We start from the raw sequence: 71,409 nt of genomic DNA, 5'->3' as shown, positions 1-71,409 counted from the left end.
GAACTCACTGCCGCAGGCAGTGGTTGAAACTGAAAGTATTGAAGCACTTAAGCTTGATCTAGGCACAAGGGAGGAGGGGTTAGGGGAATATAGGGGCAGGATGGGGAGAGCCAATTGGTTTAGAGGGTTGGGGACAGGATGGGATGAGCCAATCAGATTTGGAAGAGGCTCGTGAAGAGTATAAATGCTGGCATCAAGACCCTGAACGGCCTTGACAAGGAGGACGTGGAAAGGATGTTTCCTCTTGTGGGTGAGTCCAGACCCAGGCGGCACTGTTTTAAAATTAGGAGTCACCCTTTTAGGACAGAGATGAGGAGAATTTTTTTTCTCTGAGTTGTGTGACTTTGGAACTCTCTGCCTCAAAAGGCGGTGGAGGTGGGGTCACTGAATATTTTTAAGGCAGAGGTAGATGGATTCTTGTTAGGCAAGGGGATCAAAGGTTATCGGGGTTAGATGGGAATGTGGAAATCGAAACAAAGAAGATCATCCATGATCTTATTGAATGGCGGAGCAGGCTCGAAGGGCTGAAAGGTTCTTATGTTTGTGTACTTTAAGAAATCAGGAATTCAGGAGGAATACCTTTCCTCAGAGAGTGGTGAGAATATGGGACTGACTAGCACATGGAATAGCTGAGGACAACAGGATAGATATAATTAAGGGGAAGCTAATGAAGTACACATGGGAGAAGGGAATAGAGGGTTACAATGATAGATCTAGTTGAGAAAAGATGGGAGGATGTTTGAGTGGAGCATGGATTGGTTGGGCTGAATGGTCTGTTTCTGTACTGTAAATTTGATGTTTTCTACATAAAAAAGACTTAAATAGAGGCTGAAAATCTATGAAAAGACTCGCATGGTGAATGATGCAAACAGTAATGATTCATTCAAAAGCAAATGAGATAGTAGTATTTTGAGACAAGATGTCTGTTAAGTCCAATATGGTTTGAAGGAGCTGGTGACTTTGGACTTATGGTCCACACCATTAGGTAGATTGGGATAGGAGTAACATTCAATGAGATCATGGCTGATCCGTATGTCAACTCCATTCACTCACCTTTAGCTACTTACCCACTAAGAAACTTCCCACCTCCATTTTGAAACATTCATGATTTCTGGTCTCAGCTTTTTGGGGGCAGAGTGTTCCAGATTTTCATTCCTCTTTGTGTGAAGAAGTGCTTCTTGACATCACCCCTGAATGACCTGCCTTTCATTTGAAAGTTCTGCCCCCTGGTTCTGGCTTCGTCCCACCCACCCCACCCCCACCAGAGGAAATAGCTTCTCTCTATCAATCCTTTCGAATCCTTCAGATCACCTTAAACAGCTAAAGATCAATCTTTAGTCTCCCATAGTCAAGGGAATACAAGCCTAGTATTGGAGGTGGGTGAAGAGGCCGGCCATGGGCCTTCCCACCATTGACTTATTTGGGGTGCAGGCAGGCAGAGTCCCCACCTTGTCACCCAACTCGCCACAGGGGAGGGCATCAAATTCCACCCATGTGTTGACTGTGATGCTCTGACCTGAGCTCTGCTGGTTAATGTGTCAACTTGTTTTGTTTTGTAGTATCTGAAGAAGTTGAGAGAAACCACAGTGATATGGCAGGCGAGCTTTCTAAGATGAGAATCAAAGGTAAGTTGTGAGCACTTCAATCTGAAAACTCAATGGGCAGAATTTTCTGCATGTCGGACAGGTGGGCTTGACCCAATCTCCGGTGGGTGGGGAGCTGATCCCCGCCGGAGAAGCGGGTCCTGCCGCCATTTTACGTGCCAGCGTGATGTCCGGCGGGAAGCGCTATGCGCTCCCTGTGCGGGTGGGGTGGGGGGGATTCCCCAAAATCGAGCGTGCACTCTTTCGCACGTGTGCACGACAGAGCACACGTCTCCCTGAGGCTAAGTGCAGCCTCAGGGAGATCGCTGACACTTTCAAAAAGATTAAAAATAGAAGGAAAAAGAATCCTTATCCCGCTGGTGGATGAGGTTGCATGTTTTCTCTATTCCCCGCCGGGGGTCCTGGCTTGTCCGCTGACCTTAAGGTTGGACGGGCAGGTCCTTTAATTGTTTGAATGATCCTGTCAACGGCCTCAATTGGCCATTGACAGGTTGGCGGGCCCCCAGCTGATTTTGCTGCACCCCCGCCTTCCTGAAAATGTAAATGGGGCGGGGTGACATTGGGCGTTCTGTCCGACATCATCCTGCGTCACTTTACACGTTAGCGAGCAGGCCCCGCCCCCTACTCACCGACGGTAAAATCCTGCCCAATGTGTATCTTGACTGTTATGTTCATATCTTCACACTCTTGAAGAAACATGCGAAGCAGATTTGCAGGCTGATTAACAATCGGACAGACTGTGATGTGAATGTTCCCTCTATGGCCAGAACAAGGTGATAGGAGGCTTTGTCTAAACAATGGGATGGTTTTATAGTCTCCTATAGCCCATACAATGGGGAGGTTGTAAAGCAGTCTCATGAGTACTGGACTCACTCACCAGAGGAAATACTTACTCTCTTTTTAAACAATGGTACACCTGCAGTCCTCCATCACCATGCCAGAGGGAACTGGAAAATAAAAGCCAGAGTGTTCCATTTCAGGTTGCCAGGCAGTGAAGGATAGAACCAGAACCAATCTTTAGACACTAATAAACATTTATTTTCAGAGACACACATTACAAGCACAACCTCCTAACCCAGCAGCTACAGTTTCAGTCTGCCCCTATTTCTAACTCTTTTGAAGAACCCATAAACAATTAAGTACCATATTTGAAATTGAGAAATAGTTTCTCTCTATCTATCCTATCAAATCCTTTAATCATTTTAAACACCTCAATTAGATTGCCCCTTAATCATTGACAATGTCCTTCTCCTATACCAGTTTAGTCAATGCAACTTACCCTCATAATTTAACCCTTTTAGCTCTGGTATCAGTCAGGAGATTTCCTCACCTCATATCTGGATCTATTGTAGACTCTCTGGCCCGGAATTTCCCGTGGGATTCAGGAGTCTGACACTAGGATCATCTGGAGGTTCTGAGTTCACTCTTGCCGGCAGTGAGACCAGTGGAGCACTTTCCCTGGAGGGAGCCTCTTAACTGGCTACCTCCGTGCTTGCCACCCTAATAAGCATGGCCCAATTGTTCTAGAGCCTAAGCAGCCCCAGCAGGAGAGATAGATGCTGCTGAATAAGGAGGTGTCCTCACTGGCCAACACAGGAGGGCTGCACTGAAGACCTTCGAAGCTGATAGTGTCATAGGGATGGAGGGGAAACATCTGTGTAGGATCAGAGGCAGCTGTGATCGCAGCCTTTCTACCCTGCAGCCCTGTCAATGAGACACGGAGCCTTTGGCTTTGATGGTTCCCTCCGGTAGGGCATAGCCACTGAGGCAGAGGTCTCCATAGGGGATGGGAGGCAGTGGGGCTGCTCTGCCAGTGGAAAAGTTCCAGCAATGCTGCAAAGTCATCCCTAATTGTATCCATAAGCACCGTAATTAACTGCTGTTAATTACGTAGGAGCTGATTAATATAGATCGATCACTGTGATTAGCCAATAGCTCCATTATTGTTGTATCTTGTGACTACCCCATCCCCTCACAACTATACAACCACAAATTTCAATTTCTCAAACTTGTGCATTTTGAGATGTGTGAGACAGATTTCTCAATTCCCATCAGAGACAGTGCTTTGTAATGGATCTCAAGTACACCTTCCATTATGTAAAGTGACCATCAGACTGGGGGACAGACATACAGGGTCGTTAATAGAATTCTTTGAGGAGGCAACAAGCAGAATAGGTAAAGGGGAACCAGTAGATGTAATATACTTGGATTCCCAAAAGGCTTTTGATAAGGTACTGTATATAAGGCTGCTTAAAAAGATAACATAGATGTTGACAGTAGTATATTAGCATGGATAGAGGATTGGCTAACTAATAAAAGACAGAGAGTTGGGATAAGGGGGGCATTTTCAGGATGGCAACCTGTAACTAGTGGATTGCCACAGGGATCAGTGCTGGGGCCACAATTATTTACAATATATATTAATGACTTGGATGAAGAAGTGAATGTACTATCGCCAAGTTTGCAGATGACACAAAAGTAAGTGGGAAGACAAGTGGGGAGGATGACACAGAGTCCACAGAGGGATATAGACAGGTTAAGTGAGTGGGCAAAATCTTGGCAGGTGGAATATAATTTGGGAAAATGTAAGGTTATGCACCTTGGCAGGAAGAATAGAGGAGCTGAATATTATTTACATGGAGAAAGACTGCAGAAAGCTGCAGCACAGAGGGGTTTGGGGGTCCTCATGCATGAATCACAAAAATCTAGCATACAAGATCAGCAAGTACTAAGAAAGGCAAATAGAATGGTGGCTTTTATTTCAAAGAGAATGGAGTGTAAAAATAGGGAAGCCTTGCTAAAACTATACAAGGCACTAGTTAGTCCACACCTAGGATACTGTGAACAGTTTTGGTCCCTTTATCTAAGGAAAGATATACTGGAATTGGAGGCAGTCCAGAGAAGGTTCGCTAGATTGATGTTGGGTATGAAGTGATTTTCTTATGAATAGAGGTTGAGTAGGTTGAGCCTGTATTCATTGGAATTTAGAAGAATGAGAAGTGACCTTATTGAAACGTATAAGATTCTTAGGGGGCTTGACAGGATGGATGCTGAGAGGTTGTTTCCCCTTGTGAGAGAGTCTAGGACCAGAGGGCATGATCTCAGAGTAAGTGGGCATCCATTTAAAACAGAGATGAGGAGGAATTTCTTCTCTGAGGGTAGTCAGTCTATGGAATTCTTTACCACAGAGGGCTGTAAATGCCGGGTTATTAAATATATTCAAGTCTGAGATAGACAGATTTTTAATCAGTAAGGGAATCAAGGGTTATGGGGACAATCATTGAATGGCAGAGCAGTCTCAATGGGCTGAATAGCTTACTTCTGCTCCTACATCTTATGATCTTAGGTGAAGTGAGTGTTAACTCATTGACTGCCCAAAGCCTTAACAACTGCTTAACACCTGCCAATTTTTACAATTTTACTGACACATACATACACATACACACACACACACACACACACACACACACACACACAGGAACACACACGCAAACAGATGCCCACATATACATGTGCACACACACCCATGCACATGCAAGTCAAATACACACATGCACATACACAGATGCACTCAGAAAGCTTTTTGAGATAGATTCTTCATGCTCGTATGTCACGTTTTGCTGCATATTTACATTTCTGTCTCACCCTGAAATAAAAATGATAAAAAGAAATAGAAAGCTCGATACAGAGAAAGTTTGCCAGCAAAAGAAGTGACTCTCTATTTGACCTCAGGATATGCCTTCCTGCAGTAATTCAATCTGAGTGCCTAAGGACATGAGCCAAGTTATGTAAAGTTCCCCAGTTAGCAGCAGAATATTACTCCATGTGTTACAGACCATAACGCTCCTGTCCTTTTAAAGTTGCACATTCGAAACCTACTGTAAGCAAGACCACAGGAGATCAATGTGTCAACTTGTTTTGTTCTGTAGTGTCTGAAGAAATTGAGACAATGCACAGCGATGTAACAGGAGAACTTTCGAAGATGAAAATCAAAGGCAAGTTGTGAGCACTACAATCTGAAATCTTATTGTATATCTTGGCTGTTCATGTCTTCAGCACCCTCCCCTTTTTGGTGAAGTGAAGTAGTGCCCGGGTCCTCGTGCTGATTAACACTCTGACTGGCCGGGTCATGGGCACATGGCTATTACCAGCTTTAACCCAGACAATAGTGGGGCTAGTCTTAGACAGAAGGAGGATTTTATGGGGTCCCACAACCCGATTGAGGCAGAGCTTCGGGGAAGGGTCACCCACACCCACCAGGCAAAAAGGTCCCATTGGATGTCAACCCAGAAATCACAGACAGAGCCCCAGGAATGTTGTGGGCAGACGAATCCGATGTTGAATAAAATAGCCAGTGTGTCAAGCCTATTTGTTATCTGTACTGAGCCATCAATTCTCTTCTTCCTCATCAGTTAAGTAATTAATTTAGTAGTTAGTTTAAGCCTTTACGTCTTTCTCTTTTCTATTTATTAGAATCATTATTCGTTATTTTCTTCTCTCTAGAAAGGGAAAACTGAGGAGGCGACACAATAGAGATCATTAAAATTATGCAAGAGTTCAATAGCCGATGTAGAAATGTTCCCACTCATGATTGGAGACAGGACTAGGGGGATCATGAATTTAAGACAGTCGCTCATAAATCCAATCGGGAATTCAGGGAAAACTTCTTCAACCAGTGAGTGCTGAGAATGTGGAACTCATTCCCACACGGAGTATCTGAGGTGAATGGTATGAATATATAGATAAACACATGAGCTAGAAAGGAATAGAAGGATATGTTGATGGGGTTAGATGAAGAGGAAGTTTGAATGGAGCATAAACTCCAGCATGGAGCAGTTGGGCTGAATGGCCTGTTTCTGTGCTGTAAATTCGGTGTAATACTATTACGCAAAAACCTTTTCCCTGGCAACAAATCCATCCAGGATATAGCCACCAATTCCTCAATTAGCCTGGTGTATAGCACCAAATGCAAAGTACTGTCTGCAGCTGTTGCCTCCTGCTGCTGAATAGTTGCATGGGCATCAAGCACACCCTGCAATATTTCACCCTCCATGAGGTCAGAGGGCAGGGTTTCGTTGCGCACTATGCAGCCACAAGGAGCATCACAGTGCAGCCCAATCCTGCTACTGAGTCTGTGTAAAATAGACAGTGGGTCGGATTTTGTGGTGTGCCGCAGTCACTATCACCCACAGCTGAGAGGTTGGGAGCTGGGGTAGCTGGGGGGAATCTGCCCATGATCCTGATGGCTGCTCTGTGCAATTTGACACTGGGAGCAGCATTAATGCTTTAAGGTAGAACTTACACCCCTTTCTTAGGACCAATTCCCACCTTAAAGGGCCGCTAGCCAACCGGATGTCTAGTCCCAGCAATGCCAGTCTGACCATGCCAAGGAGCCCAGGTAAGCCCACGGTCCGGGGGTCTCAGTGAGGATGGAAGGGAGAGAGGGCTGGGTTCAAGACACCGGGACAGGGGGGGGGCGGTGGGGGGGTGGTGAAGGTCAAAGGGGGTGGGATAACCTTGAGGGGCATTGCCTCTGATGGGCCCTGGGGACGTGCAAAAGAATCCCTCACCCCACCCTGCTGTCCTACATCAGCCTGTGCAGCTAAAGCTGCTGGGCTATCCCCATGGCGAGGGCCTTCCCCCCTCTGCAGGTAAAATACCGGAGGTGGTGGGATGAGGCCCTTAACTGGCCGTTAATGGGAAGGGCGGGTCTGACACCTCCACCGACCCCACCGATAGGTGGGGGGGAGGGCCAGACAGGAAGGTGGAACAAGGCCACCCGCTGGAAGTTACGTGCCCTTCCCCACCGCACGCTCATCTTCAAAGCCACCAGTAAAATCCAGCCTAGTGTCTTTCACACACTCAGGGGGTCAAAAAGAAAAAGCTTTGACCTTTGAAGCGTAGACAGGGTTGTAATGTAGGAAACGTAACAGCCCCACTCTGAGGTGCCGTCTCGTGTATCACCAACCAGAGCAGCTCGCCTGGCACAGTTCAGGAATCATTCCGAGACTGGTCGTGCCACTCACTTAGGTCCCTGGGGAGGGGAAATTCTCCAGTCCAGGGGGGCTGTTTGATTGTTCCTTCATTGGAATATGGCATACAAGGCTATAGGTCTAGTCCTGGAAAATGGGATTAGAATAATTAGGTACTTGTTTGACCAGCACAGACTCGATGGACCTTTTTCTGTGCTGTAGACCTCTATGACTCTATGACTCATCCTTGTTACCCCCTCTCTCTCTCTCTCTCTCTCTCTCCAGGATGCTCCTGTCTCCAGTGCCCCATTAACTGGCATGAATTTAATCAGGCCTGTTACTACTTTTCCACCCAAAGTGGCAACTGGCAATTTGCAAAGCAGCAATGCTCCTTAAATGATTCACATCTGCTTGTGATCAGCAGCGCTTCGGAGCAGGTAGGGGTGCAGACATCAGGTCATTTATCTGTACAACCTGTGGAAAAAATGGTGATGGCCGGTTCCCATCCCTGAGTTCTATTGGCTTCAGACATTGTTCAGTTGGTAGCACTGTGATCTTGGAGTCAGAGGGTTATGAGTTCAAGCCCCACTCCCAAGACTTGTGTACAAAATCTAGCAGGGCATTGCCAGCGCAGCACAGAGGGAGTGCTGCACTGTCAGAGATATTCAGGTTGAGATGTTAAACCAAAGTTCTATCTGCCCTCTAGAGTGGCGCTATGATCCTTGGTCAGACCCTGGGTCATGGGGGGGGAGACAGGGACCAATAACGATTTGTGTAAAGTTGACAAAGTTTGATATTCAAGGCACTTGCTAAGAGAATAAAGCCAAAAGATTCTACGGGTTTTGGACAAACTAAACTAAACTTCACCGTGCAAGGTTAGAAAGAAAGCACCAATTTCAATATCTGTCTTATACCCTAACATTCAGGTTTAATGAGATAATGTGAGTTAACAGGCAAACTATGGTTGAACACACTGCATTGCACAATAAATGACCAATGTGACCAAACCTGAATCCACGGATTTTTCAACAACACCCCCAGGTTTCATCTTGGAATTCTCTCCATAAGTCGCTCCCACTTGGACAGTTTCAACAATGGCCCAGCTCGCAGGGTTTCAACAATGGCCCACCTCGCAGGGTTTCAATAATGGCCCACCTCGCAGGGTTTCAATAATGGCCCAGCTTGCAGGGTTTCAACAATGGCCCACCTCGCAGGGTTTCAATAATGGCCCACCTCGCAGGGTTTCAATAATGGCCCACCTCGCAGGGTTTCAACAATGGCCCAGCTCGCAGGGTTTCAACAATGGCCCAGCTCGCAGGGTTTCAATAATGGCCCACCTCGCAGGGTTTCAATAATGGCCCAGCTTGCAGGGTTTCAACAATGGCCCACCTCGCAGGGTTTCAATAATGGCCCACCTCGCAGGGTTTCAATAATGGCCCACCTCGCAGGGTTTCAACAATGGCCCAGCTCGCAGGGTTTCAACAATGGCCCAGCTCGCAGGGTTTCAACAATGGCCCAGCTCGCAGGGTTTCAACAATGGCCCAGCTCGCAGGGTTTCAACAATGGCCCAGCTCGCAGGGTTTCAACAATGGCCCAGCTCGCAGGGTTTCAACAATGGCCCAGCTCGCAGGGTTTCAACAATGGCCCACCTCGCAGGGTTTCAACAATGGCCCAGCTCGCAGGGTTTCAACAATGGCCCAGCTCGCAGGGTTTCAACAATGGCCCACCTCGCAGGGTTTCAACAATGGCCCAGCTCGCAGGGTTTCAACAATGGCCCACCTCGCAGGGTTTCAATCTCGCCTTCCCAGATTCCTTTCCTTTGGATTATTGAGTCCCCTCAAGCTTCACCTTACAAGCACAATTTCAGGTCTTCAGCTGTGCCAAACCGAACACCTCTGCTCCAAAGGGGGCACCTTTGCCCTAACAGCCCGCAGCAAGGAATCACCAACCTTCAGCTGCCTTCTCCAATCATCAGGGCTTCTCTCAAGCCCAGGCCGCTTAAAATCTGCTCCCTGCAGCTCTGACCCCAGCATCTTCAGCTCCACAGGCCGAGGAAGGTGCCACTGCCACACAGCAGGACCCCGAAAGCAGGCCAGGGCCCTCCAGAGGATGCCCGTCGAGGTCATCACAGACAGGACATAGCAATCAGCGGGCAGCCTCCACCTCCGCTGTGGATGTCGGGGGAGCACCAAGACATAGCGGCAGGGTTAGGAAGCTTAAGAAAATGTAGTTGCACAGCCTGGGCATGGGCGTTAATCACTTATACATAATGTTCACTATTGTCAATAATCTCCCAAGAATGTCTCTCTGCCTATGGCTCCTTGTTCTGATGAGCAGTGTTCTTGTCACTCAGGTGTGAATCCTTGGTTCCTGCACAAGATAAAGGCAGGTGTCTCAGTCCAGGGCCTCTTCCCTGTGCAGCGGCTTCACACTCCCTGGACACATTACTGATGCCTGCACCTCGATGGTGCTGGTTATTGCTGCCAGAATGTTGTGGGCAGGCAACACAGAGTTCCCTCATACTCTCTGTGTGTTCTCAGCATCTTTGAAGCTCTTCAGCATCTGTGGCTGGTGACGCTGGGCTCCTGAAGGGGTCAGATGCTGAAGGCTGACAAAGGATCAGGTACATTTAAAGTTTCACAACTGCGTCTCCATGATATGACCCTGATCACCAAGCGCAAGTGAGCTGCCCTCAGCCAGACAGGAGTCAGACATTCACAGAGGCTATGTGAAGATCTATGGAGCGTCCTCACTGAAATCAAGTGACTGTTAAGGCCTCCGCTGTGTCTCCATGACATAAGCCTGAGCACTGAGGGTATGTACGCTGCCCTCAGCCACACAGGAGTCAAACATTCACAGATGCAGGGTGAGGATGTCAGGGCTCTCCTCACTGCATCTCCTCATCATCCTCCTCCAGAATCCTGCGGCTGAGGGCCTCGTCTGGCCAGTGCAATGGCCTCATCGCCAGCATCTTCATCTTTGAGGACCTCATCTTCATCATCCCCTTTGACATCCTGCTTCTCGGTGGAGATGTGCTGCTTCACCATCTCCTCCTAGGCCAGGTCCTCCCCCCTTTGTAGCGCCCGATTGGGGAGCATGCAGCAAGCTACAATGATGTGCGACACCCTATGGGGGCCATATTGCAGTGCTCCACCAGCCCTGTCCAGGCACTGGATCCTCATTTTAAAAATACTCATGCTCTGCTCCACCAGAGTCCGGATCGCAGCATGAGCCTCGTTGTACCATCTCTCTGCTGCAGTCTGAGGCTGCCACACGGGCATCATCAGCCACGTCCTCTGTGGGTGGCCCTTGTCCCCGAGGAGCCAACCCTGCAGCCTCTCTGGACCCTGGAAGATGTCGGGGATCTGAGATCTGCTGAGGGTGTAGGAGTCGTGGACGCTCCCTGGGAATCGTGCACAGACCTGTAGGATGTGTTTGTGGTGGTCACACATCAGCTGAACATTCAGTGAGTGGAAGCCCTTGTGGTTGACATTGTTGACTGCTTGCTGCCGTGGAGATCTAAGCACCATGTGAGTGCAGTCGATGGCACCCTGCCCCCATGGGAAACCTGAGATCTGAACAAATCCCAGCGCTCTTGTTTCCAGGCTTTCCCGATCCTAGGTGAAATGCACAATGTTCTGTGCCTTTGTGAAGATGGTGTCCGTGACCTCCTGGATACACTTGTGGGTGGAGGCTTGTGAGATCCCACACAGGTCACCTGTGGAGCCCTGGAAGGAGTCACTGGTGTAAAAATTGAGTGTCACAGACACTTTCATGGCCACTGGCAGTGGATGCCCTCCATGTTCCCGTGGTGCCAAATCCTGCAGCAGGTGGCATATGTGACCGACCAGCTCCCTGGACACGCGCAATCTTCAGCAACACTGGTTCTCGGTCATCTGCAGGAATGGCAGGCGGAGTCTGTAGACCCTGGGTCTAGCGAGGTTTCTATGAGTGACGCCTCTCTGTGGATCTTCAGCTGCGTGCACAACAGACCCTGCAGCCCCCTCATCTTGAGGGTGATGCCCTTCCCTTTGCTGAGCCAGACACCTCTGTCACTCTCTTCTCCTCCTCCTCTGCCCCCTGTCAGCCATGAGGCAGATCATAAATCACCAGGCTCCATGATCCTGATGTTCTCCTCCTGCAGGATCAGAGAGAGAGACGTGTGGGTTAGTATAGGTGACCTAAGAACCTCTCTTAGTTAAGTCCCTTCATGCATGCAGGAGATGCTGACCATCACTTTTTTGAGATGCTTTTCCAAGTGCATGGCTACTTCTCTTAACAACCCCCCCAACCCTCCCCACAACCCCCCAGCATGTGCTTGTGTACTTCCTTCAGTCTGTGCTGCCTTTTCCCCTAAACCCCCCACCCCAGCCTGGCCCACGCTGCAGTCCTTGCGCCGGCTCCGCACTGAGAACCAGCCGGGAAACAGCGACTTGCCTGTGCCTCCGGCAAATGGGCAGCGCCTGTCCCTCGATGTCCTACAGACGATGTTCGCAAACATTGCATAAGGGTGTGCGCACTCACCTCGAAGTTCAGCTCACCAGGTGCAGCATTTTAAAGGCAGTGGTGAAGCACATCACTCTGAAACCACCGCCCCCCACCCACCATGATGCCTGAAGCCAACTGTGCTGGAATATTCCGGCCTGTGATTTTCACCATTATTTTGTTCTCGTTTGTAACCTGTTCAATGTCTAAGGGGTTCATGTTGCAGGTAATATCCCTTCTCCTTCCACTGTCCCCCTAAGGACAGTAAGTGTTAGAAATGCATTTTTGTGTTCCAAATTGGGGATGGTGAGAAACACTTAGCTTATTGCCCCTCTGAGGAGCAGATAGCCAAGAAAATTCACATTTAATGCAGGGTCAGCCGGTTAACTCAGCCTGAATGTTACACAGTCCAAGGGGTGCTTTGACAGGTGGGTGGGGAGTTTAAAGCTGGGCACAATGCCACGTGTGCCATTCTTACCCAAACCCACGGCAATTTTACAAACGTGGGGAGAGGCGTTGGGCAGCCCACCAGTGGGTCAATTGTGGTCCTTAAGTTGCCGATTAATGGCCATTTACTGGCCACTTGCTGCAACTTACCCCTGGCGGGCAGAGGCCGTTGCAAAGTGGGAAGGCCGACAGCTTTCACTGTGCAGACTGGTGGTGGGCAAGTCGCGGAATACCCCTTTAGTGGGCCCCTTGGACTCAACAGAAAGCCCCCGACCAATGTTTACCCTCTCCCCCGGACCCAGGTTTCCTGGCTGTTGTTGTTAGGCCTGTTCATTCTGTAAAGCAATTTGTGTAGAGTTGACAAAAGTTGCTGACTATTTCTCTGATGTTAACACACAGATCAGCTAACTCCTATACTGACCCTTAGCTTGACCCCAACTGAATTCAATGCCTGCCACATTTCAAAAACTCTGAGCATGAAAGAATTGCTTCCTTTTCTTATGATGTTTCACTCTTGATGTTGACTCTTTTGACAGGATTTTATAAAGAAAGAAGCAAGCTCTAATATGTACTGGATCGGACTGAACGATCTTGTGTCTGAAAGAAAGTGGCAGTGGGTTGATGGCACAACTTATGAATTATCATCAACGTGAGGAAAACTACAAGACCAATTTGCTCTTTGTTTATATTAGTACAAAGCATTTTCCGCACAGAAACTGCGCAATCAGCCCAATAGGTCCATGTTTAAGCTCCATGCCTTGTCCCACCCTGCCTTCACCTCACCCTAGCAACATATTCTTCAATTCCCTTCTCCCTCATGTGTTTATCCAGCTTCCTCTTAAGAGCATCCATGCTACTCACTTCAACCACCCACTGTGGGAGTGAGTTCCACATTCTCACCATTCTCTGGGTGAAGACACTTCTCTTGAATTCCCCATTGGATTTGTTAGTGACTATCATATATTTATGACCCCTAGTTCTGGTCTCCTCCACAAGTGAAAGCATCTTCTCTTTGGGCAGAATTTTACACCGGCTGGAGTTTATAGTCGCACCAAAGTCAATGGACTTTTGAATGGCTCACCACATCTTACAGCCCCGCCTCCACCATAAGGGGGCCATAAAATTCTGCTCTATGTTCACCCTATCAAACCCCTTTGTTATCTTAAAGACTTCTATCAGGTCTCCCCTCAGTCTTTTTTTTAGAGATAAGAGCTCCATCTTGTTCAATCTTTTCTGCCGGCTGTCACCTCTCGCATTTTGTTTATTTGTTCATGGGATGTGGTAGCTGCTGGCTGGGCCGGCATTTATTGCCCATCCCTAATTGCCCTTGAGAAGGTGGTGGTGAGCTGCCTTCTTGAACCGCTGCAGTCCATGCAGTGTAGGTACACCCACAGTGCTGTTAGGGAGGGAGTTCCAGGGTTTGAATGAATACTTCTCATCAGTATTCACCAAAGAGAAGGACTTAGCAGTCGATTTGTCTAGGGAAGAGTGTGTAGACAGCCTGGATCATGTTGAGATCAAAAAAGAGGAGGTGTTAGGCGTCTTGAAGAATATTAAGGTGGATAAGTCCCCAGGGCCAGATGGGATCTACCCCAGAGTACTGAGGGAGGCAAGGGAGGAGATTGCTGGGGCCTTGACAGAAATCTTTGGATCCTCACTGGCTATGGGTGAGGTCCCAGAGGACTGGAGAATGGCCAATGTTGTTCCATTGTTTAAGAAGGGTAGCAGGGATAATCCAGGAAATTACAGGCCGGTGAGCCTTATGTCAGTGGTAGGGAAATTATTGGAGAAGATTCTTTGTGACAGGATTTACTACCATTTGGAAACAAATGGGTGTATTAGTGAGAGGCAGCATGGTTTTGTGAAGGGGAGGTCATGTCTCACTAACTTGATCGAGTTTTTCGAGGAAGTGACAAAAATGATCGACGATGGAAGGGCAGTGGATGTTATCTACATGGATTTCAGTAAGACCTTTGACAAGATCCCTCATGGCAGACTGGTACAGAAGGTAAAGTCGCACGGGATCAGAGGTAAGCTGGCAAGATGGATTCAGAATTGGCTTGGTCATAGAAGACAAAGGGTAGCAGTGGAAGGGTGCTTTTCTGAATGGAGAGCTGTGACTAGTGGAGTTCCACAGGGATCAGTGCTGGGACCTTTGCTGTTTGTAGTATACGTAAATGATTTGGAGGAAAATGTAACTGGGCTAATTAGTAAGTTTGCAGACGACACTAAGATTGGAGGAGTTACAGATAGTGAAGAGGATTGTCAAAGGATACAACGGGATATAGATCGGTTGGAGACTTGGGCAGAGAAATGGCAGATGGAGTTTAATCCGGACAAATGTGAGGTAATGCATTTTGGAAGGTCTAATACAGGCAGGAATTATACAGTTATTGGCAGAACCCTTAAGTGCATCGATGGGCAGAGGGATCTGGGTGTACAGGTCCACAGGTCACTGAAAGTGGCAACACAGGTGGATAAGGTAGTCAGGAAGGCATATGGCATGCTTGTCTTCATCGGCAGGGGTATTGAGTATAAAAGCTGGGAAGTCATGCTGCAGCTGTATAGAACCTTGGTTAGGCCACACTTGGAATATTGCGTGCAATTCTGGTCACCATATTACTAGAAGGATATGGAGGCGTTGGAGAGGGTGCAGAGGAGGTTTACCAGGATGCTGCCTGGTATGGAGGTTATTAGCTATGAGGAGAGGTTGGAGAAACTCGGATTGTTCTCACTAGAGCGACGGAGATTGAGGGGCGACTTGATAGAAGTTTACAAAATTATGAGTGGCATGGACAGAGTAGATAGTCAGAAGCTTTTTCCCAGGGTGGAAGAGTCAATTACTAGGGGACAAAGATTTAAGGTGAGAGGAGAAATCCAAAAAGGTGATGTGCGGGGCAAGTTTTTTACCCAGAGGGTAGAGAGTGTCTGGAATTTGCTGCCAGAGGAGGTGGTGGAAGCAGGTATGATAATCTTTTAAATGAAAACTAAATCAACAAAATTGGGATAAATCAGGCACAGCCCCTAATTCAGGTCAGCTGTAAAACCAAGAACAAAGTTTAAAGGAAACTTACAAACTTTAAATCAAAATGTGATTAAAGGGGTCAACAAAACACCCCAGTCCCCGCGGTGCCCACCGAGCATGGAAGGCCTCGAGAGTGCCAGCAGACACCGCGTGCTCCTTCTCCAGGGACATCCGGCAGCGAACGTAGCCACGGAAGAGGGACAAACAATCGGGCGGGACTCCCCCGTCGATCGCCCGCTGCCTGGACCTGTTAATGGCCAACTTGGCCAGGCCCAGGAGCAGGTTCACGAGGAGGTCCTCCTCCTTCCCGACCCCCTTCCGCACCGGGTGCCCATAGATCAGGAAGTGGTGTTTAAGAGGCAGCTTGACAAATACATGAATAGGATGGGAATAGAGGGATACAGACCCTGGAAGTGCAAAATGTTTTAGTTGACGGGCAATATGATCGGCGCAGGCTTGGAGGGCCGAAGGGCCTGTTCCTGTGCTGTACTTTTCTTTGTTCTTTGTTCTTTGTTTTGACCCAGGTAAAATCCTGACTATGGTTTCCTCAGTGTGTCCATATTCCTTTTATAATGTGCAGACCAGGTGATCACAGTGCTCCAAGTGTGATCTAACCACGCCTCTGTTTATGTTTAACATCACTTTGTTTTTCAATTATATCCGCTTTGAGATGAACCCAGTGCTGTGTTTGTTTCTCTGTGGCCTTATTAGCCTATGTCACCATCTTTAGTGATTTGTTCACCTGTACATCTAGATCACTTTTTCCCTCTGTTCCATTTGGATTTTTATAATCCAAGTGCTAAGTGACCTCTCTAGTCCTCCTACCAAAATGCACTATCTCACACTTATCAGTATTTAAATTAATTTACCCATTCTGCAGGTTTATTCATGTTTCCCTGCATTTTGTCTCTGTCCTCCTTTGCATCACTGCATCCTGCGATTTGATATTACTGGAAAATTTTGGAATCCTACTTCCAATTCCAGAGTCTAAATTGTTTATGTAGATGGTAGCAACAATAGTTCCAGCACCGGCCCTTGTGTAAAACTACTTCCCATCTTTTGCAGTTTGAACAACTACCTTTAACTCCTACTCTCTGATTTCTGTTTCCAGCCAGCTTGCTATTCATTCTTCTACTTGGCTCCAACTCCACACGTTCTATTCTGTACACTGGATAAAGCAATTTTAACTTAGCAAAACTCCCAAGGTGCTTCACAAATGGTAGCCAACAAAATCTTTGGAAGAGACATTAGGAGGGGTTACCAAATCTTGCTCACAGGAGAGGGAGACGCCAAAAGGTTTAGGGAAGGAATTCCAGAGCATCGAGCCTGGATGACTGAAGTCCCAGCCACCAATTAATGGGTTATAGGGATAATGGATGCAGTCTTTCCTCACTGTTCAGTTTTACAGTTCTCTTCCATGCCTCTGAACCTAATGTCCCTCCCATGTCTGGTGACAATCTCTCCTCCTCCAGTATAGGCTCCCTATAGTCCACCATTTAAGAAATAGTTAAGTAAGGGGGTAAAAGCTCAGAACAGAGTTCTTGTTCCTGATCTGTGTACAGAAACTCCCATTGCCAAGTGTGCACTCCTGATCAGGATAGGGTCCAGTGCTGCTGTGATGCTTTCCATAGCCCAAATAGTGCATCAAGTCAAACCAATGCTGAAGAATATACCTCAAATAAACACTTGGCTGCAAGTTGTTATCCTTATGATTCAAGCAGTAGCTACTTCTAGAGTAAAATTACTTCTGGGGTTAATCTGCTGTGTCACACTTACTGTCATCTCTATGTGTTTTTATGTTGCAAGGTTCTGGGCTGCTGGAGAACCCAACAACAGGAACAGTGAGGACTGTGTCCACATTGATGACAAAGGAAGATGGAATGACAACAAGTGCTCCACAAACTTTTTCTGGATTTGTGAGAAACAGAAAAACTCAGCATGAAATTTCTGCTGCACGACCTGAGCAGACGTTTTCTTCATTGTTAGTTAGTATCTGAAAGATATACAATATTCCAGGCTGAGCAACAACGCATTCAAATCAACTCACTTCAATTCAACTCAACTCAGCTCAACTTCACTAAGATCAACTCAGCTCAATTCAACTAATCTCAGTTCAACTCTACTCAAATCAACTCAATTCAAATGAACTCAACTCTATTCAACTCAAATCAGCTGAAGTCAACTCATCTCAGCTCAGCTCATCTCAAATCAACTCAGCTCATCTCAACTTAACCCAATTCAACTCAACTCATCTCAGCTCAGCTCATCTCAAATCAACTCAGCTCACCTCAACTTAACCCAATTCAACTCAACTCAAATTGGCTCAGCTGAACTCAATTCAAATCAACTCACCTCAGCTCATCTCAAATCAACTCAACTCAGCTCATCTTTACTTCACTCAAATCAACTCATCTCAACTCAGCTCAACTTAATTCAATTTAATGCAATTCAATTCAACTCAAATGACCTCAGCTCAACTCAACTAAGCTCAACTCAATTCAATCAACTTAACTCAGCTTAACTCAACGATGCCTGTAACATGCTTGTAATTTGTTTCAGATTTCCAGCATCCGTAGTATTTTGCTTTTATCAACCATGCCTGTGCTTGTTTCTACACTGCTTATCTTATAGCTGACTGAATAAAGACGAATAGGTTATATTTCTTTAGTTTAGTTTTATTTTCTGCTTTCTCTACCATGACTGATTTGCTCCTGTAGTATTTCCAATCAGTCTGTCAACTCATTAAATTTGTGAGATAATAAAACCTCTATACATTAACTCCCTTTCTCATGCCATTCTCATTTGAACACCAGCAGAACGAGTCTAGCTAATTTTAAATGAATTCACTGGACAGGAATCCCAGGGAATGGAACACCACTTTTATACCCTGAGCCAATATTGACTTCAGTAAAGAATAAATCAAATGGGATGTAAAACCAGAGATCAACCCCAAGCCCAGGAACTTTCCAAAGGGATTTTTGGTTAAAATTTTCCAGATTTTCTCCTTGTCTTCTCTGTCTGATTATCAGGAATATCACTCTTCCAGAATATCTCCCCTCTGCACCCAAACTTTTAACTTTTAAGCACAGGTTCTCTTTGATTTAGGATCTCCAATAATGCCATTCCCAAACAGTGCAATGGTCACATGCAAGACCCTATACTCCAATTGATGCAGGGTCTAAGTTGATACATGTGACAGAAGATTGCTTCCTACACTACAAAACCCAACAGCACAAAACACAATCATTTACCATATGTCCCTGATTTCTGAACCTCTTCCACCAAAGTTACTTTAGATGATTAGATATTCTCCCCACATGGGATTCTAGACTCAAAGGTTGAAAGTCATTTCAAAATACATCCCAGAGCAATTCATTGGCTGTAAAGCACTTTGGGTCATCTTAAGGTCATGAAAGGCACTATAGAAATGTAATTTCTTTCTTTCTCTCCTGATGAAAACTGCTGGCTTGTCATTTAAAAAGCTGACTGAATCAATAATGAGTCATGGAGTTAACTGGTATCTATGGCTGGTCTGGTCAACTCATGTTTCAAGTTGGCTTTTAGAAATAAACAGACTAAGGCTCTTTTCTCTAGAAAAGAGAAGGCTGAGGGGTGACCTGGGTGAAAGGGCTCACTAGGGTAGGCATAGAGCAGATGTTTCCAATTTTGGGAGAGACTAGTCATCGTCAATATCAGGCAGTCACTAATAAATCCATCAGGGAAGTGTTAATGTTGAATTTGTGCTTCAATAGAATACATATTTTAAGTTGGTAATTAAGCACAGCTCTCCCCAATGGAGAATCATTGCAGGTGTATATAAACCAGTTCAGGCTGGGTGACTGGGAGAATCTATGAATTAACTTTGCTGTCTTGGAAATAAATGAGTTATAAGGTACAAGCTAGCTTCAGACTCATTCTTCCTCAACATACAATTATTGGAATTAATATTCAGGAGAAACTTCTATACCCAGAGAATGGTGAGAACGTGGAACTCATTACCACCTGGAATAGTTGAGGTATATAACATGGGGGTATTTAAGAGGAAGCTAGTCAAGAACAGGGGGGGAAAAAGAATAGAAGGATTTGTTGATAGGACCATGGAAACTTACAACACAGGAGAGAACAATCTGCCCCATCATGGCTGTCCTGGCTCTTTGAAAGAGCTATCCAGTAGTCATACTCTCCAGTTTAACCCCTGATAATTCTGTAAATTAGTCCTTTTCAAGTACATGTCCAACTGCCTTTGTAAAGTTCCTGTGGAATCTACCCTCTCAGGTGGTGTATTCCAGATCAGAGTGACCCTCTGTGTGAAACTGTTTCTCCTTATTGCTCCTGGGCACTGATGGTTAGCAGTGCTGAATCTGCAAGACCAGTTTAAGATCCATTACTCTTCAATTTTTATCAATGACCTGGACTCAGGTGTAGGGAATAGCATCATAAAGTTGCAGCTGATACAAAACTTGGCAAAATAGATGATGAGAATAGTTGTAGACAATGTTACCTATAAAGTTTCATTGTGCAAGGCCAGTTTTTTCAACATGTGGGACCTAAAAGTGTTTTGCACCACTTGTTACCAGGGGCAAGAGCCTTCAGCTACGATGAGAGATGGAAAAGTTAAGACTGTTCTCCTTGGGACTGAGAAGGTTAAGAGGTAACCTACCTAACAAAGGTTTTCCAGGTGATGAGAGGTTTCGACAGGGAGAGAGTGAAACTAACAATAACTAGGGGTCGTGGATTCAAAAAAGATCTCGAGGGGAGACAAGGAGACTTTTTTTTTTACACAGAAGCAGTCAAGTTCTGGATCGCTTGATCTGCAAAGGTGGCCAAAGCTGATTCTGTAAATAATTTTAAAAGGGAGTTGAGCAGGTGCTTGAGGCCGGGGAGTTTGCAGGGCACCGATAAAATCGGGGATGTGGAGCTAAGAATGACTACTATTTCAAAGAGCCAGCGCAGGCATGATGGGCTGAATGGTCTCCTTTTGTGCTGTGAGCTTGAATAATTCTAGTTCTTTTGCCTATTATTTTAAATCGATGTCCTCTGGTTAACAACCCACTTTCCAGTGGAATCAGTTTCTCCCTATTTTCTTCATTGAATCCCCTCCTAATTCAGAATATTACCACTAAATCTCCCTTTAACCATCCCTGCTCCAAGGAAAACATTCGCAGCTTCTCCATCTCGCCACATAACTGAAGACCCTCACCGTTGGTGTCACCCTGGTCAAAATTCCCTGCACTATCTCTAGGGCTTTGACATTCTTCATACAGTGTGGTGCCCATGTTGACACACCCGAGCTGAGATCAGACCATAGATTTGTAAAAGTCTAGCAAAAATTCTCTGTTTTTGTATCCTGTGCCCCTATTCACAAAACTAAATGTCCCATACACCTTATTTACCAACTCACCTGCCACCTTGAAGAATATGTGGCTATGCATCCCAAAGTCCTTGTGCTCTTGGATCCCCTACAGATTATACTGCCTCTCTCTGCTGTTTTTCCCAAAGTGCAACATTTCACCCTCGTCCACATTAAACTACATCTGCCATGCATGTGCTCTTTTCTCCAGTCTGTCCATGTGCTCCTGAAGTCCGTTACCATCCCCTTCATTATTTCCTACTTTACCAAGTTTCATATCATCCATAAACTTTGAAATTATACTCCCTATACCCAACACCAGAGTGTACAGGGGAAGCTGAAATTTTCAGAAGGAGCTGTTTGAGAACTTTCTTGCTCTACAGCTACAGAGAGTTGGGGAGAGATAAGTGGGTGACCACCAAGCTGATTGGGGAAACAGGCAATCAGTGCAAGAATCTTCCAGAAGTCAGCTCCTCAATGATATTCAACTTGAAATATTTGCCTTGAGAAGGTGGTGGTGAGCAGCCTTCTAGGACCGCTGCAGTTCAAGAAGGCAGCTCACCACCACCTTCTCAAGGGCAACTAGGGATGGGCAATAAATTCTGGCACATCCCGTGAATGAATTAAAAAAAAACATTGAGTGTTGAATTCAGTACAGATAATGATTTCTTGCACTCTACTTTTTTTCTTACATACTTCCACCAGCCATCTCACTTGCAGCAGAGAAATCCTTTATGTGTGTTCCATTGGTAGTTCCAGATCTGGAGAGGAAGCTCATTGGTTTACCAGAACTGTCGACAGGATTTCTCTTAAGACCTCGCACACCTCCAGCACCATCGCTGTTCCAGAACCATTGCCCTTCCAGCACCATTGACCTTCCAGCACCATTGACCTTTGAGAATCATTGCCCTTTCAGAACCTCTACCCCTCCAGAGCCATCGCCCTTCCAGAGCCATTGCCATTTCAGAACCATCGCCATTTCAGAACCATCGTTCTTCCAGAACGATTGCCCTTCCAGCACCATTGACTTTTGAGAACCATTGCTCTTCCAGCACCACCACCCTTCCAGAACCATCACCCTTCCAGAGCCATTGCCCTTCCAGAACCATTGCCCTTTCAGAACCATCACCCTTCCAGAACCATCACCCTTCCAGAACTATCACCCTGCAGAATCATTGCTCTTCCAGAATAATTGCCCTTTCAGAACCACCACCTTTCCAGAACCATTTCTCTTTCAGAACTATCACCCTTCCAGAACCATCACCCTTCCAGAACCATCACCATTCCAGAGTCATCATCCTTCCAGAACCATCGCCCTTCCATGACCAACATTCTATGTGCAAAATACTCAAACCCTGGGCAGAATTCTGACATCCTGAAGCACAAGACATGAGAAAACCCTTGCTTAATTTTTCCTAAATGTTTGCATTGATAATGTTGACTTGCACTTTAGGCAATTTGATCATTGGTCACCATTTCCTTCCTCCTGTAATATTTATGTATGATCATAAACATCAATGTCAGCTTTTCCTTAAATTGGTTTCAATTCTGCAAAAGGAGACACAGTGGGCACTGGGAGAAATCACAATACAATTGGCTTGGGTATTAGGATCTTTGACATAACAGACCATATAAAGTTCCCCATTCCCTCACCAGTTCCCTGTGAAGCTCGGCACCAGTTTCTGCATTGTCTTACAGAATGGCTGGAGAACATGCCTACTACGATTTTGAGAACTTCAATCTTGACAATGAACAAAAACAGCAACAGGCTAAGCAGATTCCAGGTACATTTTCATTCAACGAAGGTGGGAATGAGTGTGCTGGAGTGGACATTCTGTCTTGAGTATATTGTTGTGTAAACAGTCATGAGAGTTACATGAATTTCTCATTTGCTGGTATTGAGTGAGGGGGGACTGTTAGTCATGAAGCATCCTAAAGGAGGACAGAGGGGTAGAGAAGCAGAGATATTTAGGGAGGGAACTCCAGAGCGTACAGCTTAGGCAGCTGAAGGTGGGGACACCAATGATGGTGTGATGAAAATCAGAGCTGCGGAAGACAGTAGAAGAATGGAGAGATTTGAGAATGTTGGAGGAGGTCACAGAGATAGGGACAGGGCGCGAGGTCATTGAGGCATTTGAAAACTAGAAAAAATAACATTCATTTTGAAGATGTGACAGGGCTCCAAAGTGTAAAGCCCCCATGTGTCAGCCCTCCCCACTGCAGGATAATGTAAATGATGTGTTTAATAGAGTCAGAGACTTGAGAGGAATTGATTCAGCTGTGACTTTCCAGAAGGTTGTGAGCACATAATCAAGGGTGATGCTTCAGTGCTGAACTGAGGAGGTGCTGCACTATCAGATGTCCCGTCTACAAACTCAATTGGGCATAAAAGATCCTAAGGCATTACTTCAAAGAAGAGTGGGAGGGTGGGGGGGGGGGGTTCTGCCTGGTGTCTTGGTCAATATTTATCCTTTAACCAACATCGCCAAAATAAATGAAGTAGTCATTATCACATTATCTGTGTTTAAATTGGCTACCTTAATCCCTACATCATAGTGACAACGCTTCAGATGCATGGCATTGGGCTGTAGAAAGGTTTGGGGTGTCCTGAGGATCCTCAGTTTATTTTCTGCCTGTTGAGATGGGTGTGTTCCTGCTGTTTGGCATTGGTTTTTGCCAGCCAATATCTTTAAAGATAAAAGTGAGTTAATATGTTCACCAATCATTTTGAAGACTTTGATACCATAAAATACCACATTCTAATCAGCACCATGTTTGAAATCTCAGGTAGCCGATTTAAGTCAGTCTTCTCTGGAAAGTGGTGGATGCTCCTAATCTTCATCCTTCTGTGTGTTATCCTTATTCTTCTGATCACTGGAGTCATTAGATGTGAGTAACTTTCCACTTCGTGTCCGTGTTGAGTTTATTTGATGATGGAAGCAAGATACTGCGGATGCTGGGAATCTGAAACAAAAACCGAAAATGCTGGAGAAAAAAAAACTGCGGAGAGAGGAACAGAGTTAACGTTTCGGGTCCGCATGACTCGTTTCTTTTAATGTATTCTTGGGACGTGGTCAGCATTGGGATGGTCGCCGTTGATTGTCCATCCCCTGGTTGCCCTAGAGAAGATGGGGATGGGGTTTCCTCTTCAACTGTTGCGGTCCGTGGGGTGAAGATGGGTTTACACCAAATTCAGACTTCTTAAAGGTCTGAATCTGTTGACCACTCTGACTTGTCGGGAAGTTACATTTGGCCGCCATAATTTGTCGCTAGTAATCTGACTCTGGAGAATTTAGTTTACCCTCTCTCGGCTGCTAAATGAACTTTGTAACTAAATTCTTGCTGATTTCTCAGGTTCAGAGACCAATGAGACAGTGGAGGAGTTTCAGTCGCAGGTCCAGATGCAGGTCTCTCACGCACTGAATAATGGTGAGTGGAATATCGGAGAATACGGTGACATCGGAGGGATTTCACCTGTAGAAGTCCAAGGATTCAGAGTAAAGGACAAATGATCAGAAGCTCAATCAATTTCGCAGCTAATTACTCAGTAATTCTAACACTATTTATAATTGGGTCTTGGGCTGCAATGACAAGGTCACATTTGTTACAAGTCCTGACCTAGCCCAAGAAGTTTCTCGGTCTTCTGATTTATTTTCAAACTGAGTTAGGCCGTTTCAGAGGGAATTTACCCCTTAGTGTGGGTTCAGAGTCCCGCTGGGGCCCTGCTGAACAGCAGCACTGAAACTAACTGGATTTTAACTTGACCATAACTTCTGGCAAATAACCCAATTTAGTTGCATAGATTGTCATGGTGGGATTTGAACTCAAACTCTGATTCAACTTTAAGACCAAGCTCCCAAGTCCATGGGTTTCATCCTTCCACTGCCTAGGTCCTAAATTCTGAAATTCCCTTCCTCTCCACCTTGCTATTTCTCCCTCTTCCTGAAAGACGCCCTTTGACCAAGCTTTTGGGTTACCTGTCCCAATGTCTCCTTATTTAGCTGAGTGTCAAATTTTGCTGATAACACTCCTGTGGGATGTTTTACTGTGTTAAAGGCACTATCTAAATGCAAGTTGTTGTTGTCCTATATACCTGTCCTGTATAATCTTCCTTTTTCTCCCACCAATGTAACCTGGATTCCATCATCTCCCACTCCAACTTACCTCTCCTTGCATCTCAAACCTTGGCGGGGTGGGGGAGACATTAGCTTTCTGAATTTCCTCTTCCTAGTGTAAATCTGTACGTTGCAAATCTCAGGCGTTAGTTGATATCCTGTTATGAATTGCTTAATGCAACCCAGAGAGGTGAAGGGATTTATTTTCCGTGCATTGTAGCTCATGCTGCACACATTGTGAGTTCATTTCCTATATTCTAACCCTGAAGTCTAAATCTTTAGTTTCAGATAAATCAGAACTGAAGGAACTCGAGCTGCGTATTCGAAATGAAGTGACACAGTTGGGTCAAAGAGGTGAGTGGGACAGTGTTGGATCAATTGAGTGGCTGAATGATTCAATCAGTGGAAACTGGGAAAATAACCCCCCCCCCCCCCACAGTCTCACTCAGAATTAGACAGAGAACATGTTTCCCCTTTGCCATCCCAAGTCTCCACTATTGGCAAGTGTGTACAGGAGGATGTTAAGTGAGGACAGAATCGGGATTGACTGTGATGCACCCCATGCCTAATTAGCCAGCCTGCACTCACGTTTGACTCCCATGCTAAGAATTGTGTGAGCAACCCTGTTCTCCTGATACCCAATGAACACAAATGGAGCCCCTCAGCAAAAGCGGAATAGAATTTGTGGAGCTCAGAAAAGAATTCTGTCCCATAACGAAATTTATGGCACAAAAGGAGGCCATTCAGCCCATCGTACCTCTCCCAACTAAGAAAGAGAAATTCAGCCATGACTTTCTTTTTTAATTAACAGTGTGTGTTTAATAATAACTGTGACACAACCTCATTCTGATTATATACAGCAGCCTGGGGTGAGAACTGACTTCTGAGTCTCCCCTTCCTTGTATAATCTGTACGTTTGAAATCTCTGACAACACAGCAGTGAGTCCTGTTTGCTTCTCTCCAAATCTCTGGCATTAATTGAAATGCTGTTATGAATTCGTTCCCAGGAGGCAAAGGGATTCATTTTCCCCCCAATTGTTAACCACAGTGTGGCTTGAAGTCTAAATCTTTTCTCACATTTCAGTTTCAGACAAATCAGACCTGAAGGAACTCGAGCTGCGTATTCAGGATCAGGTGACACAGATGGGTGCAGGAGGTGAGTGGGATGTTGGCTCAATTGAACAGCAGCTTCAGGAAGGCTGAGCAGGGATTCAGGAGCAGATATCACCCAACCTCACTCAGTCATACATTCATCATATTTAATTATAACAAACTGAGCACTGAGCAGTAAAATATTTAAACGCACAATCCAACCATTGCACATTCTAACCTTCAATCCTTCAACAAATTTCTAATGATCTTTCAAATACAAGGCAGGTGCTGAATACGGTGTGTTTGATCTGATTGTATACATCAGCCTGGGATAATCGAAGTGAATTTAATTGTTATTTAGTGGAGAGTGTGCAGCGAGAGTCAATCCCTGCAGGTGGCAGCAGCTCCCAACCTCTCCTGGGAGGATTATTGCCCCGAGAGACAGAGAGAGAGAGAAAGAAATGATAAAAAGACAGAGAGGCCTTTGCAGTGTCTCCAGACATCACCATTTGTACAAGCCTAAGTCTTTCCAAACCCCAACAGCACCATCAGAGTTTGAATGCAGAAGTGTGTGTACCTCACCTCCACCACTTTGCTAAATGGGATAGATTTCAAACAGATCTAGCAACTCAAGACTGGGCACCATGAGGTGCTGTGGGCCATCAGCAGCAGCAGAATTGTACTAGAACACAATCTGTAACCTCAAGGCCCCACTCTACCATTACCATCAAGCCAGGGGATCAACCCTGGTCCAATGAAGAGTGCAGGAGGACATGCCAGGAGCAGCACCAGGCATACCTAAAAATGAGGTATCAACCTGATGAAGCTATAAAACAGGACTGCTTGTGTGCCATACAGCATAAGCAGCAAGTAATAGACAGAGCTAAGCGATCCCACAACCAACAGATCAAATCTAAGCTCTGCAGACCTGCCACATCCAGTCGTGAATGGTGGTGGACAATTAAACAAAATATTGGAGGAGCAGGCTCCACAAATATCCCCATCCTCAATGATGGGGGAGCCCAGCACATCAGTACAAAAGATAAGGCTGAAGCATTTGTTACAATCTTCAGCCAGAAGTGTTGAGTGGATGATCCATCTTGGCCTCCTCTGGGGTCCCCAGCATCACAGATGCCAGTCTTCAGCCAATTTGATTCACTCCACATGATATCAAGAAATGGCTGAAGGCACTGGATACTGCAAAGGCTATGGGCCCTGACAATATTCCAGCAATAGTACTGAAGACTTGGGCTCCAGGACTTCCAGCACCCCTAACCAAGCTGTTCCAGTACAGATACAACACAAGCATCTTCCCAGCTATGTGGAAAATTGCCCAGGTCTGTCCTGTACACAAAAATTAGAAGAAATCCAACCCAGCCAATTACTGCCCCATCAGTCTACTCTCTATCATCATAAAGTAATGGAAAAGGTCATCATTCAGGGTCACTCAGTCTCTGACCTCATTACAGCCCTGGTTCAAACATGGACAAAAGACTGAATGTCAGAGGTGAGGTGAGAGTGACTGCCCTTGACATCAAGGCAGCATTTGACTGAGTGTGGCATCAAGGAACCCTAACAAAACTGGGATCAAAGGGAAGGTGAAAACTCTCTGCTGGTTGGAGTCATACTGAGCACAAAGGAAGATGGTTGTGGTTGTTGGAGGTCAGTCACTCAGCTCCAGAACATCACTGCAGGAGTTTCTCAGGGTGGTGTCCTTAACCCAACCATCTTCAGCTGCTTCATCAATGACCTTCCTTCCACCATAAGGTCAGAAGTGGGGATGTTCGCTGATGATTGCACAATGTTCAGCACCATTCACAACTCCTCAGATACTGAAGCAGTCCGTGCCCAAATGCAGCAAGACCTGGACAATATCCATATTTGGGCTGACAAGTGGCAAGTAACATTCATGCCACACAAGTGCCAGGCAATGACCATCTTCAACAAGGGAGAATATAACCATCGGCCCTTGACATTCAAAGGCATTACCATCACTGAATCCCCCACTATCAACATCCTGGGGGTTACCATTGACCAGAAACTGAACTGGACTAGCCATATAAATATTGTGGCTACAAGAGCAGGTGTGAGGCAGGAATCCTGCGGTGAGTAACTCACCTCCTGACTCCCCAGAGCCTGTCCACCATCTACAAGGCACAAGTCAGGGGTGTGATGGAATATGCCCCACTTGCCTGGATGAGTGCAGCTCCAACACTCAAGAAGCTTGACACCGTCCAGGACACAGCAGCCGACTTGATTGACACCCTATCCACAAACATTCTCTCCCTCCACCACCAACACACAGTGGCAGCAGTGTGTACCATATACAAGATGCACTGCAGGAATTCACCAAGGCTGCTTAGACAGCGCCTTCCAAACCCATGACGACTACAATCTAGAAGGACAAGGGCAGCAGACACATGGGAACACCACCACCTGGAGGTTCTCCTCTAAGTCACTCACCATCCTGACTTGGAAATATATCGCCGTTCCTTCACTGTCACTGGGTCAAAATCCTGGAACACCCTCCCTAACAGCACTGTGGGTGTGCCTACACCACATGGACTGCAGCAGTTCAAGAAGGCAGCTCACCACCACCTTCTCAAGGGCAATTAGAGATGGGCAATAAATGCTGACCCAGACAACGATGCCCTCAGGGGGTGGTGATGATGTGTTAGTGTGTGTGTGTGAGTTGTGTGCTGTGTCTGCGTATAGGGGAGGAACTGTTAGGCCCAGATTTTCATCCTTGGGCTGAAACAGGATTCAGGATGGCCCCAGAATGAATCCACAGTCTGTCAGGAGCGGAGGTGTGCTGGGTGCAAGGGTAGGCTCTGTGCGATGGCACTGTGTTTAAATAACTAAAAAATAATAAAACAAATAACATCCCTTCAGCCCTCAGCCCCCACGCCCTCTCTATATCCCATCCATGCCAACTAAGAGCCCTTCTACCCACCCCATTGGCCCCATACCCCCAATGCCAACTTAGTACCAACTCATGTCAATGCATGACCCCCACCACCCTTTGCCCTTACCCATTCCATGCCAACTCACATAGTGTCCTTGGACAGTTCCTTGACAGCTTTGACACTTTCTGGGTAACTTTGATGGCAATATTTTACAGCCCCATTGTGGCAGGGGTGGGTCCATAAGATGCAGCGAGCCATTCAAAACTCCATTGACTTTGGCGGGACCATGGAATCACACCAGCGTAAAATCACGCCCAACAGCAGGAGAGCTTCTTAACATTCCCCGGCCAGCTAGACAGTTCCTGGACATTTCCCGGACAGCTGGACAGTTCCTGGACAGATGGACAGTTCCTGGACATTTCCCGGACAGCTGGACAGTTCCTGGACAGATGGACAGTTCCTGGACATTTCCTGGACAGATGGACAGTTCCTGGACAGATGGACAGTTCCTGGACAGATGGACAGTTCCTGGACAGATGGACAGTTCCTGGACATTTCCCGGACAGATGGACAGTTCCTGGACATTTCCTGGACAGATGGACAGTTCCTGGACATTTCCTGGACAGATGGACAGTTCCTGGACATTTCCTGGACAGATGGACAGTTCCTGGACATTTCCTGGACAGATGGACAGTTCCTGGACAGATGGACAGTTCCTGGACATTTCCTGGACAGATGGACAGTTCCTGGACATTTCCCGGACAGATGGACAGTTCCTGGACATTTCCTGGACAGATGGACAGTTCCTGGACATTTCCCGGACAGATGGACAGTTCCTGGACATTTCCCGGACAGCTGGACATTTCCCGGACAGCTCTCAGACACTCTTTTACAGCTTGGCAGTTGCAATGAGTTTGTGCATAAAAAGTGTATAATCATGTTCTCTTTAACAATCCCAAAGGGTGCCTCTTCATTCCCAAAGGTGTCTCAGGAACCTATGCAAAGTGGTACCTTACCCCTCCAAGGGATTACCCTATCCACAAGAATTCACCAAGTTCAGACACCCTCTTACCTGTTCTAATCTGCACATTCCCGACTCTACTCTCCTGTTCTTCCAAAATCCCACGATAGAGGAGGCAGCTGATATTTAAAAGGCCAGCTGCCTCCACAAATCGTGCATGTGTGAACACTGACCCGACTCCAGTCCTGCCCTGTGAAGATAGGAAATGCTGGGTTCAGGGATAGGGCTTAGAATTTTCGGCCATTTCTGGGACTTTCCCAATGATGGAGAGTCTCTCTGTTGTGGCGAAAATCCGAGCCTCAGTGTCTTTGTGTGTGTGTGAGTATTGGTGAATGTGACTGTGTTTGTGTGTGTGTAGGGGATAGAATATTAGTTCTGGTATCTGAGAACGTGTGTGTGTTTGTATATGGGTGAGAATGGGTGAGTGTATGTTTAAGTAAGGGTGTCTGTGAGTTTCAGTGTGGGAGAGAATGTGTTAGTATGTGTGTGAATGCGAGTGAGTGCGTGTTAGTGTGTGTGCAAGTGTCTGATTATTTGTGTGTGTGTCTGACTTTATGAGTGTGTGTGTGAGTGTGTGTGTGCGTGTCTGATTATTTCTGAGTGTGTGTTTCTGATTGTGAGTGTGTGTGTTTGTGTGTGTCTGATTGTGAGTGTGTGTGCGTGTGTCTGATTATTTCCGAATGTGTGTCTGAATGTGAATGTGTGTTTATGTGGCTCTGATTGTTTGTGAGTGTGTGTTTATGTCTTTGCATGAGTGCGTGTGTGCTTGTGAGTATATATGTGTGCGTTAGTGTGTGCATGTTAGTGTTGTGCATGCATGTGTGTGTGTATGTCTGTTTGTGAGTGTGTGTGTCTGATTGTGTGTGTGTGTGTCTGATTGTTTGTCAGTGTGTGTGTGTAGGAGGGTGTGTGCGTCCGATTGTGTATGTGTCTGATTCTTTATATGTGTATCTGATTGTTTGTCAGTGTGTGTGTTTGTGACATTGTGTGTGAGTGTGCATGTGCTTGTGAGTGTGTGTGAGGATTAGTGTGTACTTATTTGTGTGTGAGTGCGCTTGTGAGTGTGTGTGTGAGGGTTAGTGTGCACTTATTTGTGTGTGTGTGTATTTATTAATCCTTATGATCTACTCTTGATTTCCTCTTGCTTTTGGTTTTGGAAGAGCTTTCAAAGAAGATTACTAACTTCATGAATACTATATCCAACAAACTAGAAATGCTGCCAGAACCTGGTGAGTTATCTGAAGATTAGCAGATTTAAATAAAGCTTATATATTTCAGAGTGATTAAATAATGATCTGTCTGTTCGAGCGAGTGTGAGGGAAGCATGTCCATTCTTTTAATCCACTTTGAACCCTCCCAAGGACATTTTTATTCATTCATGGGATATGGGCATCACTGGCTGGGCCAGCATTTATTGCCCATCTCTAATTGCCCTTGAGAAGGTGGTAGTGAGCTGCCTTCTTGAACCGCTGCAGTCCATGTGGTGTAGGTACACCCACAGTGCTGTTAGGGAGGGAGTTCCAGGATTTTGACCCAGTGACAGTGAAGGAACGGCCGATATATTTCCAAGTCAGGGGATGGTGAGTGACTTAGAGGGGAACCTCCAGGTGGTGGTGTTCTCATGTGTCTGCTGCCCTTGTCCTTCTAGATGGTAGTGGATGTGGGTTTGGAAGGTGCTGTCTAGGGAGGCTTGGTGAGTTGCTGCAGTACTTCTTGTAGATGGTACACACACTGCTGCTACTGTGTGTTGGTGGTGGAGGGAGTGAATGGTTGTGGATGTGGTGCCAATCAAGCGGGCTGCTTTGTCCTGGACAATGTCCAGCTTCTTGAGTGTTGTTGGAGCTGCACTCATCCAGGCAAGTGGAGAGTATTCCATCACAATCCTGACTTGTGTCTTGTAGATGGTGGACAGACTTTGGGGAGTCAGGAGGTGAGTTACTCTCCACAGAATTCCCAGCCCTGACTTGCTCTTGTAGCCACAGTATTTATATGGGTAGTCCAGTTCAGTTTCTGGGTGTTGATAGTGGGGGATTCAGTGATGGTAATGCCATTGAACATCAAGGGGCGATGATTAAATTCTGTCTTGTTGGAGGTGGTCATTGCCTGGCACTTGTGTGGTGTGAATGTTACTTGCCACTTGTCAGTCCAAGCCTGGATATTGTCCAGGTCTTGCTGCATTTGGACACGGACTGCTTCAGTATCTGAGGAGTTGTGAATGGTGCTGAACATTGTGCAATCATCAGCGAACATCCCCACTTCTGACGTTATGATGGAAGGAAGGTCATTGATGAAGCAGCTGAAGATGGTTGGGCTGAGAACACTACCCTGAGGAACTCCTGCAGTGATGTCCTGGAGCTGAGATGATTGATCCCCAGCAACCACAACCATCTTCCTTTATGACATTTTTCCTTGTGAGGCAGCTGTGGCTCATAGCTAGCCCACGCCCCTGAGTCAGGAGGCTCTGGATTCAAGCTCCACTCCAGGCTTGTGAATCAGGGCAGCTCCAGTCCTGAAATTTCCTGACTCAACCGACCTGCTTTGGTAAAACGTGCCCCGGTACACACAATGTTTGCTCCGGAGGGCCAGGTAAGGGATGGAGTTGGGCCTGCTGACACCTGCAGCCATGGGGGGTGGGTCAGTTCCAAAGTTGGCTGGTTAGAATGCCCTACTTTGGTTTTGTAAGACTTTTTCCCAGTTGTTTTATAAGATTTTAGGCCCTCTAGCCTTTGGCCCCTCACTCCACACCCACCTCCAGGCACCTTATACCTTCCATGCCCACTCATGCGAACTCAAACCAACTTATGCCCCCCCCAACCAACCCCCATAGCCCCTTATTCTCTCTCTGCTTATTCAATGCCAACTGAAGCCCCCCAGCCACACCCCATGGACCCCTATACTCTCCATGCCAACTCCATGCCAACTTGTGCCCCTTCCATGTATATTCGCCCAATATACACTATGTACATAACCAATGAACCATATAATAACTGGGACAAGTGTAGATATTCTGAGAGAAAGATAAAAAAACACCCCATTTACAAATCTTCTTTTGAAAAAAAACTGCTGTTCCTACAACCCTGTAAAAGTGTCAATCAGCCAGACCATTAAAGTATCAATAACACTTCACATCCCTTAATCTTGTCCAAATAAACATTGAGACATTGACAAAAGAGTTCGCAGAAAGAACAACTTATTATAACCACTGAAAGATCAAGAAAAATGGACAATTCACTTCAGATGTGAATTAAGAATCCCTGCTGAGGCTCTGGCAGAGCCGCCGATGGTGAAGTTATGGAAACCTGGGGTGTCAAAGAGGCCAGAATTGTAGGGAAATCATTAATGTTTTGAAACAACATGGAACCCCTTTTAAACTTAAAAACTGTGGTTGGCTGAAAGTCACTACCTCTGTGTTGTGTTAATTTAATAAACTTTATGCTACTTTGTTGATTTGGCCTCTCAGGTAAATGTTAAATGTTTTTCAGCATGTCAGAACCTTCAATGCGCTCACCACTGGATACACTTCAATGGGAGCTGTTACTTCTTTTCAACTAAAAAAGCCTCGTGGACCTCAAGCAAGATGTACTGTTCACTCCAACAGTCCAACCTTGTTGTCATTAATACCATTGAAGAGCAGGTAAATCTAAGTTTACACAGTCAGCACAGTTTCAATTGTCTGTTCAAGACTGAGTGCAAAGATTTTTCAGAACTGTATCACACTGATTTTCATTAGGTAAATTTATTAATGATTATGGGACCATGGCAGGTAGGTGGAGCCAAGGTACAGACCAATCCTGATGTGATTGAATGGTGGAAAAGGCTCGAGGGACTGAATGACCTCCTGCGGTTCCTGTGCAGCAATGACTATGGTAGCTAAGGAGACGAGATAGGGGTAATGTGGGATTGACAGAATGTCAGGGAGGAAAGAAGTGGGCACAGTGGGGCAGGGTCCCGCTGAATTGGGTATTGGGGGTCGGGAAGAATGAAGGCAAAAGATAGCACTGGGGCTTGTATACTGAGGATTCCTTTGCTGCTGATGCTAATTCATTCCGAACTCTAATACCCTTCAAGAAATAATGGGGCCAACTTTCATCCCACCCCCCCCACCCCCCACCCCCCACCACCACCACCAGCCCCCAAGTTGCCTCGGTGTAAGTTTGGTGCTGTGGGTTCCAGAGGTGTCCAATTTGATCTCAGCTGAACCTGGCTGTATTTCGACTATCCACCACTGGGTGGAAGTACCTCTGCTGTTTAATGTTTAACTGGGAATGAGGAAGATGAGCATCTGAAGGTGACTAAGCAGAATGCCAGGCAGGAGCAGGAACCCTGATTCGATAAGGACACAGTGGAGGGTTTGATCATTGACCAGGGGCTTCAGTATCATCATGGCCGCTGAGAGGGCAGCTCTCTCACTGAACAGTTGGCATGGAGTCCGGGAGTAGATCCACACCTGGGTGGTTTTGTTGGCTATGCCAGTGGTAACATATCCACACCGTACGGCAACCCTCTCCGGTGACCCGTCATGTGGTGGACAGTGCCTGACACAAAGTGTTGGAAACCATGGGAGGTAAGTCAGGTTGCCAACCCATGTTGGACATATTCCTGGAGATTTCATCACATGACTTTCTGCCTCCAAATATCCCACCCACAAACTCTTTGCCATTGGTTGCCCATGTTCATCCTAGTCCAACCAGAATGCAGTTGGGTCCTCATTATCTGATTGGATGACTCTTGACTGTCAGTCAAACAGCCTTTATTTCCCATGTTCTGTATTTTTATGACTTGTGAGCAAAAATGTTCAGCAAAGTTTATTTTTAAAACACAATATTTGTTAATCTTCCTACAATATATTTTCCTGCTGTTATTTTTGCCATGTGCCGGAGATTTATCTTCAATTCCCGGACCCTCCAGGGCAATCCTGGAGAGCTGGCAACACTAGATTTAAACCTGAGACCTATAGCAAACTCTGCAAATAACATAAGGTTTCCTTTTTTTTTGAATTGCTCATTCCATTTCCATCCTTATGCAGCATTTTGTTACAATGGAAAGTGACTCCAAATTATTCTGGATTGGCCTGACTGATCATGAGAATGAGGACAAGTGGGAATGGGTCGATGGCACAGATTACAAGACAACACCAATGTAAGTTCATTTGATGTTTACACAGCGCAAGTGCTGGACACTGGACTTACAGCCCAGCTTGTGCACCTAATTTTATTTAATTAGAAGTAGACGTCAAAAAAATAGGTTCCAATATCATCACCCTGAATATTCTCAGAGTTGGATATCGTTAGAACAATTATTATCTTGTTATAAAGACGTGGAACTTCCCATAGTGGCAAAAAAATCATCAGAGATGCAAACTCCCAATTCATAAAGGGAGTTCTGGTGAAGATCCTTCAGTGATCTGGTTCTCTCTTTAAATTACAACTATATCTGTTCTTTAAAAAATATAAAGAAAACCTTGAAGAAAGGGTTTCAAGGAAGGGGAAAAAAAACCCACTCAGATGGTAGTCCTTGTCCCTGATTACCACACATGGTCTTTCACTGTACAATGTGTGTGTGTGGCCCTCTGTTTGAGACCCTCTGCTGTGATGGTCTCCTTGGCCCCTCCAGTGTAGCGCAACACTCATGCCTCAGGTCAAAGCCCCACATTGGAGAATGGATCTCAATCAGATGCCAGGCCAGGTTTGCAGTTGCAAAGTGCCTGTTCCTGATGTGAATAAAGGAGCTTCCTTCAGAAGCATGCACGCACTTCCTGCCTGCCATCTTGAGGATTTGGGGGCCATGTTGGCCTGGAAGACAGGCGCTAGGTGACCTAAATCCTGTGAAGCACTCTGGGGTGTTTCATTATATCCCAGGTCCTATATAAAGGCAAATTATTACTCTTATGATTCAAGCAGTAGAAACTTCTAGAGTAATGTTGCTTTCAGGGCAATCTGCTGTGCCATACTTACCGTGACCTCTGTTGTTTGAAGGTTTTGGGCTCCTCAAGAACCCAACAATTCTGGGACAGGTGAGGACTGTGCCCACACCAATGATCAAGGAAGATGGAATGACAATCAGTGCTCTCAGAAATTTCTCTACATCTGTGAGCAAAGAGCCAAAACAGCTTGAAATCCTGCCACAAATCTCAATAACACAAGCGGCATTTTCTGAATAGTTGGTTGTTTTCGCAAGTAGAATAATTTTCACAATATTTTTCTAGTTTAGTGTAAAGTAGGTTTATGGGGGATTGCGGTGTCCTGTCTGTGTTTGTGATTTAATTATGTTTTGTAGCCAAGCAGACTGCAAGTTGAAGTTATCAAAAGGAGTAGGGAATAGAAGTGTCTTTAATATGCTAATGAGCAAACATGGTTGGGGTCTTAGCATGTCAGGAGTGAAGGGAATTTGCATTTTTAGATAGATGAAGGGGGATTTGGTTTTCATCTGTTTAGAAACAGCCAGACAAGCAAGCTGAGGAATGTGTTTATTTTTCTCAAGGGCTACTGACAGTTTAGTAGCAACATGAAAAGATTTATATTATGAGAAAGGTAAAGTTCCAAAGACATATGGACAATGGAATTTACACATTAAAAGGGAAAAACATGTACAAAGGTTATGTGTGTAAGATCTACCAGAAGTTTAAGAAGCCTCCAGTATTTGTGCATTAAGCCTGCTGTCTACAGAAACGGAAGCTGGGAAAAGCCACTTTGAACTCTACTGTCCAGGATATTGTGTTTAATTTGCAAAAATCTATTTTTTTAACCATTGCCTTAAAGGGGGTGTAACTGGAAGCCAGAATAATTAGGGGTTTTAAGTAATTTATAGACCTGTGTATACACTTGAAATATTTTCTTTTGTTAACAAATATTTAATCTTGTTTTTTAAAAAGCTCTGAAGTCTTGCTGGACTTATTACTTCGGAATTCAGGGCACGCATCTCGAAATAAATACAAATTGCAAAACCATTGTGATAGTGTGACCAAGTTTCCCTCAAGGATTTGATCTCCTTGGCACAAATCATCTGCCGTGTCATAACAGTTGGTATCTAGAATAAATACAATGTGCCAGACTGCCAAACTCAACTGAACTCAGCTTAACAGTGCCAAATGGCAGCCAGTCACCTAGGTTGGCAGAGTCTCTCTATAACAGTGACTACATTTTAAAAGTAAAGGCGTCTTGAGGAAGTAAAAGGTTCTATATAAATGCAGAGTCTTCTTTTCAGATCGATGTGACCCACATCACTCTGTACATTAACACACTGTTAACCATAGAGGTGCTTTCCACATTGAGATTGTTTGCAGTCTGTACCTGTTTTTACACTCTATTTATCTGACTGAATAAAGATAAATTGTACTTTTTCTTTTCTGCTTTATTTCTTCCCATGGTTGATATACACATGTAGTATTTTCAGTCAGTTTGTCAGCTCATTAGATTTATTAGATAGCGTTAAACCTCCTGGGTATTAGTTGTGTGTGTGTGTGTGTTTGGAGCAAGGGTTAATGTGTTCCCATTAATTTCCTGTCTGTTCGCTGCTAACATGTTAATTAACCCTTTGATTTCAGTTTGAGTCAGTGTCGTGTTAAAATAGCACAGATTTAGGGACAACTTGCTAACCAAGACACATGAGAAGTCAAACCAGATGCTGTATCAATAGAAGTTACATTTCGTGCCATTTTTCTGTTCTTTCATTTGGTGACAAAGAGAGAGGCAGGTTTAACCCCCTCCCCCAACCCACCCTCTTCCTCCTCCCATTCCTCCACCTCCCGTTGCAACCCTTGTCACCTGGAAAACCAGGAAAAGAAAGGCCAGAAAACAGATGGAATATTGCCTGGATTCCAAGATTCTGGAATATGCAACCGAACTCAACTGTGGCGATGAATTCACGGACAACAAAGCCGCAGAGGGAGAAAGGAATCAGCAGATTCTGGGGAAAACCATTCCAGGAGAGAGAATCAAATTGAAATAAAGTATGTTTTAAAAATTGAACAATGCGGAATTTCTTTCGGAGCTGCTCCTGGATCTTCCTGGACCTGCAGCAGAAGACTCACTGCGTGACTTCTGCTGAGGTTATGCTGGTTGAGTGGGAGCAACTCTGTGGAAATGTTCAATCAATATCTTACATTACAGAGAGGCGGTGGCATAGTGGTAATGTCACTGAGCTAGTTAGTAATCCAGAGGCCCAGGTTGATGCTCTGGGGACAGGGGTTCAAATCCCACCACAGCAGCTGGTGGAATTTAAATTCAATTAATAAAATCTGGAATTGAGAGCTAGTCTCAGTAATGGTGAGCATGGAACTATCCTTGATTGTTGTAAAAACCCATCTGGTTCTGCCAAATCTGCCATCTTTACCACACAGTAATGAAGTTGATTCTTAAATGGCCCTGGAAAACCAAGGGCAATTAGGGATGGGAAACAAATGCTGGCCTTGCCAGTGGTGTCTACATCCTGTGAAAGAGTGAAAAAAATACCTCTTCGTTGTTTGATGCCCTTGCTGTTCCCCACTTTTCACTTGCCCTCACCCACTCCACCAAGCCTGGGTTGAAATAGTTAATTCATTCAGGGGGTGTGAGCATCGGTGACGTGGCCAACATTTGTTGCCCATCCCTAATTGCCCTTGAGAAGGTGATGGTGAACTGCAGCAGTCCATTTGGTGTAGGCACACCTACAGTGCTGTTAGGAAGGGAGTTTCAGGATTTTGACCCAGTGACAGTGAAGGAGCAATGATGTAGCGTCATTTCAGGATGGTGTTTGATTTGGCTCCAGGTCAAGCAATGTTTTGATTTTAACATTCTCAACTTTGTTTTCAAATCCATGATCTTGCCCTCCCCCCACACAACCCCAGCCCTTTCACCCCCCTTCCCCCTCATCCTTGTAACATCACCCAACCTTAAAATCCTCCAAGATATCTGCAATCCTTTAATTCTGGCCTCTTGGGCATCTCCAATTGTAACTGTACCACCACTGGTGGCCGCGTCTTCAATTGCCTCGGCCCCAACTCTGGAATTGCCTCCCTATCTCGCTTTCCTCCTTCCAGATGCTCCTTAAAACCCACCTCTGACCAAGCTTATGATCATCTGACCTAATATCTCATTACGTGGCTTGGTATCATGCTTTGTTTTATAATGCTACTGTGAAGCGCCTTGGGATGTTTCATTACATTAAAGGTGCTATGTAAATTATAAGTTGTTGTTGTTGGAGAGCACCTTGGAGGAGGTGGTGTTCCCATGTATTTGCCCCTGATAGAGGTTGGGGGTGTGGGAGGGGCTGATGATGCTGAATTTTTCGTAATTTCTGAACCTACTTGGTTGTTGGCCCAGGTTGATTCAGGTGGACGTTCCCTGTGATTGTGACACTGCAATTCCTGACACTTTTATTTGCACATTCCCACCTGCAACCTCACAGCCAATGTACTTCAATCTAAAGAGCGGCAAGTGGTATTAATATTAGCACCAGCCAAATTATACAGAATTCAGATTTTGCACACGACAACATACTGATCAGTAAGGGATAGGAATTCTATTGAAGTGTTAAATGGAGCAGAACCAATAACTTTAACCAAACTCATCAGGCAGGAATCTCGTAGAAACAAGTGGAATCCCAGTTTTACACCTGCCCAATACTGCTGGAAAGCAGAATGATTAGAATCTGGAACACACTACAACATGCAGTGGTTGATGCAAGTAGAAGCATTTAAAAAGGAGGTAGATATGTACACCAGAGAGAAAGGAATCGAAAGATGTGCCAAAGGGATTAGATGAGAGTTGGATGATGTGGAGGATAAACATCAGCATAGGTCAGTTGGGCCGAATGGCCTGTTTGTGCTTTGAATTTAATATAATTAATGTCCTCATAGTCACTTACAAAGGACAATAAAAGCTGCCTTGTCAGTTAATGTCCATATCCCAAGAACATGCAGTTAGACTATAGCCTTTTAGTGCAGCTCAGTTTGAATCAACCCTGATTTATGATATGCTTTTATCTGTCCTTCCATTAATTTTTATCACTACTTAGAGTTTATTGCATTGTGACTTCTATTGCCAACATTTTTTTAACATGCTCCCACCAGCCACCTCACTTGTAGTGGGAAATTGGATAAGAATTCCTCCATCTTTGTTCCATTGGCACTACAGGATCTGGAAGAGGAAGCTCATTGGTTTACCAGAGGACAAGAACTATAGGCGAGATTTCTCCTCAGGCCTTGCACCCTTCCAGGACCATCACCTTTCCAGAACCATCACCCTTCCAGAACCAAAGCCCTTCCATTACCAGAACCTTTCCAGAACCATTGCCTTTCTAGGAAAATCGCCCTTCCAGGACCATCACCCTCCCAGAGCCATCGTGCTTCCAGAACCGTTGCCCTTCCAGAACTATCACCCTTCCAGACCATCACCCTTCCAGAACCATTGCCCCTTCCAGAACCATCACCCATCCAGAACCATCGCTATTCAAGAACCATCTGCCTTCCAGAGCCATCACTGTTCCAAAACCATCATTTTTCTAGGACTGTCGCCCCTGCAGAACCATTGCCATTCCAGAACCATCAGACTTCTAGAACCATTGTCCCTGCAGAGCTATTGACCTTCCAGACCATCACCCTTCCAGAACCATTGCACATTCCAGAACGATCACCCTTCCAAAACCATCACCCTTCCAGAACTATCACCCTTCCAGACCATCACCCTTCCAGAACCATAGCCCCTTCCAGAACCATTGCCCTTCCAGAACCATCACACTTCCAGCACCATTGATGTTCCAGAACCATCATTCTATGTGCAAAATACTCAATCCCTAGATAGGATTCTGACATCCTGAAGCAGAAGACATGAGAAAACCATTGCTTAATTTTTCCTAAATGTTTGCATTGATAATGTTGACTTGCACATTAGGCAATCTGATCATTGGTCAACATTTCCTTCCTCCTGTAATATTTATATATAATCATAAATGTCAGTGTCAGCTTTTCCTTAAACTGGTTTCAATTCTGCAAAAGGAGAAACAGTGGGCGCTGGGAGAAATCACAATACAATTGACTTGGGTATTAGGATCTTTGATGTAACAGACCATATAAAGTTCCCCATTCCCTCACCAATTCCCTGTGAAGCTCGGCACCAGTTTCTGCATTGTCTTACAGAATGGCTGGAGAACATGCCTACGATGATTTTGAGAACTTCAATCTTGACAATGAACAAAAACAGCAACGGACTAAGTGGATTCCAGGTACATTTTCATTCAACGAAGGTGGGAATGAGTGTGCTGGAGTGGACATTCTGTCTTGAGTATATTGTTGTGTAAACAGTCATGAGAGTTACATGAATTTCTCATTTGCTGGTATTGAGTGAGGGGGGGAATGTTTTTCATGAAAAATAGAATTGACATTGCAAGGGAGACTGTTTCTCTCAGTCAGTTCGTTATCTAAGGTACCATACAGTATTTGTTAAATTTCTTAACAACTCACTGTTTGCTCCCTTATCTCTAACTGTTTGTTCAGCAACAATCTCTTTTTATAAAAACAAAAAAACTGCGGACGCTGGAAATCCAAAACAAAAACAGAACTACCTGGAAAAACTCAGCGGGTCTGGCAGCATCGGCAGAGAAGAAAAGAGTTGACGTTTCGAGTCCTCATGACCCTTCGACAGAACTTGAGTCTCTTTCTTGGACTCGAACTCAAGTTCTGTCGAAGGGTCATGAGGACTCGAAACGTCAACTCTTTTCTTCTCCGCCAATGCTGCCAGACCTGCTGAGTTTTTCCAGGTAAATCTCTTTTTATATGCACCACCAGTAAAACAGCACAAGGTACTTCAAAGACTAAAAGAAAGTTTGATGCTGAGACACAGAAAGGGGAATTAAGACAAGTGACCAAATGTTTACTCAAAGAGGTCAGTTTTCAGGAACATTTCACAAGAGGAGAGGAGCGGAGATGTTTAGAGAGGGAATTCCAGAGTTAAGAGCCCAGGCAGCTTAAGGCAAGGTTGCCAGTGATGCAGTGATTAAAATCAGTGATGCTCAACAACTGGAGGGATGTAGAGTACTGAGAGGACCATAGGGTTGGAGGAGGTTACAGAGATAGGGAGGGGCCCAAGCCAGGGAGGGATTTGAAAATTAGAAGAAAACATTCAATTTGAAGATGAAGCACATCTCCCAAGTGGAAAGTATACCAGACATACCGGTCCAACTATATTTGGAGGGGAGATGGTGGTGTAGTGATAATGTCATTGGGCTGGTAATCCAGAGGCCCAGGCTAATACTCTGGGAACGTGGGTTCCAGTGAAATTTAAATTCAATTAATAAATCTGGAATCAGAAAACTAGTCTCAATCAGAGTGGCCATGAAACCATTGCCGATTGTTGTTAAAAATATCCACCTGGTTCACTAATGTTCTTTAGGGAAGGAAATCTGCTGTCCTTACCTGGTCTGGCCCTACATGTGACTCCAGACCCACAGCAATGGGGTTGACCCTTGCTCTCTGAAATTGCTGAGCAAGAGACAGACTAGTCAAGAAATTGCCTGACGTAGTCATACTCACAGAATCATACCCTACATCCAATGTCCTAGACACAACCATCACCATCCCTGTCCCACCAAAGGCACAGACCCAGCAGAGATGACAGAACAGTCAGGAAGGGTTGATCTGGGAGTCCGCAACATCAACTCTGGACACCATGAAGTCTTATGGCATCAGGTCAAACATGGGCAAGGAAATCTCTTGTTGGTAACCACCTACTGCCACACCCCGCACCCCACCCCCAAACCCCCGCCACCTCAGCTGATGAATCAGTGCTCCTCCATGTAGAACACCACTCGGAGGAAGCACTGAGAGTGGCAAGGGCACAGAATATATTCTGGGTGGGGGTCTTCAAAGCTCATCACCAAGAGTGGCTCAGTAGCACCATTACTGACTGAGCTGGCTGAGTGCTAAATGACATAGTTGCTAGACTGGGTCTGCGGCAGGTGGTGAGGGGATGAACAAGAAGGAAAAGCCTACTTGAGCTTGTCTTCACCAATCTACCTGTCGCAGATGCACCTGTAGTTGACAGTATCGGTAGGGGTGACCACCGCATGGTCCTTGTGGAGATAAAGCCCCATCATCACATTGAGGATACTCGCCATCCTGTTGTGTGGCACTACCACATTGCTAAATGGGATAAAGTTCAAAAAGATCTAGCAACTCAAAACTGGACATCCATGAGACACTGTGGGCCATCAGCAGCAGCAGAATTGTATTCAACTGCAATCTGTAATCTCATGGCCTGACCAAAGGCACTGGATACTGCAAAGGCTATGGCAATATTCCGGCAATAGTACTGAAGACTTGTGCTTCAGGCCTAGCTACACCCTTGGTAAAGCTGGTCCAGTACAGCTACAATGCCGGCATCTACCCCATGTGGAAAATTGGTCAGGTACGTCCTGTCCATAAAAAGCAGGACAAATCCAAACCGGCCAATTACCACCTCAACAGACTGCTCTCGACCATCAGTAAAGTAATGGATGGGGTCATCGACAATGCTATCAAGCACTTACTCAGCAAAAACCTGCTCACTGATGCCCAGTTTGGGTTTCAGCAGGGTCACCCAGTTCCTGACCTCATTACAGCCCTAGTCCAAACATGGACAAAACAGCTGAACTCAAAAGGTGAGAGTGATGGCCCTTGACATCAAGGCAGCTTTTGACCAAGTGTGACATCAAGGAGCCCAAACAAAATTGGAGTCAATGGGAATCAGGGGGAAACCATTCCACTGGTTGGAGTCATACCTACAACAAAGGAAGATGGTTGTGGTTGTTGGAGGTCAATCATCTCAGTTCCAGGACATCACTGCAGGAGTTCCTCAGGGTAGTGTCCTAGGCCCACCCATTTACAGCTGCTTCAGCAATGACCTTCCTTCCATCATAAGGTCTGAAGTGGGGATGTTCGCTGATGATTGCACAATGTTCAGCACCGTTCACAACTCCTCAGATACTGAAGCAGTCCGTGTCCAAATGCAGCAAGACCTGGACAATTTTATTTAGTTTGAACAGTTAGTCCACTAGACTGTCAAGGGATGGTCGTGGCTAAAGAGTTCACAATTAATTAGAAGGACAGCACCTTCCAAACCCATGACCACTACTATCTAGAAGGACAAGGGCAGCAGATACATGGGAACACCACCACCAGGAAGTTCCCCTCCAAGTCACTCACCATTCTGACTTGGAAATATATCAATGTTCCTTCACTGTCGCTGGGTCAAAATTCTGGAACTCCCTCCCTAACAGCACTGTGGGTGTACCTACACCACATGGACTGCAGTGGTTCAAGATGGCAGCTCACCACCACCTTCTCAAGGGCAGTTAAAGGTGGGCAATAAAAATGTTGGCCTAGCCAGAGATGCCCATGTCCCTTAAAAGAATTAAAAGGAAGCACTGACCACTCCACTGTAATCAATTCAGTGACTGTAACTTTCCAGCTTTGTTTTCCATTTGCAGACAGGTCTTGTGAGACCTAACTTCCCTGGGGTCAGCAGCTGAAGGAGCGCTCAAGCTCCTGTAAGGAGTCATTCCAGGCTCCCTGATAGCAGTCTTTGGCCTTTTTCCAATAGTGTCTTAGGATCTCTTACTCCCACCCTTGTAGTACTCTTGCCTCCAAGTCAGAGATTTTGGGTTCACAACCTAGTCCAGGCTACCTAAAGCATTTAATCTAAACTGACATTCCACTGCAATACTCAAGAAATACTGCACTGTTTTTCCGATGAGATGCTAAGCTGAGGCCCCATCTTCTCTCTCAAATGGGAGTAAGAGATCCTAAGACACTATTGGAAAAAGAGCAAGGGAGTTCTTTTCAGTCCCCTGGCCAATATTTACCCCTCAAAACAGATGACCTGTTTCTTACCTTGTTGTTGCTTGTGGGGTCTCACTGTTGTCAAATCAGCTGCTGTGTTTCCAACGTCACAACAATAGCTACATTTCAGAAGAACTTCATTGATTGTAAAGTGCTTTAGGACATTGTGAGGATGTAAAAGGCACTATAGAAATCCAGTTTTTTTTCCCGTGTATTGAGATGGGCATATTCCTGTGAATCTGTATTGACTTTCTCCAGGCTATGGCTTTAAAGAATCTATAATAAAAGTCAGTTAATTTGGCAACAATTATGTTTCCTCATCATCTTGATACCATGAATGTAACATTCTAATCAGCACCATGTTTGAAATCTCAGGTAGCCGATTTAAGTCAGTCTTCTCCGGAATGGGGTTGTTGCTCCTAATCTTCATCCTTCTGTGTGTTATCCTTATTCTTCTGATCACTGGAGTCATTAAATGTAAGTAACTTTCCACTTCATGTCCACATTGTTCTTTTTCAATTCATTCTAAGGATGTGGGTGTCACTGATGTTATGTTAATCCCAAGCCAGTTAGTGAAGGATGAAGACGCTAATATTTTTCCTGATAATAGGTTAATTTACAGAATGTAGCTCTACATATATCTGCTTCCTACCTACTAGCCCCACTGTGTCCCAGCAGTCTCTCTTTACAAATACTCTAGCTACTTAATTAATCAATGTCCTTAATTAATCAATGCCATTAACACCTGGCGAGGACAGCATCTATTGCCCATCCCTAGTTACTGCTGAAAAAGACTGGTGGATTGGCTTCTTGGATTGCTGCAGTTCAGGAGGGAGGTGGTGGCATAGTGGCATTGTCACTGGACTAGTATTCAGGAAACCCAGGCTAATGCTCCGGGGACCTGGGTTCAAATCCCACCACTGCAGATGGTGAAATTTGAATTCAACAAAAACCTGGAATTAAAAACTTGATGACCATGGAAACCATTGTTGGAAAAATCCATCTGGTTCACTAATGCCTCTTAGACTCCAGACCTACAGCAATGTGGTTGACTCTTAAAAATGCCCTCTGAATAAGTGAAATATAAGCCAGCAATGTCCACATAAACAAATAAAAAATACATGCTGAAGGTGCTCCTGTGACAGGTTCAGACTTAGTAAACATAACACCACCTTTCAGCAACAGCTTTGTTTCCAAGTCAACTTTGGTGTGACTGATTGTAACAAGTGGAGCAATTTCTTGAGACAAGTTCGTTGAGAACAGATAGAGTCACTGCATCTGGGACATTTCAATGTAAAACTGGGCCAGGCAGCAAATGGGAAAGTGCTGAGATTTTGAGAATGTTGCTCGTGTCAAATCTCTTGCCTCAATTGCAAACAGCCAGCAATTAATAAAATTAATATAAAAACAAAAAAACTGCGGATGCTGGAAATCCAAAACAAAAACAGAATTACCTGGAAAAACTCAGCAGGTCTGGCAGCATCGGCGGAGAAGAAAAGAGTTGACGTTTCGAGTCCTCATGACCCTTCGACAGAACTTGAGTTCAAGTCCAAGAAAGAGTTGAAATATAAGCTGGTTTAAGGTGTGTGTGTGGGGGGCGGAGAGATAGAGAGACAGAGAGGTGGAGGGGGGGGGGGCTGTGGTTGTAGGGACAAACAAGCAGTGATAGAAGCAGATCATCAAAAGATATCAATGACAATAGTACAATAGAACACATAGTTGTTAAAGTTAAAGTTGGTGATATTATCTAAACGAATGTGCTAATTAAGAGTGGATGGTAGGGCACTCAAGGTATAGCTCTAGTGGGGTTTTTTTTTTATATATTGTATAATGGAAATAGGTGGGAAAAGGAAAATCTTTATAATTTATTGGAAAAAAAAGGGAAGGGGGAAACAGAAAGGGGGTGGGGATGGAGGAGGGAGCTCACGACCTAAAGTTGTTGAATTCAATATTCAGTCCGGAAGGCTGTAAAGTGCCTAGTTGGAAGATGAGGTGTTGTTCCTCCAGTTTGCATTGGGCTTCACTGGAACAATGCAGCAAGCCAAGGACAGACATGTGGGCAAGAGAGCAGGATGGAGTGTTAAAATGGCAAGCGACAGGGAGGTTTGGGTCATTCTTGCGGACAAATCGCAGGTGTTCTGCAAAGCGGTCGCCCAGTTTACGTTCGGTCTCTCCAATGTAGAGGAGACCACATTGGGAGCAACGAATGCAGTAGACTAAGTTGGGGGAAATGCAAGTGAAATGCTGCTTCACTTGAAAGGAGTGTTTGGGTCCTTGGACGGTGAGGAGAGAGGAAGTGAAGGGGCAGGTATTGCATCTTTTGCGTGGGCATGGGGTGGTGCCATAGGAGGGGGTTGAGGAGTAGGGGGTGATGGAGGAGTGGACCAGGGTGTCCCGGAGGGAGCGATCCCTACGGAATGCCGACAGGGGGGGGTGAAGGGAAGATGTGTTTGGTGGTGGCATCATGCTGGAGTTGGCGGAAATGGCAGAGGATGATCCTTTGAATGCGGAGGCTGGTGGGGTGATAAGTGAGGACAAGGGGGACCCTATCATGTTTCTGGGAGGGAGGAGAAGGCATGAGGGCGGATGCGTGGGAGATGGGCCGGACACGGTTGAGGGCCCTGTCAACGACCGTGGTTGGAAAACCTCGGTTAAGGAAGAAGGAGGACATGTCAGAGGAACTGTTTTTGAAGGTAGCATCATCGGAACAGATGCGACGGAGGTGAAGGAACTGAGAGAATGGGATGGAGTCCTTACAGGAAGCGGGGTGTGAGGAGCTGTAGTCGAGATAGCTGTGGGAGTCGGTGGGTTTGTAATGGATATTGGTGGACAGTCTATCACCAGAGATTGAGACAGAGAGGTCAAGGAAGGGAAGGGAAGTGTCAGAGATGGACCACGTGAAAATGATGGAGGGGTGGAGATTGGAAGCAAAATTAATAAATTTTTCCAAGTCCCGACGAGAGCATGAAGCAGCACCGAAGTAATCATCGATATACCGGAGAAAGAGTTGTGGAAGGGGGCCGGAGTAGGACTGGAACAAGGAATGTTCCACATACCCCATAAAGAGACAGGCATAGCTGGGGCCCATGCGGATACCCATAGCCACACCTTTTATTTGGAGGAAGTGAGAGGAGTTGAAGGAGAAATTGTTCAGCGTGAGAACAAGTTCAGCCAGACGGAGGAGAGTAGTGGTGGATGGGAATTGTTCGGGCCTCTGTTCGAGGAAGAAGCTAAGGGCCCTCAGACCATCCTGGTGGGGGATGGAGGTGTAGAGGGATTGGACGTCCATGGTGAAGAGGAAGCGGTTGGGGCCGGGGAACTGGAAATTGTTAATGTGACGTAAGGTGTCAGAGGAATCACGGATGTAGGTGGGAAGGGACTGGACAAGGGGAGAGAGAAGGGAGTCAAGATAACGAGAAATGAGTTCTGTGGGGCAGGAGCAAGCTGAGACAATCGGTCTACCGGGGCAGTTCTGTTTGTGGATTTTGGGTAGGAGATAGAAGCGGGCCGTCCGAGGTTGGGCGACTATCAGGTTGGAAGCTGTGGCTCCTCACACCCCGCTTCCTGCAAGGACTCCATCCCATTCTCTCAGTTCCTTCGCCTCCGTCGCATCTGTTCCAATGATGCTACATTCAAAAACAGTTCCTCTGACATGTCCTCCTTCTTCCTTAACCGAGGTTTTCCACCCACGGTCGTTGACAGGGCCCTCAACCGTGTCCGGCCCATCTCCCACGCATCCGCCCTCATGCCTTCTCCTCCCTCCCAGAAACATGATAGGGTCTCCCTTGTCCTCACTTATCACCCCACCAGCCTCCTCATTCAAAGGATCATCCTCTGCCATTTCCGCCAACTCCAGCATGATGCCACCACCAAACACATCTTCCCTTCACCCCCCTTATCGGCATTCCATAGGGATCGCTCCCTCCGGGACATCCTGGTCCACTCCTCCATCACCCCCTACTCCTCAACCCCCTCCTATGGCACCACCCCATGCCCACGCAAAAGATGCAATACCTGCCCCTTCACTTCCTCTCTCCTCACCGTCCAAGGACCCAAACACTCCTTTCAAGTGAAGCAGCATTTCACTTGCATTTCCCCCAACTTAGTCTACTGCATTCGTTGCTCCCAATGTGGTCTCCTCTACATTGGAGAGACCAAACGTAAACTGGGCGACCGCTTTGCAGAACACCTGCGGTTTGTCCGCAAGAATGACCCAAACCTCCCTGTCGCTTGCCATTTTAACATCCACCCCGCTCTCTTGCCCACATGTCTGTCCTTGGCTTGCTGCATTGTTCCAGTGAAGCCCAATGCAAACTGGAGGAACAACACCTCATCTTCCGACTAGGCACTTTACAGCCTTCCGGACTGAATATTGAATTCAACAACTTTAGGTCGTGAGTTCCCTCCCCCATCCCCACCCCCTTTCTGTTTCCCCCTTCCCTTTTTTTTCCAATAAATTATAAAGATTTTCCTTTTCCCACCTATTTCCATTATATAATATAAAAAAAAACCCCACTAGAGCTATACCTTGAGTGCCCTACCATCCATTCTTAATTAGCACATTCGTTTAGATAATATCACCAACTTTAACTTTAACACCTATGTGTTCTATTGTACTATTGTCGTTGACATCTTTTGATGATCTGCTTCTATCACTGCTTGTTTGTCCCTACAACCACACCCCCCCCCCACCCCCCACCTCTCTGTCTCTCTATCTCTCCGCCCCCCACACACACACACCTTAAACCAGCTTATATTTCAACTCTTTCTTGGACTTGAACTCAAGTTCTGTCGAAGGGTCATGAGAACTCGAAACGTCAACTCTTTTCTTCTCCGCCGATGCTGCCAGACCTGCTGAGTTTTTCCAGGTAATTCTGTATTAATAAAATTAAGACATTCTGGAATCACTCTATCTGGTCTGCCGATTAAATCAGAAATCTGCATGCTTTGCCTGAAAGAGAAACACATTTTTAAAAACTTGCACAGACTGTGGAAAGCCGGAATAACAAACAGAACCTCTAAAACATTTGGTCTATGTGGTTTATTTACTGAAATCTATCTATAAGATTCTATTTATGCATTATGCTTCAGCAGCAAAAAATGAAAAGTTACTTGTGGAAAAATTTGTAGGGTTAGGTGGGAAAAGGTGGAGGTGTAGGACTGAGTGAGTTTCTCTTCCAGAGAGCTGACATTGGCACAATGTGCCAAATGGCTTCCTTCTCTGCTTAAACCATTCTCTGATTCCAAGCACGCAATTCTGCTACTTTTGCACATTGGCTCATGCTGCCTCATTAATCAAGCAGCTGAGCTCTGAAAGGTAAATACTGTGGCTACAAGAGCAGGTCAGAGGCTTTCAATCCTGTGGCGAGTAACTCACCCCCTGACTCCCCAAAGCGTGTCCACCATCTGCAAGGCACAAGTGTGATGGAATAATCTCCACTTGCCTGAATGAGTGCAGCTCCAACAATACTCAAGCTTGACACCATCCAGGACAAAACAGCCACTTGTTTGCTTGTCCTGATAGTCGAGGCGGCCAAAGGAATCCCATCTGCAGAAAGAAGAATAAATAGAGTGCAACTTGCACTGTGTAAGATTACCACCACCAACGCACAGTGGCAGCAGTGTGTATCAACTACAAGATGCACTGCAGAAACTCATGTCCTGACTTGGAAATATACCACTGTTCCTTCCACAATCATTCACTCCCTCCACCACCAAAGCACAGTAGCAGCAGTATGTACTATCTACAAGATGCACAAGATGCAGGAATTCACCAAGGCTCTTTAGTCAGCACCTTCCAAACCCACAACCACTACCACCTAAAAGGTCAAGAGCAGCAAACACATGGGAACCCCACCACCTGGAAGTTTCCCTCCAAGTCACTCACCATCCTGACTTGGAAATATATCGGCCATTCCTTCACTGTCGCTGAGTCAAAAACCTGGAACTCCCTCCCTAACAGCACTGTGGGTGTACCTCCACCACATGGACTGCAGCGGTTCAAGAAGGCAGCTCACCCCCACCTTCTCAAGGGCAATTAGGGATGGGCAATAAATGCTGGCCCAGCCAGCAACACCCACATCTGTAAATGAATTTTTAAAAAGGTGGAATATTCTCTCTTGGTGTGTACCTGGATGGTAATCCAAGACTCTTCTTTCCAGCAGCTTCCAAGAATCCTGAGTAAATTAGTTTGAGGTGGCCTTCAGTGAGGTCAAAGTTGACTTGAAGGAGAAAGTCATAACTCCATACCAGTTCGACAAAACTGGGCAGGTTTATTCTGGAGAGATATGGTTGAGAAATATCAACGAAATAAAAATACACCGACTGTGAATGCTGAAGATATGAAATACAGGAAGAAAATGCTGGAAATGGTCACCAGTTAGAGCAGCGTCTGTGGAGGGAGAAAAACAGAAGTGGAAAAATTAACTCTGTTTAGATGATAGGATAAGAGAAGGTGTGTTCTTGCTGCCTAATCACCCAGAGCCTGAGATGCCTATCTCAGTGGTGTCACATTGGCAAATTACCCCCAGCAATGAAGTCACCCTGGTTCACTCTCCATTGAGACAGGCCTACGTGCTGCTCAATTGGTCACCTTCAAAACGTGACCATGGTACATCTTATAAACCAACCCAGGAAACTGGAAAAGAAAGAAAATATATAATGTTAAATCTGTTTGTGGTGGACAGGGCGGTTGCGCGATGGATAGAGGGAAAAGAGGAGAGGGCATGATTGAGATCCGCAGTATTTTGCTTTTATTAAAATATTTGAACCCCGGTATCATTTCAGTTTACAGTTTATAGACATCAGCGAACTATTTATTTCTCGCCTGTCTTCAGATGGTGAGTTCCATAAAGGATGTCCGGAACTGAACCGATAGCCAGCACTGAGATGCTGCCTGTGACATTATTGGGGTTACTTACCGCTAAAGAATGATGCACAATAAACCTGAAGTCACAACATCAAACACCACACGGCAGGAGCAATGGGTTTTGTTCTGGTGTTTATTTTGCTGCTGCCAAGGAAAGATCATTGAGAATTTTAGCAACATTGCGATCGGCTCCATGTTATAAGAAAGGAAGTGAGAACGATCTTGGGTTACATTTAAAAACACAAAACTACACCCTTCCGACATTGTGACAGCACGTTTTACTTAACTGCTTTGCAATTTTGAAACTTTCCCAACAGCTTGTCTGACACTGTAAGTCACTTTCCCTGTCCAACACGAGACTGGCGATGTTACAGTCTACACATTCAAATCTGTACATTCTAACTTTCGGGAATTTACATTTGGCTGCCACAATTTGTCGCTAGTAATCTGACACTGGAGAATTTAGTTTACCCTCTCTGGGCTGCTAAATGAACTTTGTAACTAAATTCTTGCTGATTTCTCAGGTTCAGAGACCAATGAGACAGTGGAGGAGTTTCAGTCGCAGGTCCAGATGCAGGTCTCTCACGCACTGAATAATGGTGAGTGGAATATCGGAGAATACGGTGACATTGGAGGGATTTCACCTGTAGAAGTCCAAGGATTCAGACTAAAGGACAAATGATCAGAAGCTCAATCAATTTCGCAGCTAATTACTCAGTAATTCTAACACTATTTATACTTGGGTCTAGGGCTGCAATGACAAGGTCACATTTGTTACAAGTCCTGACCTAGCCCAAGAAGTTTCTCGGTCTTCTGATTTATTTTCAAACTGAGTTAGGCCGTTTCAGAGGGAATTTACCCCTTAGTGTGGGTTCAGAGTCCCGCTGGGGCCCTGCTGAACAGCAGCACTGAAACTAACTGGATTTTAACTTGGTGTTAGAGACATGTGGGGAGGGGTAAAGTTGACTCCTCTCTCACACCACACCAAGCCTGACTTTGACAGGGACTTTTGTGAATTTGGAAGGATGAAGGTATTTTACTCAATGTCTGTGTTTAGCCATTTACAGCCAGAAACAAGGCTGACTGGCTTTCTTGAGGTTTAAAACAAAAAGGGGTTAGTTTTTATTGAGTTAAAAGCCCACCCAGATAAAGATAAGGAAGCATTTAAAAAGGTAAACCTGTACTTCTCAAACGTGACCCACATTTACACACACCCAGGAGCGTGCAAAATTCACAAACTATGCTGCAGGCAGTTGCTTTCTTAACCAAATTAAAGTTCAATACTGAAAGATTTTTTTAAAAGCTTGCCGTGAAACTAACATATTTGTTCATGATATTATTGTATTGTAAAGTAGGCTTATGGGTGAGAGTGTAAATGCTTCCAGCTGTGTGATTTAATTGAATTGGAGTCAGATAGACTGCAAGCTTGAAATTATCAAAAATAGTTAGGGGTAAAAGACATCTGAAATGCTAATGAGTAAACATGGATGAGGGCTTAACATGTCGGGTGTGAAGGAAATTGGTAGTTTTAGACATGTGAATGGGTTGTTTAGGTTTCAAATGGATGATAAGATGTTTACAACTAACAAGATAAGCAAGGCCAAGCAGTGTGTTTATTTTTCCCAAAGCTACTGTCCATCTTGGCAACATGAAATATTTTTATATTATGGGAGAAGTAAATTTCCAAAGGCATACAGAACAATGGATGTTACAGATTAAAGAAAGAGAAACATATATAAAGAAGGATGGAAGGCTAAGTTGTTGGGGGGCAGGGGGTGGGGGGGGGGGGAGGGAAACATGTAAGATCCAAAAGGACCATGTAAAACAGCCTTGGGGAAGACTCCAGCCACTTTAGCAGAAGTCTGCTGTGTCCAGTAACCCAAAGTGGATGAAAGCCTTTGGAATTCCACTGTTGAATGGGTGCTGTGATAAATTTGCTGGCTTGCCTATTTAAATTTAAAATCTATTTTGGGACTGTTGCCTTAAAGGAGGTGTGTAGTTTAGGAGTCAGGTTAATTAGGGATTTTGGGATTTGTTATAGTATTAAGTAACTGTAATCTTATACATGCACTTGAAAACTTTTCTTTTATTAGTAAATGTTTTAATTTAGTTTTTAATATCTCTTTAGGTGTTAATGGACTAATTACTCATGAATTCAGTGCACAAATATTCTCATAATAAATACAAATTTAAAAAACCATTGTGATAGCATGGCCAAGTTTCCCTTGTAGATTTGGTCTGCCTGGCACACATCATAACAAGCTTGGGAGTTCACTGTTTATGAGTCCTTGGCTTGTCCCTATGGCTGTGGCAGAAATTTTTCCAAGTTCCTTAGATTCCAGGAGTTGAATTGAATTCCATGTAACTGCAATTGCTAAAGATAATTTATTTTTAATCTTTAATCCATCTCTCCTGGAAGTTATTGCATTTTGCACCTGATCTTCTGTTCAATGGAAAATTCACTATCTCTGTGCTGGATTTTTAAACTGTAAGGTATAGGGCCTTAACTTGGGAGAGGAGAGAAGGGGAGCTCCCTACTGCTCAATTGATAACTTTTCCAGACTACTGAATGCTTCTGTCTTTAGCAGCTTGTATAAAAGAGATTTCAAAATGATTACTTCAGTCACATGACCTCTCTCTCCCCATAATGATTTTAGAATGGATTTGTTACTTGTCTAAATTGTAAGTTGCTTTTGTTTCATGCCAAGGGGTGAGTAGATTCTGAAATGTCCCAGCCATTAGCTCTTTGAATGGATCATTATCCACCGTGATGAGATAGGAAAATATATTTCATGTCACTATTGTCCTAGCAGATTTTCTTTTGCTGGAGAGGTAGTCTTACAGAAATGTAAAATGTTATGTCCGGTATATTTCTCAGTAAATTGTTTTGAAGTAGTTCTTGACATCCTCTGGTGTGAAATTCCAGAGAAGGATGTTGTGGCATCTCTGACTTGTATTCCACATTGAAACTTTCCAGAAACTAGTCACTGGAATTACCAAATGCCAGGTGACTTGCAGCCATCTTTAGTCAGTGTCCTTTCTTGTCTTTAAAAAATCCTTTTTAAACAGTTCAGTATATGTTTGATCAGCTGGTGAAATTACATATTGACATCATTCATGCACAAGTCCATCATTGTGACAATGACCATAACTTCTGGCAGCTCTCAAATAACCTGACTTAGTTGCATAGATTGTCATGGTGGGATTTGAACTCAAGCTCTGGTTTGACTTTAGGACACAGCACCCAAGTCCTGATGATTGTAGCCTTCCACAATAATTGGATAAGATCTTTATGTCAGATAGCTTCATTGAACAGAAGATGGATGGGAATGAAAGACCAGAATTAGGCGTATGAAACAGTGGTGAATTGAAGGTGGAGGGTGCACACTTGGAGGGCAGCAAGGGATTGGAGAAGGAAGGATGGACACTGAAGAATTGGGGCTAGACCTACAACTCCCTGAGATCTCTGTGCTCCTCCAATTCTGACCCCCTGACATCACTGACTTCCACTGCTCTACCATTGGACGACCACGTCCTCAGCCATAAGCTCTGAAATTTCCTTCCTAAAACACTCAGCTATCTTGCTTTTAGACTCTCCTTACAGCCTATCTCCTTGACCAAGCTTTTGGGTTACCTGTCCCAATGTCTCCTTATTTAGCTGAGTGTCAGATTTTGCTGATAATACTCCTGTGAAATACCTTGGGATGTTTTACTTTGTTAAAGGCACTATCTAAATGCAAGTTGTTGTTGTTCTATATACCTGTCCTATATAATCTTCCTATTTCTCCCACCAATGTAACCTGGATTCCATCATCTCCCACTCCAACTTACCTCTCCTTGCATCTCAAACCTTGGCGGGGTGGGGGAAACATTAACTTTCTGAATCTCCTCTTCCTAGTGTAAATCTGTACATTGCAAATCTCAGGCGTTAGTTGATATCCTGTTATGAATTGCTTAATACAACCCAGAGAGGTGAAGGGATTTATTTTCCCTGCATTGTAACTCATGCTGCACACATTTTGAGTTAATTTCCTATATTCTAACCCTGAAGTCTAAACCTTTAGTTTCAGACAAATCAGAACTGAAGGAACTCGAGCTGCGTATTCGAAATGAAGTGACACAGTTGGGTGAAAGAGGTGAGTGGGACAGTGTTGGATCAATTGAGTGGCTGCATGATTCAGTCAGTGGAAACTGGGAAAATAAACCCCCTCCCAATCTCACTCAGAATTAGACAGAGAACATGTTTCCCCTTTGCCATCCCAAGTCTCCACTATTGGCAAGTGTGTACAGGAGGACATTAAGTGAGGACAGAATTGGGATTGACTGTGATGCACCCCATACCTAATTAGCCAGCCTGCACTCATGTTTGACTCCCACGCTAAGAATCGTGTGAGGAACCCTGTTCTCCTGCCCAATGAACACAAATGGAGCCCCTCAGGAAAAGAGGAATAGAAGTTGTGGAGCTCAGAAGAGAATTCTATCCCATAAAGAAATATAGAAAATTTATGGCACAAAAGGAGGCCATTCAGCCCATCATACCTCTCCCAACCAGGAAAGAGAAAATCAGCCATGACTTCCTCTTTTAATTTAGTGTGTGTTTAATAATAACTTCGACAAAACCTCATTCTGATTATATACATCAGCTTCCTGCAACCCGAAGGAATTTCATTCCTGGATAAAAGCAAAAAACTCGGATGCTGGAAATCCAAAACAAAAATAACAATACCTAGAAAAACTCAGCCGGCCTGGCAGTATCTGCGGAGAGGAACACAGTTAACGTTTCGAGTCCTTTTGACTCTTCAACAGAATTAAGGAAAAATAGAAGAGAGTGAAATATAAGCTGGTTTTGGTGGGGGGGGGGGGGGTTGGTGGGACAGGTATACCTGGATAGAGGGCCAGTGATAGGTGGAGATAACCAAAAGATGTCACAGACAAAAGGACAAAGAGGTGTTGAAGGTGGTGATATTATCTAAGGAGTGTGCTAATAGGTGACATTAAGGGTAGAAAGCAGGACAAGCAAGGTACAGATAGCCCTAGTGGGGGTGGGGTGGGGGGAAGGGATCGAAATAGGCTAAAAGGTAGAGATAAAACAATGGATGGAAATACATTAAAAAATAATGGAAATAGGTGGGAAAAGAAAAATCTATATAATTATTGGAAAAAAGGGGAATCGGAAAGAGGATGGGGATGGAGGAGAGAGTTCGTGATCTAAAATTGTTGAACTCAACATTCAGTCCAGAAGGCTGTAAAGTGCCTAGTCGGAAGATGAGATGCTGTTCCTCCAGTTTGCGTTGAGCTTCACTGGAACAATGCAGCAGGCCAAGGACAGACATGTGGGCATGAGAGCAGGGTGGGGTGTTGAAATGGCAAGTGACAGGGAGGACTGGGTCATGCTTGTGGACAGACTGAAGGTGTTCTGCAAAGCGGTCACCCAGTCTGCGTTTGGTCCCTCCAACATAGAGGAGACCACATTGGGAGCAGAGAATGCAGTAGACTAAATTGAGGGAAGTGCAAGTGAAATGCTGCTTCACTTGAAAGGAGTGTTTGGGCCTTTGGACAGTGAGGAGAGGGGAAGTAAAGGGGCAGGTGGTGCCCCTTCTGCGGTTGCATGGGAAGGTCCCGTGGGAGGGGGTTGAGGTGTAGGGGGTGATGGAGGAGTGGGCCAGGGTGTCCCAGAGGGAATGATCCCTGTGGAATGTCGCCAGTGGGGGTGAAGGGAAGATGTGTTTGGTGGTGGCATCATGCTGGAGTTGGCGGAAATGGTGAAGGATGATCCTTTGAATGCGGAGGCTGGTGGGGTGATAAGTGAGGACAAGGGGGACCCTATCATGTTTCTGGGAGGGAGGAGAAGGCGTGAGGGCAGATGCGCGGGAGATGGGCCGGACACAGTTGAGGACCCTGTCAACCACTGTGGATGGAAAACCTCAGTTAAGGAAGAAGGAGGACATGTCAGAGGAACTGTTTTTGAAGGTAGCATCATCAGAACAGATGCAACGGAGGCGAAAGAACTGAGAGAATGGGATGGAGTCCTTACAGGAAGCGGGGTGTGAGGAGCTGTTGTTGAGGTAGCTGTGGGAGTCGGTAAGTTTGTAATGAATATTGGTGGACAGTCTATCACCAGAGATTGAGACAGAGAGGTCAAGAAAGGGAAGGGAAGTGTCAGAGATGGACCACGTGAAAATGATGGATGGGTGGAGATTGGAAGCAAAATTAATAAATTTTTCCAAGTCCCGACAAGAGCACAAAGCGGCACCGAAGTAATCATCGATGTAGCGGAGAAAGAGTTGTGGAAGGGGGCCGGAATAGGACTGGAACAAAGAATGTTCCACATACCCCATAAAGAGACAGGCATAGCTGGGGCCCATGCGGGTACCCATAGCCACACCTTTTATTTGGAGGAAGTGAGAGGAGTTGAAGGAGAAATTGTTCAGCGTGAGAACAAGTTCAGCCAGACAGAGGAGAGTAGTGGTGGATGGGGATTGTTCGGGCCTCTGTTCGAGGAAGAAGCTAAGGGCCCTCAGACCATCCTGGTGGGGGATGGAGGTGTAGAGGGATTGGATGTCCATGGTGAAGAGGAAGCAGTTGGGGCCAGGGAACTGGAAATTTTTGATATGATGTAGGGTGTCAGAGGAATCACAGATGTAGGTGGGAAGGGACAGGGGAGAGAGAAGGGAGTCAAGATATTAAGAAATGAGTTCTGTGGGGCAGGAACAGGCTGACACGATCAGTCTGCCGGGACAGTTCTGTTTGTGGATTTTGGGTAGGAGGTAGAAGCGGGCCGTCCAAGGTTGGGAGACTATCAGGTTGGAAGCTGTGGAAGGAAGATCTCCAGAGGAGATGAGGTCAGTAACAGTCCTGGAAACAATGGCTTGATGTTCAGTGGTGGGGTCATGGTCCAGGGAGAGGTAGGAGGAAGTGTCTGCGAGTTGACAATCAGCTTCTGCGAGGTAGAGGTCAGTGCGCCAGACAACAACAGCACCACCCTTGTCAGCGGGTTTGATGACAATGTCAGGGTTGGACCTGAATTCTTGTTCAATGAAGAGCATTGATGGTCAGTCTCCAGCAGGGGACAGCAGCGCTCAATCCTTCCCCAGCCTGGGGCTCTGAGCAGAAGTCACAGCCTCCACTGAAAGGAACCTGGACAATGTTCCTCCCTCCTCAGCAAACTACCCTCCCTCAACCAACTACCATTCCTCAATCAACTTCCCTTCTTCAAGCAACAACCTTCCCTCAGTCAACTACCCTCCCTCAATCAACCTCCCTCCTTCAACAATCTACCCTCCCTCACTCAGCAACCTTCCCTCAACAATCTACCCTCCCTCAATCAACTACCCTCCCTCAACAATCTACCCTCCCTGAATCAACTACCCTCCCTGAATCAACTACCCTCCCTCAACAATCTACCCTCCCTGAATCAACTACCCTCCCTGAATCAACTACCCTCCCTCACTCAGCAACCTTCCCTCAACCAACTACCCTCCTTCAATCAACTTCCTTACCTCAACTACCCTCCCTCAATCAACTTCACTCCCTCAACCAACTACCCTCCCTCAATCGACTACCTACCTCAACCAACTACCTTCCTTCAAACAACATACTCCCTGAATCAACATCCGTCCCTCAATCAACATCACTCCCTCAACCAACTACCCTCCCCTCTTAATCAACTACCCTCCCTCAACCAACCAACCTCCTTCAATTAACTTCACTCCCTCAACCAACTACCCTCCCTCAATCAACTACCTACCTCAACCAACTACCTTCTTTCAAACAACATACTCCCTGAATCAATATCCGTCCCTCAATCAACATCATTCCCTCAACCAACTACCCTCCCCTCTTAATCAACTACCCTCCCTCAACCAACCAACCTCCTTCAATTAACTTCCTTCCCTCAACCAACTACCCTCTCTCAACCTACTACCCTTCCTCAACCAACATCGCTCCCTTAATCAACATCCCCCCATCAACATTCTTCCCTCAATCGACATTCCTCGCTCAATCAAGTACCCTCCCTCAATCAACATTCTTCCCTCCCATGGGCATAGTGGTATTGTCACTGACTAGTATTCCAGAGACCCGGGTTCAAACTCCACCATGGCAAAACATGAAACTTGATTCCAATAAAAATCTGGAATTAAAAGTTTGCTGATGACCTTAAATGATTGTCATAAAAACCCATCTGGTTCACTAATCCCCTTTAGGGGTAGAAATCTGTTGTCTTTGCCTGGTCTGGCCTACATGTGACTCCAGACCCTTAAATACCCTCTGAGCAAGGGCAATTTGGGATGGGCAGTAAATGCTGGTCCAGCCAGTGATGCCCACATCCCATGAATGAATATAAAAAAAGCCAAAACAAATACAGAATTACCTGGAAAAACTCAGCAGGTCTGGCAGCATCGGCGGAGAAGAAAAGAGTTGATGTTTCGAGTCCTCATGACCCTTCAACAGAACTAGGTGAATCCAAGGAGAGGGGTGATATATAAGCTGGTTTAAGGTGGGGCGGGGGGGGGGTCAGTTGGGGGGAGAGAAGTGGAGGGGGTTAGGGTTAGGCAAGGTGTTTACTAAAACCCGCTTTCACAGCCATATCTCCTTTCTCATCTCCAACTTACTCCACATGGATTTCAACTGAAATTCCACCCCTCATGTTTCGAACCCACCCAGGATTACAGGTATCTCTGGGACATAAAACGTTTCTCGGGCTGCTGTTCCCGTCACATTCTGAAATCCACTCTCAGTGCCATGCACCGCCATATGAACACACTCGACCTCTCCCTCCAGCAGCACCGCCGTACCCTTTTTCAAAGCTGCGCGTGCCCCCAGTTTCATTTTATCCTTCGGCTCATCCGACGCCTCAACAAGAAACTTTTTCTCTTTCTCTCAAGTGCTAAGGAATGCATGCTCCAACAACTCATCGACACCAACACCCATCTAGGACCCTCCACCCCTGCCTGTTCCTCCGTCCCCATCCCATCATCCAATCCCAACCCCAGCCGTGTATTCACTATACCCCCTGACCTTCCCCTCTCCGATGCTGAACGTTCAGTGCTCAGCAAAGGACTTAGTTTCATACCCTTACGCCCTCATCTCAATGGATTTCGGGCTCAGCACGATGCTGAACTCTTCTTCCGCCGTCTTCGTCTCCGGGCTCAGTTCTTTGGGCAGGAGTCCTCTCCCCGTTCAACAGATCCTTTTACCCATCTCCAATATTCTCCCTCCACCTGGACCCCTCCCTCTGGATTCTTACCTTCTCTTGATCTGTTCATTGAGAACTGTCGGCACGACATTAGTCGTCTCAATTTCTCTGCTCCTCTCACCCATTCTAATCTGTCTCTCTCTGAACTTACTGCACTTCGTTCTCTCAGGTCCAACCCTGACATTGTCATCAAACCCGCTGACAAGGGTGGTGCTGTTGTTATCTGGCGCACTGACCTCTACCTCGCGGAGGCTGAGCGTCAACTCGCAGACACTTCCTCCTACCTCTCCCTGGACCATGACCCCACCACTGAACATCAAGCCACTGTTTCCAGGACTGTCATTGACCTCATCTCCTCTGGGGATCTTCCTCCCACAGCTTCCAACCTGAGAGTCTCCCAACCTCGGACGGCCTGCTTCTACCTCCTACCCAAAATCCACAAACAGAACTGCCCCGGTAGACCGATCGTGTCAGCTTGCTCCTGCCCTACGGAACTCATTTCTCGTTATCTTGACTCCCTTCTCTCTCCCCTTGTCCAATCCCTTCCCACCTACATCCGTGATTCCTCTGACACCTTACGTCACATCAACAATTTCCAGTTCCCTGGCCCCAACCACTTCCTCTTCACCATGGACGTCCAATCCTTTTACACCTCCATCCCCCACCAGGATGGTCTGAGGGCCCTTTGCTTCTTCCTCGAACAGAGGCCCGAACAATCCCCATCCACCACTACTCTCCTCCATCTGGCTGAACTTGTTCTCACGCTGAACAATTTTTCCTTCAACTCCTCTCACTTCCTCCAAATAAAAGGTGTGGCTATGGGTACCTGCATGGGCCCCAGCTATGCCTGTCTCTTTATGGGGTATGTGGAACATTCCTTGTTCCAGTCCTACTCCAGCCCCCTTCCACAACTCTTTCTCCGGTACCTCGATGATTACTTTGGTGCTGCTTCATGCTTTCGTCGGGACTTGGAAAAATTTATTAATTTTGCTTCCAATCTCCACCCCTCCATCATTTTCACATGGTCCATCTCTGACACTTCCCTTTCCTTCTTTGACCTCTCTGTCTCAATTTCTGGTGATAGATTGTCCACCAATATCCATTACAAGCCTACCGACTCCCACAGCTACCTTGACTACAGCTCCTCACACCCCGCTTCCTGTAAGGACTCCATCCCATTCTCTCAGTTCCTTCGCCTCCGTCGCATCTGTTCCGATGATGCTACCTTCAAAAACAGTTCCTCTGACATGTCCTCCTTCTTCCTTAACCGAGGTTTTCCACCCACGGTCGTTGACAGGGCACTCAACCGTGTTCGGCCCATCTCCCACACATCCGCCCTCACGCCTTCTCCTCCCTCCCAGAAACATGATAGGGTCCCCCTTGTCCTCACTTATCACCCCACCTGCCTCCACATTCAAAGGATCATCCTGTGCCATTTCCGCCAACTCCAGCATGATGCCACCACCAAACACATCTTCCCTTCACCCCCCCTGTCGGCATTCCGTAGGGATCGCTCCCTCCGAGACACCCTGGTCCACTCCTCCATCACCCCCTACTCCTCAACCCCCACCTATGGCACCACCCCATGCCCACGCAAAAGATGTAACACCTGCCCCTTCACTTCCTCTCTCCTCACCATCCAAGGGCCCAAACACTCCTTTCAAGTGAAGCAGCATTTCACTTGCCTTTCCCCCAACTTAGTCTACTGCATTCGTTGCTCCCAATGTGGTCTCCTCTACATTGGAGAGACCAAACGTAAACTGGGCGACCGCTTTGCAGAACACCTGCGGTTTGTCCGCAAGAATGACCCAAACCTCCCTGTCCCTTGCCGTTTTAACACTCCACCCTGCTCTCTTGCCCACATGTCTATCCTTGGCTTGCTGCATTGTTCCGTTGAAGCCCAATGCAAACAGGAGGAACAGCACCTCATCTTCCGACTAGGCACTTTACAGCCTTCGGGACTGAATATGAATTCAACAACTTTAGATCTTGAACACCCTCCTCCATCCCCATCCCCTTTCTGTTTCTTCCCCTTTCCTTTTGTTTTTTCAAATAATTTATATAGATTTTTCTTTTCCCACCTATTTCCATTATTTTTAAAATATTTTTAAATATTTTATGCTCCTCCCACCCCCACTAGAGCTATACCTTGAGTGCCCTACCATCCATTCTTAATTAGCACATTTGTTTAGATAATATCACCAACTTTACCACCTGTGTTCTTTTGTTCTGTTGTCTGTGACATCTTTTGATGATCTGCTCCTATCACTGCTTGTTTGTCCCTACAACCACACTCCCCCCCACTTCTCTCTCCCTACCCAAACCCCCCTCCCCCCACCTTAAACCAGCTTATATTTCACCCCTCTCCTTGGATTCATCTAGTTCTGTTGAAGGGTCATGAGGACTCAAAACGTCAACTCTTTTCTTCTCCGCCAATGCTGCCAGACCTGCTGAGTTTTTCCAGGTAATTCTGTTTTTGTTTTGAATTTCCAGCATCTGCAGTTTTTTGTTTTTATAAAAAAAGCCAACATCATTCCCTCAACTGAAACTACCCTCCCTCAACCAACGTCCCTCCTTCAAATGGGTTTGTGTGTGTAAGGGAGTGTTAATGAGTTAGTGTCTTTGTGTGCGTTGTGTGTGTACATAAGTGAATGAGTGTTAGTGAGTAAGTGTACGGGAGAGAGTGAGTTAGTATATGTGCTTGTGTTTGCAGGTATGCAAGTATGTTTGTGTGCGTGAGTATGTTTGTAGTGGAGGGAGTGTTAATGAGCGAGTGTTAGTGAGTGTAGGGGAGGGAGGGAGTTAGTGTGAGTGTGTGCGTAGGGGAGGGAGTGTAATGAGTTAGTTTGTGTAGGGGAGGTAGGGAGTTAGTATGTGCGTGTGTAGGGGAGGGAGTGTAATGAGTTAGTGTGTGTAGGGGAGGGAGGGAGTTAGTATGAGTATGTGTGTAGGGGAGGGAGTTAGTATGAGTGTGTGTGTAGGGGAGGGAGTTAGTATGAGTGTGTGTGTAAGGGAGGGAGTGTAATGATTGAATGTGTGTAAGGGAGGGAGGGAGTTAGTATGAGTGTGTGTGTAGGGGAGGGAGTTAGTATGAGTGTGTGTGTAGGGGAGGGAGTGTAATGAGTGAGTGTGTGTGTAGGGGAGGGAGTTAGTATGAGTGTGTGTGTAGGGGAGGGAGTGTAATGAGTGAGTGTGTGTGTAGGGGAGGGAGTTAGTATGAGTGTGTGTGTAGGGGAGGGAGTGTAATGAGTGAGTGTGTGTGTAGGGGAGGGAGTTAGTATGAGTGTGTGTGTAGGGGAGGGAGTGTAATGAGTGAGTGTGTGTGTAGGGGAGGGAGTTAGTATGAGTGTGTGTGTAGGGGAGGGAGTGTAATGAGTGAGTGTGTGTATAGGGGAGGGAGGGAGTTAGTATGAGTGTGTATGTAGGGGAGGGAGTTAGTATGAGTGTGTGTGTAGGGGAGGGAGTGTAATGAGTGAGTGTGTGTGTAGGGGAGGGAGTTAGTATGAGTGTGTGTGTAGGGGAGGGAGTGTAATGAGTGAGTGTGTGTAGGGGAGGGAGTTAGTATGAGTGTGTGTGTAGGGGAGGGAGTGTAATGAGTGAGTGTGTGTGTAGGGGAGGGAGTTAGTATGAGTGTGTGTGTAGGGGAGGGAGTGTAATGAGTGAGTGTGTGTGTAGGGGAGGGAGTTAGTATGAGTGTGTGTGTAGGGGAGGGAGTGTAATGAGTGAGTGTGTGTGTAGGAGAGGGAGGGAGTTAGTGTGAGTGTGTATGTAGGGGAGGGAGGGAGTTAGTATGAGTGTGTATGTAGGGGAGGGAGGGAGTTAGTATGAGTGTGTATGTAGGGGAGGGAGGGAGTTAGTATGAGTGTGTATGTAGGGGAGGGAGGGAGTTAGTATGAGTGTGTATGTAGGGGAGGGAGGGAGTTAGTGTGAGTGTGTATGTAGGGGAGGGAGGGAGTTAGTGTGAGTGTGTATGTAGGGGAGGGAGGGAGTTAGTGTGAGTGTGTATGTAGGGGAGGGAGGGAGTTAGTATGAGTGTGTATGTAGGGGAGGGAGGGAGTTAGTGTGAGGGTGTGTGTAGGGGAGGGAGTGTAATGAGTGAGTGTGTGTGTAGGGGAGGGAGGGAGTTAGTGTGAGTGTGTATGTAGGGGAGGGAGGGAGTTAGTGTGAGGGTGTGTGTAGGAGAGGGAGTGTAATGAGTGAGTGTGTATGTAGGGGAGGGAGTGTAATGAGTGAGTGTGTGTGTAGGGGAGGGAGGGAGTTAGTGTGAGTGTGTATGTAGGGGAGGGAGGGAGTTAGTATGAGTGTGTATGTAGGGGAGGGAGGGAGTTAGTGTGAGTGTGTATGTAGGGGAGGGAGGGAGTTAGTATGAGTGTGTATGTAGGGGAGGGAGGGAGTTAGTATGAGTGTGTATGTAGGGGAGGGAGGGAGTTAGTGTGAGTGTGTATGTAGGGGAGGGAGGGAGTTAGTATGAGTGTGTATGTAGGGGAGGGAGGGAGTTAGTGTGAGGGTGTGTGTAGGGGAGGGAGTGTAATGAGTGAGTGTGTGTGTAGGGGAGGGAGGGAGTTAGTGTGAGTGTGTATGTAGGGGAGGGAGGGAGTTAGTGTGAGGGTGTGTGTAGGAGAGGGAGTGTAATAAATTGCTTTGTTTATACCGGCCATGCTGTATGATCTACTCGTGATTCCCTCTTGCTGTTTAGTTTTGGCAGAGTTAACAAAGAACACCGTTAATTTAATCAACTCCGTGACCAGCAAACTGGAAATGTTACCAGAACCTGGTGAGTACACCTTTAAGGCAAAGTCTTCCAGTCCCCTATCAGCGGGAAGGGGGGGGGAGAAATTAATTGGGCGTCCGGTCATAAACTCAGTTTCCTGACAGCGGGATGACCCTTCTGGAATTCTGTTCCCGGGGGAAAGGTGGGTCAAACTCTCCAATGAGCAATGTTGGGAAGTCCTTGTGCACACATCAGCAAGGTCGGGCATGTTCGTTAAAAGGCCAGCTCACCCGAATTAAATTCCCGGCCAGTGGGGAGTTGGGACCTTCACTTTCACCGCGGTGTATGTAAGGGGCGTGCGCCCGGCGAGGGAGAGACTTCGTGGGCAGGGACGTCCACTTCCAGCCTGCCCCCACCATGGGAGTCAGCGAGCGCCTGGGGTGGGGTGTGGGGTGGGTGGGAATTGCAGATTTCATGGCGCTGGACAGCGCAGGATCGCGGGTGGTCAGTCACCCCCACCCCACCCCAAAGCAGACCATCACTCCCACTTGCTTCGAGTTCAGAGGGGGAAGGTTACACCTGAGTGCCTGTCGATATGTAAATGCTCAGCGGTCTGACTGAGCCCGAGGGAGGTAGGTTTTAGGGGAATCGCCTTGGAGAGCTGGAGATGCCGAGAGGTTTTGGGGAGGTAACGATAGGGCCGGGATTCGCCAGCTCCACTGTGGCGGGGGTCTCAGGCAGAAGCCCATTGACTTTCAGTGGGACCGGCCGGATAATCCCCGGTGGCGGGTAACAAGAGTTTAAGGCTTCAGCAGCTGATGCGAAACCTCCAAACATGAAGTGATGGCAACTGGGGAAGTGCAAGAGGCCAGAATTGAAGGGGAATTTGGCGCACTAAAAACATGCTCTTAAACCTGAAAACTGTGGTTGACTGAAAGTCACTTCCTCTGCGTTGGGGTTAATTTAGTAAAATTGACGCTATTTTTGTTGATTTGGCCTCTCGATGTTGACAGGTGAATAAATGTTAAAATGTTTTTCAGCGTGTCAGAACCTTCAGTGCCCTCGCCATTGGATACACTTCAATGACAGCTGTTACTACTATTCAACTGAAAAAGCCTCCTGGAACTCGAGCAGTTTGTACTGTTCCCTCCGCGGGGCCCACCTTCTGGTCGTTAACAGTGTTTATGAGCAGGTGAAGCCAGGTTTACACGCTCTGTCTGTGTGTGTGTGTGTGTGTGTGATCGAGAGTCTGGTGTTGGAGAGGGTACAGAGAAAGGATGAAGGGGTTCAGTTACGTGGAAAAGTTTGGACTGTTCTCCTTCAAGCAGAAAGCTGGGCGCCCTGAGGCAGTTTTTCAAAGTTCTGAGTGGCGGGCCGAGGGTGGGGTGGTGGGGGCGGTGTTGATAAAGTAGTTGGGGAGGAACTAGCTTTTCTGGAAAGTGGGTCAGTAACCAGTGGTCATAAATTGAAAATAATTGGGACAAGGGAAAATGAGGAGAAATGTTTTTACACAGAGGATTGCTAAGATCTGGAACACACTGAAAGAATCAGATTCCACTGGAACTTTCTGAAGGACAGTTGGACATGTTCCTGAAGAGGGCTGATTTACAGAATTGTAGGAAAAAGCTGGGATTAATTGCAGACCTTTTCAGAGAGCTAGCACAAGAACAATGACTGCCTTTTGTACTCTTGACCTCCAATGATCTAAATAGGGCAGCTAACACTTTCCAGATCTAAGCCAGGAAGAATTTCCTTTGGTTACAGAACCAAGTAGGTGGATGGCATTGAGATAAATTTCTATTCATCTATTGCCTTTCCTTTCTGAAGCTCACTCCCCAGCCCCCGCAAAAATTGGAACCTGACCCCTCGAGTGAAAAGGTAATCTAATAGATTGTTGGGAGCGGCTTGAGGGGCTGAATGGCCTCATGCTGTTCCTGTGTTGCTATGAGTATTCCAATTAAGGAGATGAGATAAAAATAGCGTGCTTTGGCTTTTGGCTGGGGGGGGGGGTTGTTGCAGTGGTGGTGGTGGGAGGTGTGGCGGGGGGGGATGTGGGGTGGCGATGGAGGGATGAGGCTGGATTCCATGAGGCAGGGGTAGGAGCAGAGTTGCACAGGATGGGACGTTGGAGTGTGACAGAGCGGATGGGATATGGGACGAGTTGGGACTGGGGTTTCCAGTGCTGCTGATGGCAATTCATTCAGATCCCTAATATCCCTCGAGGGATAATGGGGGCCAACTTTCCTCTCCCTGTCACCACAGCGTCGGTTCGGCACTGTGCTTTCCGGTTTGCGAGGGGGTGGGGGGGTGGGGCTGACTCGATGCCAGCTCCACAGATGCTGCCAGAGCTGCTGAGTTTTCCCAGTGCTTCCTGTTTTTATTCCAATGCCAGCTGAGCCTTGCTGTATCAAGCCAAGAATCTGGGGCTTGGCGGATCACAGAGAGGGAATTTAGACACTGCTCAAAGCGCACCTAGACTGGCTCCTAGTAGGAAAAGGAGTCAACACAATGCACCGATGATTTGTTGAGCAGGTTTGGCTTTTGCAATGTCCTGGAGATTCATCTTTAATTCTGAATGGCAGTTAAGGATGGGAAATGAATCACACTCATCTGAAGAAAGAATAAAAAAATACAAATAATGTTCTATTCCCATCCTTGTGCAGCATTTTGCTACCCTGGAAACACAGTCCAAGAGATTCTGGATTGGCCTGAGCGATCACATTGGTAAGAATAAATGGCAATGGGTCGATGGCACAGATTACAACACAACACCAAAGTAAGTTTAGTCAAAAGGCACAAAACCCACGTGCCAGACACTGGCTTTGTGAGCGACTCAAAGTGCAGTTTTTTATTACTTAATGTAAAAACATAGGTTCCAATATCGTCTCAGAGCTAGATATTGTTAACAATAATTATTGCATTATAAAGCCTCCTCAGTGATGAAGAACTGATATGTAAATGTTTGTTAGTATAAAACTTGCTGATAAAAAGACATGTTGTCGGAGCTTTTCACCTTGCATTCTCCATGGCAATACCTCTACCAATGAGAGTCTACTTGCCAACCAATCTCTTCTCATGCAGTATAAATTATTGTTCCCTTTACAATTTGGTATTCTTGCAAATTGACCTGATGAATGCAAGAGGAAAAGCTTCAACAGGTGTCTTTTTATGGCAATGCTCATGTCTGATGTGCAGTATGTAATGGCACAGCTGATGGTAAATGCTGAATTGTTCAAATCCCAAAGGGAAACTTGAAACAACTACCACAACTTGTTTTGCAATTTGTATAAATTTCGAGATGCGGGCCTTGAATTCAGTAGTAATAAGACCACCACGTCTTACAGGTTTTTACAAAACTAGATTAAACATTTATTAATAGAAGAAATAGAAGATTAATAGACTTTAAATACATACATAGATGTACAAATTACTACTATGATAACATCTAAATCCTCTACTTAATCTGACTCCCAGTTATACTTTCGTTAAGTAAAACACATTTTAAAAGACCCAGGCAAATTAAATGATACCCTGAACAGTCAAATTCAAAGTGAGTTATCTTAATTTCAGTCCCTGAAGGCAGCAGTTTGGTACATACAGGCTGAAGGCATTTCACACTTGTTGAATCTTAGACTGCTTACCCTTACACACAGCCTTCACTCCTTTATTCTTATTTTTCCCTTTGAATGCAAATACCCATTGTTTCACTATGTCTTTTGAACTTTACCCCTCGAGTAATAAAAAATCTATCATAGTACCAATTCCACCAGTATTCTCTGGGAAAAATAAACACACTATTTCTTACTACTTCTGCTGGCTAGGTGTACATTACACCCCTACTTTTGGATTCAAGCCACACTAGTTTGTTAAAAAATGCAAATTGCCCCCTTTACACTTCACATTCTAAACCTTCCTTGTGTTTACTTAATTAACATTTCAAACCTAACTTCTTTTCTTACATCAAAGCACCCCGGCTATCTGCCTCTAATTCAATTAAGTCACACACACACACACACACACACACACACACACACACACGTGTGTATAGACACATAAGCACAGACTCTGTTACAATAAATTCCAGTAATATTATGGACATTATTGTATCTTCCTGACAAGTGTGATGGTGGGAATCATCTCTCAGAATGGCATCCCAACTGTCCCTTGAAACAATATCTTCAGCAACAACAAGTTGCATTTATATAGCACCTTTAACAAAGTAAAACTTCCTGAGGCATTTCACAGGAACGGTTTTCAAATAAAATTTGACACCAAACCATATAAGGAGATATTGGGACAGGTGACCAAAGGTTTAGTCAAAGGGGTGGGTTTCAAGGAACATCATAACAGAGGAAAGAGGAGTAGAGAGGTTAGGGAGGAAATTCCAGAGGTTTGGACACAGACAGCTGAAGGCACAGCCACTAATAGTAGAACAATGAAAGTCGGGGATGGGCAAGAGGCCGGAACCGGATCAACGCAGAGATCCCGAGGTGTTCTGAGGCTGGAGGAGGTTACAGAGATAGTGAGGGGGCAAGGCCATGGATGAGAATCCTAAATGGTCTCTTGATGGTATGATTTGTTCATTAAAGGGAGCACTATATTGCCTGCGCTACAGTGGTGAATCTCCGGCATTGGATACTGCAATAACCGGGTTTTGTTCCTCAGATTCTGGATGCCGGGAGAACCAAACAGCCATCTTGAAGGCTGTGCTCACCTGTGGATGGATGGGTTGTGGAACGATGCCCCATGTACTGTGGAAGATTACTTCATCTGTGAAATTGAGGCCCAGCATTAAGCATGTTGCCAAGTCTGGTGCACTGTGGCTATTGAGCATTTGGAATGTGAAAGCACTAACTACTTTGTACCTCTCTGCTCAGCTCTATTTGCATTTATATAGCACCTTTCATCACTCCCCGATATTGCAAAGCTCACAGCCAGTGAAGCACTTCTGAAATGTAGTCACTGTTGTAATGTAAGAAATGTGGCAGCCAATTTACATACAGCAAGCTCCCACAAACAGCAATGTGATAAATGTACAGATAATCTGTTTTTGCAATGTTGATTAATGGTTAAGTATTGGCCAAGGACACCCAGGAGAGCTCCCCTGCTCCTCTTTGAAATAGTGGCGTGGAATCTTTGAGATTTTACACTGAAGTCACAGCACCTGATCAGGAGACTCCACCCATATCCCCGCCCTGTCTATCACACAGAAATTCAACCTGAATGTGCTTCACATTGTTGTGGGTCCCATCCCATCATTGACTATATTCATCTTTCGTCTGCATTACAGCAACAGCGTGGCACAGCAAGGCAACGTTAGCAGGGTGACCGGGAAAGAGCAGGAGGGATATGAGACTAGTTAAATAGCCCTTTCAAATAGCTGGCACAGGCATGGTGGGTGAATGACCCCTTTCTGTTGCTGAATGATTTTATGATTCTTTTTATTTTGTGTTCTGACAAGTTTTGTAAAGCTTCGCTCAACATTTATGATGTGAAACTTCTGAATAAAGTAAAAGTTTTGGAGTTCTCTGTATCTGTCATGGAGTCAGAATGTTGTAACACATCAGAAACCGCACTGCATCCGACAAAAACTGTCACATCAGCTACACCCTGTCTCCCACTCTGGGAGTTGACAGAGGGAGGGAGGGGTTTCTTTCACTTTGGGAACCCTCCCCTCCCAAATTTTGTGTCACTGAAATGCTTCACTCCAAGTTCCCTTTCAACCTTTGAGCCTTCCTGTGATTTGCCCACCAAAATAGTTTGTGCCTTGTCAGAGTCAGTGTCCCAGGAAGCACAAGTTTCCTGGGTTTACATTGGTGATGTACT

At 45.8% G+C, this 71,409-nt stretch overlaps 3 protein-coding genes across 4 annotated transcripts in view; all 3 read left to right on the top strand.

Annotated features, from left to right (window-relative positions):
* The window catches only part of LOC121271354 (hepatic lectin-like), a 21,257-nt gene extending 3,065 nt beyond the window's left edge, over positions 1–18,192 (top strand). The window contains exons 4-8 of the mRNA XM_041177307.1: positions 1,560–1,625; positions 5,534–5,599; positions 7,862–8,013; positions 13,045–13,157; positions 17,340–18,192. Coding sequence (XP_041033241.1) covers positions 1,560–1,625; positions 5,534–5,599; positions 7,862–8,013; positions 13,045–13,157; positions 17,340–17,475 — 533 coding nt within the window. The 3' untranslated portion in view covers positions 17,476–18,192. The remainder of the gene's footprint in view (positions 1–1,559; positions 1,626–5,533; positions 5,600–7,861; positions 8,014–13,044; positions 13,158–17,339) is intronic.
* Positions 18,193–22,512: 4,320 nt separating this feature from the next.
* On the top strand, positions 22,513–36,571 carry LOC121271400 (C-type lectin domain family 10 member A-like). Of its 2 annotated transcripts, XM_041177377.1 has the most exons (9): positions 22,513–22,667; positions 23,671–23,772; positions 24,238–24,312; positions 25,281–25,352; positions 26,083–26,154; positions 31,178–31,246; positions 33,500–33,651; positions 35,044–35,156; positions 35,993–36,571. In XM_041177377.1, exons 1-9 carry the CDS (start codon positions 22,583–22,585, stop codon positions 36,129–36,131), a joined length of 879 nt encoding a protein of 292 aa, XP_041033311.1. In that variant the 5' UTR covers positions 22,513–22,582; the 3' UTR covers positions 36,132–36,571. The 2 variants fall into 2 exon arrangements, with proteins under 2 accessions (XP_041033311.1, XP_041033312.1); XM_041177378.1 differs by lacking the exon at positions 31,178–31,246.
* A 4,431-nt stretch (positions 36,572–41,002) lies between these two features.
* LOC121271335 (asialoglycoprotein receptor 1-like) lies at positions 41,003–71,110 on the top strand. The gene is made up of 8 exons (XM_041177273.1): positions 41,003–41,216; positions 45,184–45,285; positions 52,201–52,275; positions 55,741–55,812; positions 65,569–65,646; positions 66,624–66,775; positions 68,247–68,359; positions 70,249–71,110. Exons 1-8 carry the CDS (start codon positions 41,132–41,134, stop codon positions 70,376–70,378), a joined length of 807 nt encoding a protein of 268 aa, XP_041033207.1. The 5' UTR covers positions 41,003–41,131; the 3' UTR covers positions 70,379–71,110.
* The last annotated feature ends 299 nt before the right edge of the window (positions 71,111–71,409 follow it).

This window comes from Carcharodon carcharias, chromosome 30 (genome assembly GCF_017639515.1).
Source record: "Carcharodon carcharias isolate sCarCar2 chromosome 30, sCarCar2.pri, whole genome shotgun sequence".
In the NCBI taxonomy this organism is placed as follows: domain Eukaryota; kingdom Metazoa; phylum Chordata; class Chondrichthyes; order Lamniformes; family Lamnidae; genus Carcharodon; species Carcharodon carcharias.
This window is presented reverse-complemented; position numbering and strand designations above follow the sequence as displayed.

Bases quoted from the DNA above. Each gene is read 5' to 3' on its own strand.
- LOC121271400 (XM_041177377.1), top strand. From the start codon at position 22,583: ATGGCTGGAGAACATGCCTACTACGATTTTGAGAACTTCAATCTTGAC. The intron at 25,353-26,082 runs GTGAGTGGGACA...CTCACATTTCAG, and splicing joins GACACAGTTGGGTCAAAGAG to TTTCAGACAAATCAGACCTG. The intron at 26,155-31,177 runs GTGAGTGGGATG...TGGTTTTGGAAG, and splicing joins GACACAGATGGGTGCAGGAG to AGCTTTCAAAGAAGATTACT.
- LOC121271335 (XM_041177273.1), top strand. From the start codon at position 41,132: ATGGCTGGAGAACATGCCTACGATGATTTTGAGAACTTCAATCTTGAC. The intron at 66,776-68,246 runs GTGAAGCCAGGT...ATCCTTGTGCAG, and splicing joins TTAACAGTGTTTATGAGCAG to CATTTTGCTACCCTGGAAAC. The intron at 68,360-70,248 runs GTAAGTTTAGTC...TTTGTTCCTCAG, and splicing joins GATTACAACACAACACCAAA to ATTCTGGATGCCGGGAGAAC.